Raw genomic sequence first — 72,089 nt, forward strand, 5'->3', positions numbered from 1 at the left:
CATTATCATTATTATATGACACTTGGGGCCGAGTAGAAATGGGATCACCAATTGATGAATTAAAGAAAGATTAGTAAGAAGAGTTCAGTAAAGGCTCCCCTCGCTGAACCCTATTTTGGATTTTCAATTCTAACTGAAGCTAGAAACCCAAAATTCCACAAGCAACAACAAACAACTCTTTGTCTACAAGGGAATAAAGGAATGCACAGAATAACATTTGGAATTGATGCAAAAGACATTATAAATGAATAAAAGACACTTAAAACATCTCCCATTAATATAGACTAATACCATTCTTCATAAAACAAATGAATGAGCTTGGTAATATAATATCCTTATATTTCTTAATCAACACTTCATAATCAAAATTTGCATATGAAAACCCAATATCCAAAAGAGTATCAAACAGACGAGCTAAACACACATTAGTAGAGATTAATAAAAGAATTTCTTTTTGTCAGACCTTCAACGTTTCAGAAAAAACAGTCAACAACATACCCCCATCAAACAGAGCTCACTTCCTTTTCTCATTATTTTTTGCAGGCATGTTATGCTAGGATGATAGTCAATTAGGATTCATCGAAATGATGTTTTAAAGAAAAAAAAAATCAAATTTACCTGCTGAGCGAAACTCCACATCGGGTGAAACCCGAACCTGAGAAGAAACGCCCAAATCAGTGAATGGCGAAACCCCATATCAAAATATAAGAACCTTTAACTAGAAAAATAACCAGATTGAACGACCTTGATTTCAATTATCAAAGAGATTAAGGGTTTTGAAATTTAGTGGTTTTGAGAGAGAGAGAGCGAGAACATACCAAATCTCCTTTTGTGGATGTGAGTGTGAATCCTTGCAAATGGAGATGCAGTGGTGCGCCGGTGTTGATGGAAGATGAAGAAGAAGTGTGATAAAGAAAGATGGTCATCTGGTGTTGATAGAAGATGAGATGAGACCCGATAAAACTTGGAGTTTGTTTCTTTTTTTCTAAACGACCTGATGCCAATTAGCTGTCACTATGTTTTAAAATAAAGGCCAGAATTAAAATCGTGTAAATTTTATATTTTTATGATAGTTTTTATCAATTTCTGACGGCAAAATCTCGTCACAAAATTTCTGATGCCAATTTGCCGTCACAATTCTTAAAACGCCAGTGTCACAAATTTGATGTTTTGGTGTAGTGAAGTGATCTAACTTTGAGGTCCAAAGCAGATACAAAGTGATCTGACTTTGCTAAAGTGGTAGGTGTGTGTGTCTTGAATGCTTAATGTATTTGTAGTAGCTTACTTAATGGGCTTTTTAATGCTTCAATTTGGTCATCCTCGATCGATTAATTTGGCCTATCCCTCAAAGGTTAATTGGTTGAATAATTATTGAACTCGTGCGACCTTAACTGACAAGGCATGCACTAAATCTTTTGTCATGGAGTTGTATTTTAATATTTTTAATCTGTTAATGTAATGGATTACATGCAGTATTTGTTTAAGCAATGGTAGGCTGCATTTAATGAATGTTGGAAAACCCATTATATAGGCGAGCAAATTTAAAGATTCAAAATGTATTTGGTTGAACTTGAAAAACCTATGGGGTCCCGCCCTCCAACTTTTCAAGGTTAGTGGTGCTCCTCTTGATTACTTACGTTCTATTTATTTGTCATATTTGTATATGTACTTTTTTGTTAACAAGCTCAACTCAGATTGCATGTGCTAGTATTTAAATTAACTTGAGTAGTTTTTGGTTCCTCCGCTTAGCAAATCCTTTGTCTTTGCTTGTTTCCAAAACCCTTTTGACAACGACCAATCTAGAATGGCAAAAAACTTAAGCCCATATTCATTAGGACTAGATTTTTATCATTTTAATGTGGTTCTTAAGTTCTTAATTACCAATGGGATTCTTTAACCGACATGAGTGGCCATACTTAAAATGATGTTGGATCGGACTTGGTGGACAACAAAAAAGGGCAGTCTACTGATACTGATTAGAATTTTTAGAGTATTCATCTCCCTTAAGACCTACAAAAAACTGCTTCAACCTCTATTATATTTAAACCTTAGCGAAGGTTGGGCAATACGCACATTAGTGTCAACTATCCAAAACTGCTTCATAGTACTACTTGTTAATATAGCTCTTTATGAAGTTTTCAATGGTGTGGGAAAAGTTATTTGTTTGTGCTGTATAGATTAGTGGGAACAATGATAAATTAAAATGAACTGAAATGGCCGGGTATTAAAAGTTTAGTAGTCATTTGGTAGTAAGCAGTAACTAAGTTATTTAGTTTATTAGCTAAGAAAATCTATCAATCAGTGAGACTCGGCCCATAGGAGAAATAGTAAGGAGCTACTAGCTATGCTTAATTAAATACTTAGGTGTTTATCAACCAGGAAGACCACATGAAAACTTGGTAACTACAAGCGTGCATGCTCTTTAATTATGTTTATATTCTTTTGACTTTGACTCAATTGTTGGTTGGTGGCACGTAATTCGGTTTTTTGTACTGCCTTGTATTCTTTTCACTCAACAAGTGAATCCAGGTTTTTGCTATATGAAGTATGTTTTTTTAAAGAGTATGTTTGTTTATTTATCTCTTAGGTATATGTAATTCAAGGAACAATATGCGTAGTCGGACTTGCTCATTTGAATTGTGTAGCATTACCCCATTCACATCCCTTCTGTGTTAAGAGTTCCAAAATGGTAAGAATATCTCATTTTTTCCATGAATTTTAATTCCTTGGATGTTGATTCAACTAGTCTAATTCTTCAAGCTTAGTTACCTTTTTAATTAAACAAGTTCGTATCAGGGCATGCACAAAGCCTCCAGGAGTAACTAGACGGAAATTATACATGTTAATGAAGTGTGTGCTTAAAGGCCAATAAGCTATTTAATTTGATAAATAATGCTGACCTAACTGAATGAAACTTTGTATTTGTGTTTTGTTTTGCATTTGTAGAGAAGCAGAAAGTTGGCTTGCACATTGACCTACATGGTCACGGTAAATGTATCCAAGTAAGTGTTGTTACGATTTTCGAAGTGGATACCAATAAGCTTTATAGTTAATTATGTTACCAATCGAAACAATTTGTCTGTTCTACTTACCTTAGTTAAAGTACAATGCAAACAAGCAGTGGCGGAGCCAGGGGGTCCTGGGGTACACCCTGGCGTACCCTCAACATTATATTAAAAAAATATAAATAGTTATACTTGAGACTTAATCACTAGCTCTACTCAACCAAAAAATAAGGCCTAAACAAACAGTAAGCCCACGTATTTCTCTCCTCATCTCTTTTAGTTTTCTACCCCCTTAGAAAAAGGCACATAGATAGTTTTGTTTAATAGTTTATGTAAAAAAGCGCTATAAAAAAAAATAAGATCACGTTTGTAAGTGTTTGGCTATGATCTCTATCTCCCGAAAGTTTGACATTGAATTGAGGTGTGTTTACTAAATTGGAAATATACAAGACTTCTGCTACAGTCTGCTCAAAGCGGACTTGCTGGTCTGACTTTGTGCTATAATTTGTCTTAGTTAGAGTGGGTTTTGGGATATAGTGACCTAGGATGAAAAGTTAGTTCTCTGAATCTATTTTCTAAGGGTTCCAATTTTCATAGTATTTGGATATCCGAGTAAGGAGTTACGTATGTCCAAAGATGGCATTCTATCCTCTACCAGGAAAGCTGCGCCGGCCTGATTCACGCTCGATTTTGTAGTAGTTAAGAGTTAGATTTGTGTTTTAGTGATCTTGGCAGTAAAGTTAGTGCTTTGTATGTACTTTCTAACGGCTCTAATTTCATGGTATTTGAATTTTTCAGCTGGGAGTTACAGGTATCGAAAGGTGGACTGTTCCAACTAAATTTTCAGTGTACTGGACTGATTTTGAGTTAAATTTAGACATAGTGAGAGTCAAATTTAGGTATCCTCTACATATGCAGAAAAGATAGTTCAATGAGTCTGTTTTCTAATGCACCAAGTTTCATTGTATTTAGACATGTGTGAGAAGTTATGTTTTCTGGAATATGGTCTGTAACAAGCGAACAAGTGATACACGCACAATCTTCACTTGTGTCAAGCAACTTGCTTGGAACGGGTGTACAAAGGGAAGGTAAGTAGTTACTCTAATATATTCATATACATGGTTTATTAATTGTAGGCTTGTTAGGATGTTGAATACACTAGGGATAAAAGCCTTGAATAATTTGGTATGATATATGTCAAATTTTGAATGAACCGAGATGTAGTCTTAGAATTTTATATATCTTGTTGAACCCACGTAAAATGTATCAATCAGGAACCTACGTAATAATGAAAATTTGCTTCTTCAATTGGTATAGGTGGGCAATGTGTATGTTCAATTTAGAGAAGAACATGCTGCAGCTGTTGGTCAGTTGGAAGGTTTTATGCAGAGGTTAGTAATCATATTTCATTTTAATAGTTTATGATAGATTTTCAGGAGTTTCTTGATAATGTTTTAAAATCGAATAAGGATGTATACAGAAAAAGAAGAAAGAACAACAGAAGAAAAGTTATGGTAAATTTCTTTTCTCCTTATAGTCCATATTGGCGTACTTCACTTACACTGGTTCAGGTGTATAATTTTTCTTTAAGGTCTTTGCCCTTAGTTGTATGTACTTGCAAACCCGGTCGTATGGATATGAAAGAGCTCAAAATGGGGTATGAGTGTTGTTAGTAATACATTTGAATTATCTTGGTTTTTTCATTTTTCTTGGTTCAAGCTCTAATGCTTTAACATTATGTGTTAGATTAGTCTATATTGAGAATAAATCATAGAAACATAGTGTTTCGATCTTAAAATGGCAAATTAGCAGGTTGAAATACAATGGATCCATAAGCTCGAAATGGAAGAGCGCTCAAATAATTGAGAGGTTGATGGTTCGAATCCATCTGGATCCAATTCCTTTTTCATTCACTAATTTAATAATTTTAATATGCATTTGAATTTTCTGATTTTATATTAACAAAAACAATAGCATTTTCCAAACGCTATAGAAGTTTAATAGCATGGAAGAAATGTTATCATTTTGAGATAGAAATGCTATGGAATCTATTACATTCTTAACAAACGCTATAAAAAACGCTATCATTTTGATAGTGTTTTTAGAAAAAACGCTATTAATTTGATAGCACTTTGGACACAAACGCTATCTTAAAAAGCATAGCATGGCTATAGATAGCGTTTTGTAAATGCTATGAAGTAAAATTCATAGCGTTTTTCCTATTCCATCTATGCACTTTTTTGTAGTAGTGAAGGAAGAAGAACATTCTGAAATGGCAAAAGACAAAACAGAATGGGGTTTGATCAAACACAATCATTTCAAGGACAGGAATTTCATCATATAAGCTGTAATGAGTTTCGCTTACTGCAATAGGTTACAAATCACATTAACAGAAACACAGTGTCTTTGTCATACTTCAGGGATTTGTTTGGTATACATGGAGATCATCATAATATTTGTATCAATTAAAAAATGCCCAATCTAACAGATGTGAAATAAGCTTGTGCAGTTAAATCAGGTGTAACTTTATGGTCTTATTTTTATCCATCACTCCCAAGTAAAAGTGCATAACCATTTATGTAGGCAATGATTTTTTTCTTCTTTATGTTACTAATATATATTAGAGAATGCACAAGCGCTTTCTGAAATTTAATTAGTCTAACGCAACAAATGAAGGATAATTAACATACCTGCAAAAGGTTATATAGAGATAATTAGTAACACCCACTTCATGTGACGAAGGTCGTGGCAGTCCGAACTATAAGGGAAACTAGTTCTAGTGGGTCACCACATACAGAAGATTTGATGCCTGCAAAAAATGATAAGTCTCATAGAAATCCTTCCACTTAGAATTTGTGATGATCAACAAGAAGTTTTGGTTGATTCTAAGTTCATAGACATGATGACCACTTCTAGACACAGGATAAGACAGACTTGTCAAGAAAAAGGTGTTGAATAACTCTTCATGTTGTTTGTGCAACAACTCGAGGGAGAATTCAAAGCATCTATTCTTTGAATGTGTATACAGTAAAACCATTTGGGAGGAAGTAAAATTGCTACTAGGATGTCAACCTGCTGCTTTGAGCTCAAATGAAGAATGGTGGTACCTTATAGGTAACACGAATTCTTTAAAAGCAGAGATCACCAAAATCTACATCTGTGCTACGATCTACTATGTATGGATTGAGAGAAACCAGAGAAGATTCCAAAACAAAAGGCAACCAGCTCAGGTGGTAAAACAGAGGCTCTTTCAAGATATGAAAGTGTATGTACAAAGTCAATTGGATGAAGTCAAGAATATCTATAGTGATAGAATGTTTTTGGACAGACTTGGTATAATGGTGAGATACCGAAACTATGCTCAGAAGTTCTGCAAATGGTTAAAGCCAGAACAAGATATGTTCAAATTGAATACTGATGGTGCAGTGTCTGATGATCGGTGTGGAACAGGAGGAACAATAACAGATTGTGAGGGAAATATTTCAATGTGCTTCTCGGGTTCAGGAGGGATGAAGTCTGTCTTATTTCAAGAACTAAAGGCAATATTGCAAGGTCTCTATGGTTGTCAGAGTATTAACATTCTGAAGGTGGAGGTAGCATCAGACTCTCTTAGGTCTATCAAGATTCTCTTGGGTAAGGAGAAAAAATACCATGGTAATGCTGTGTCAATCTAGTCAAAGAGATTAAAGGCGGTTTTACGCTAACTTTTCATCATTAGGTTCATACATGTCTATAGAGAATGTAATAGGGCAGCAGCACTTTCAAATGTAAATGATGTCCTCTATTTTGTTCCTCCTCTAGACAACAGACTGACATGTATTGTGGAGGAGGATAAAAGAGGTCAAGTTTATATAAGAGTTTAATACAGGTAGGGTCTGCTAACCCCAAAAACCAAAAAAAAATTCAAAAAAAAAAAAAAAAAAAAAAATCCTAACACTTTGGCATGCTCTACTGTCACGAATTTACATCCCCGTATACACACAACAATGAGAAGGTTTGATGACCAAAGCTAGACTTTCAGACCATAATTTAACTACCAAAAGTACTTACAAGAGCACACTCCGCTCTTAAAATGGTGGAACCTGATTAAATCCCTCACTACTGAGTCTCTTCTATAAATTTTAGAACAAAGCTTAAACACCGAGTGACAATCTCCACAAAGGTTTTTCACTATAGGTATAGTTGCCTCGGGATCCAAATTGATCAATGCAAACGCCAAAGCCAATTTTTCGCTGTGATAGGTGACAACAGTTCCTTTTTCTTCCTCTTCTATGTCAAAGGAGACGTGTGTTGTGTCTCGTACATATCCCGCTGATTTCAATCTCGCAGCTATATCCTCGAGCATTATGTCAATCTCTTTGGTCTGTGGGTGTGATTTATCACTTGCCTGAAACCTATGTAAAGTACCATTCGCTTCTATACAGCTCCATCCGCGTGGTTTTACCCCCACTCCTCCAGCATCTTTCCATCTATTTGCATCAGTAAGCATATTTGATAACACAACATAACGAGCTCCATGATCAGGGTCCACTTTAAGAAGTATTTCAGCCGCGATCACACCAACTTCAATGTTACCGTGTATTTTACAAGAACCCAACAGAGATCTCCAAATCACAGAGTTGGGATTGAATGGGATTTCCATGATAAAATCATAAGCTTCCTTCACATGCCCGCTTCGCCCCAAAAGATCAACCATACAGCAGTAGTGTCCAACTTGTGGTCTTATTCTGTGAACATCAAGCATGGAATCAAATATCCTCTTGCCTTCTTCAACTAGACCTCCATGACTACAAGCACATAAGACTCCAATGAAAGTGATTTCATCTAGTGTCAAATCTGCTGATTCCCTATCTTTAAAAGCTCTCAGGACATCTTCTCCAAGCCCATGCTGAGCAAGACCATAGATCAAGGCATTATAAACAGAAACCGTCTTAGATTTTTCCTGAACTCCATGGAAAATATCAATTGCAATGTCAACACTTCCACATTTTGCATACATATGTTGGATTACTTTAATCCTACATCTTTAACATGCTAATCTAGTATTGATAAAAAAAAAATAATTAAAAGAAAAATACCTTCAAAGCCGCCGAAATTGGAGATTGACAGTAAATAGAAACTTTCCAAAGCTGAATCCAAATCACATAGTCTTCAGCCTTCTAGTAGTATTCACCACACAACACACCACAAAACACTTTTGCTTTTCTCCTACTTTTAGTTGTACTTTTTCTGGAAAGACTAATGGTCCCTTTCTCCAAAATGTTATTCTCTTATATAGAGAAACTTTGAGAATACGTAAGTGTGTGTAGTGGGATCCACTTAGGATTCCAAGTCTTATCTTAAGAAGACAAGTCCTTGTCATACAAGTACTTGTACTTGATATATTAAAACCCTTTTAATATATATCTCTTTAATATGGAAAGTGCCCATTAACAAATCCATATTTACAATAAGGCCCTTGGAACTTTCAAGAAAGTCTTTTCATACCATTAATTATATCTAAGTCCCTCCACCTTACTTGTATTCACAATTAGACCATTAGGAATTTGTTCTTCACTGTCACACCCATGTCTAATTGACCCAATTTGACATTTAACATCAATTGAGCATTAAGAAACTATTTCTTATACCGGTCGGGTTTGAGCTCAATTAGTTATGTCACAATTTCCTAATACATAACTCCGTAGAGTGGTGGATCCTTTATTAGAATTCGTGATTCAAGACGTCCTACATTCATTATCCAAAATGTTAAGTCTAGTCTATGAATAGACATTACTTTTTAACATCTCAAAGTAATAAATTTGAGACACAATGAATTTTTCACAATTCCTCAAGTCTAGGGATTAATTGGTAGAGTGAGATTTGCACACTAACCTTAACAGCGAATTTATAGTGTGTTCTCACTTTGATCCCCTCAGTGTCAGTCATGTGACTACACCAATATACAAACTTAGAGTCATACTCAAATGATTGAGATATCATCATCCTATCATATAGCAATTATGTATATTACAGTCTTATAAATGAAGTGTCCGACTTCACCCCTAACTGTGAGCATTCTAGGTAAATAGATACAATCAAATCTCCTGCACATGACTCTTCATATGCTTGATTGTTCTAATTCTATTACCTATGGAACTTATGGTTTCATCATATGATATTAGTTCACCCATATGCATAATAATAAGATTTGTGTATTTAATTAAACATCATCATGTATAAACAATAAATGTTCATTGGCTTTGTAAAGGCCAAATATCCCAACAATCTCCCACTGGCCTTCAAAGCCATATAGCAACCATTCTAAAACCCATAATATTAATATAAGGGTCTGCACATACATGTATACCAATATATAGTATTTTGTCCTCATAGACTATATCATTCATAATGACTAGTGTATCATATACATATGAGACCCTTAACATAGCCATTGTACCTTCAACCTTCTTGTAAAACACAAGGTCCTTCCTTACATTGATCAAAACCAAACGATTTGATTGTTTGATCAAAGTTTACATTCCAACTCCTTAAAGCTTGTAGGAACTGTAAAGCCTCTAGGTTCTAAAACGCGGTCTTTACATCCATTTGCCAAATCATATAGTCATAATAAGTAGCAATCACTAGAAGGATTCTAATGGACTTTTCATGGCTACTGGCGAAAAAGTTTTCTCATATTTGATAACCTCTTTTTTAGTAAACATTTTCTCCACCAGTCTCGCTTTAAAAGTCTCTACCTTTCTATTAGCTCCCCTTTAACTTTTGAATAACTACTTATTCTTAATAGGCTTAATATTTGGCAATGGATCAACAAGTTCCCAGACTTTGTTGGAATACATGGACTCCATTTCCGATCTCATTGCTTCAAGCCATTTTCTCGAATCAATATCAGAAATTGCTTCTTCGTAGTGCCTAGGATCTTTATCCTTGTCATATGATATAACATAGAAAGTGTCCCTTAATAATAGGGTTAACTTTTCTGGAGGTCTAATTACCCTCCCACTACGACGAAGTACTGGAGTAGGTTTAGATAAACTCTGAACTTTACATGGAAGTTTTATCTAAATTATAAATTAATCTAGATTGAACATAAATAGGAATATCTGCTGACATTTCTAAAGCTTATCTCAAAAAAGATATAGAGAGAGTTTGAATAACTCACCATAGTCCAAACCATACCCCATAAGGTTATGTTCCTTCTTTCTGCAATCTCTTTTTGTTGTGGAGTTCTTGGTGCACTTAATTGAAACAAAATCATATTTTGCATTAAGTTACCTTTTTGTTTTCACATTTATAGGCCCATGTACATCTGTATGTACTAACTCCATTAACTATGTGGCTCTTGACCATTTACTTTAAAAGATCTTTTAGTCATCTCTCCTTCTAAGTAAAATTACAGGTTGAGGAAGATTATAAAGGGAGTGCACTTAAAATCCCATCTTTCACCCAAGCTATCAATCTTATTCAGATTGATATGACCAAGTTTAAGTGCCACAAGTTTGTTAGATTAACTGAAGAAAATACCCTATTTGAGGTAATAACATATGACGAATTACTAATATCAAAATCATTTATTTCTAGCATAGAAGAAAGTAAATAGAGACCATTTTCCAAAAAACCAGAGGCAATAATCTTTTTATTTAATCTGATTATAACTTTTGAATCAAATGAAATAAAATATTATATTCTGACTTATAAGAAAGTGCAGAAACAGAAACCAAATTTCTCCTTATCCCTGGAACATAAAAATAATCTTCTAAAACTAACATATTCTTTTCTAATTAAAACTCCTATAACTTTTTACAAAAGTAGTTAGTGGCCTCTTATTCCACATAACAGGTGTTAGAAGGAAATACCAACTTTTTGGTTTCAAGAATAAAGGATTGCATACCTTCTTTTTGTTTTTGTTTCATAGCCAGATACTCTCTACAGTTCCGCTTCCAATGACCAGGCTTTTCACAATGGTAACAATTACCTTTTGCTTTAGCCCCTGAATTCTTCTCCACTCCCCCTTTTGCCCCAAGGGCAAACTTTTTACCCTTTTTCCACTTGCCTTTGCCTTTCGGCTTAGGCTTGGAAACACCAACATTTTCTGAGACCAGTATACTTGGCTTAACCTTAACTAAGTCTTCAGCCTGCTGCAAAGAGTTCATTAACTCTGGCAGTGTCAGATCCATATTGTTCATGTTGTAGTTCAACTTGAACTGATTAAATGAAACTGGCAAAGACTGAATAATAGCATCAACCTGAGTATTGGTGTCTATTTCAGCGCCTAGGATCTCCAACTCATTGACATAGCCAATCATCTTAAGGATATGCTCCCTAACTGGAGTCCCATCATCCATTTTTGTATTCATCAGGTTTGCCATTGCAATCGGCGTTTAGTGTGATTTTGTTAAGCCAAACATCTCTTACCAAATTGGTCATGATCTCGATGCGTACCAAAATTTTGGTGTTGGTCTTTGAGATCGCGTTTGACATGGATGCGGGGAGATAACACTTGGACATCTCATTGGCCTTTTGCCATTTTTACTCATCTTTCAGCCTTGCACTAGCATTGTCTGGCGGTTCGTTCGGGCAAGGGGTAGTGAGAACGAATTTGTAACTTTCAGCAGTCAAGATAATGTTAATATTACGCTTCCAGTCCACATAATTAGGACCAATTAGCTTGTTCTCTTTCAATAATAGATGCTAAGGGACTGAAATTTGATTGAGACATATCTGGAACATTTACATTTACACAAAAATTATTATAATGCATTTAATATTGGTTTTGGGAATTTAATAAACCAATTTCCCGCTTATATAATAAAAATACAACACCCTCCATATTGTATATCAATAAGACAAATATAAGCAATGGAAACCTAATACTTATGAATAATCTCTTATCCGTAGGGCATCAAAATTATTCAACTTAATCAGGTGAGTTCTACTATACCCATCAATTTTACATACATGTAATATGATTTCCATTATTATTCCTTTTGCTACTAAAACATAATTGCACAAACCGTAGGGCTATCAACTATGTTTCAGCCAAGTGTACCATCATCATAATTCATTAATATAACTGCGAAATAATGAATCCGTAAGGGAAAACACTCCCACTAGCCATACATGAATTTTTCTTCTCAAGAATAGACAATAGGCAAAAATATTTTAGCATGCAATTAATTTATCCGTAGGGATCGATAACTAATTGAGCTCAAACCCGGCCGGTATAAGAAATAGTTTCTTAATGCTCAATTGATGTTAAATGTCAAATTGGGTCAATTAGACATGGGTGTGACAGTGAAGAAGAAATTCCCAATGGTCTAATTGTGAATACAAGTAAGGTGGAGGGACTTAGATATAATTAATGGTAGGAAAGGACTTTCTTGAAAGTTCCAAAGGCCTTATTGTAAATATGGATTTGTTAATGGGCACTTTCCATATTAAAGAGATATATATTAAAAGGATTTTAATATATCAAGTACAAGTACTTGTATGACAAGGACTTGTCTTCTTAAGATAAGACTTGGAATCCTAAGTGGATCCCACTACAAACACACTTACGTATTCTCAAAGTTTCTCTATATAAGAGAATAACTTTTTGGAGAAAGGGACCATTAGTCTTTTCAGAAAAAGTATAACTAAAAGTAGGAAAAAGCAAAAGTGTTTTGTGGTGTGTTATGTGGTGAATACTACTAGAAGGCTGAAGACTACGTGATTTGGATTCAGCTTTGGAAAATTTCTATTTATTGTCAATCTCCAATTTCGGCGGCTTTGAAGGTATTTTTCTTTTAATTATTTTTTTTTTATCAATACTAGATTAGCATGTTAAAGATGTAGGATTAATGTAATCCAACAATTGGTACCAGAGCGGGTCATGCTATTATCTATTTTTTATTTGCTTTTAAAAAGAATAATCAGATCTGAAAATTTTATATGAGATATATGGTAATTTCAGATCTGCATGTTCTTAGTAATAAAGGTGCAACTTTTTTTAGTATTGGGACGTACTATTTAAAATTGTATAAAAGAAAAAAATATATTAACGTTGTTAACATGAGATGTTAGTTTATTAATATGGTTTTTTGCTGCATGAGTATATTAATAGTCTGTACAATTTTTATTTTACTGCTTGCATATTAATTTGTTTAATTAGTGGCTATCATGTATCCTGTTTAATTAAACATAATCTTTTTACATAAGATAAATAGACATTGGACTAATTTTTTAGCCATGTTAGTAGCTGCTAACAAAATAAAGTAGGATGTAATTTTAAGGCTTTGTACTTCAGTTAAGTTTTCTTTGCCTGACATGTGCTCTTCTTTGCATGATATGGATGGACCACATGCTAAGTAAAGGACGTTTTTTTTTTAGAAGTATATAGCTGCTGGAACTTTGTCTACTGCGACACATGAGATGCTTACAAAGCTTTTGAAGCTTGTACAATAGACATGGTTATAAGTGGTACACTTGTGCAGTTCTATTTTTTGGAAGTTTGCTATTACAGCTTACTTTATTGGACAAATACAGTATTTATTCAATGCATGGGATGCACAAAAACATAGAACATGGAGTCATGCACTATATAATAATTAAAGATGCATATATAATGATGCAAACACATAAGACGTACGTGCATGAGTCAGATATGCTTGTCCAGATGCTAAATTATTATATGATATATTAGATACACACATTACATGCTAGATTAGATATTTTTTTCTTATTTGCATGCATGATATTTATGAGATAACTATTTGCATATGATGCCAGCTATTTTTTTTCCGCAGTACACTAATATATTAATGATAGATCTTTAATTTTGGCAAGAGATGCATAGTCTCTTAATTAGAAAATTAGAAAGATGTCATTGTCTTAACGTTGTTTTTTTTATTGATTAATACCCTCGGTCTATATAAAGCAAGTGGTAAAGGCATTTAATTTACGAATTAAATCCCTTGCTACACCGTTATCAATTCAATACGAATTATTATATTTTTAGATGTGATTAATATGAAGCTAACTGTGAGCATTCTAGGTAAATAGATACAATCAAATCTCCCGCACATGACTCTTCATATGCTTGATTGTTCTAATTCTATTACCTATGGAACTTATGGTTTTATCATATGATATTAGTTCACCCATATGCATAATAATAAGATTTGTGTATTTAATTAAACACCATCATGTATAAATAATAAATGTTCATTGGCTTTGTAAAGGCCAAATATCCCAACAACATATCCACAATAGATGTCGTAAGAATCAGATTCTCATCAAACAATCCATCTTCTATGTACTGCTGATGAAGCCTTTTTCCAAAACCTAAAGCACCCAACCTCGCACAAGCAGAAAGAGCAGCAACCAAGATCGTTTCATCTGGCTTTAAGCCCATATCCTCCATTTGTACAAAAAGCTCCAATGCCTCAGTATGCCTTCCCATTTGAGCATAACCATTGATCATAATCGTCCACGAAACTAAATCTTTTTCTAATATCTGATCAAAGTAACGGCACGCAATCTCAATTTCTCCACGTCTAGCATAGCCCAACACCATGGAACTCCAAGCTGTAGTACTTTTCTTACTTCCCAGTGAACCAAACACTCGTCTCACCATTTCCATTAAGCCACATTTCGCATACATATCTAGAAGAGCACTCTTCAAAAAAACATTACAATCCCCACTTTTAAAATTCTTACAAATCAATAGATGAATCTGTTTCCCAGCCTTGTAATCACTCAACAATGAGCAAGCAGACAACATAGCAACAATAGTAAACTCATCAAACTCAACACCTGAATTCTTCATTTCTCCGAAAAGACAAAAAACATCACTTGGTCGACCATGCTTTAGATAACAATTCATCATTGTATTAAAATAAACATCTCTTTCAGAACTTTCAGCACAGTTCAAATATCCAAAATTTGCATAAAAATGGATAAGAGAATTCCTAATAAACAAATCTGACTCATACCCATTCTTTACAACACAACAATGCCACCTCTCTCCCCAACTCAACACTCGAAAGCTTCGCAAAAGACTTGATTAAAAAAGGAAACGTAAAATTATTCGCGAAAACAACACCATTACTAACCATATAGATTTAAAAATAACTATAGACTCAAGTGGTGACTCACTACGAGAGTAACCTCTAATCATAGTATTATACATAAATATATTGGGTCTATCAATACACGAAAAAACAATGCGAGAATGATCTAGCCCATGACGTGAACCGGACAGTACGTGCGAAAAACTCAATAAGTCTACTTAGATAAAAAAAAATGTCATTGGCTAAACCATTGACAATCACTTGGGCATGTACTTGAAGCCCTTGTTTTAAGGATTTGCATGACTTTAATACAAAAAATGGTGTTACTTTTGCCCCAAGAAACTGCCATGTCATATTTCTTTTCATTCGTAAAGAAAATTTTCCGCTTTGTTTTTTTAAGTGTGTTTTTAAAGTCAAGTTTGTATTAATTTTTTGGTCAAACCATGTTGACCATTTAGTTTATATAATTTTGACTTTATGTGATAGTATAGAAACTAAGATTCTAGGGTAGTCATTTTAACTCTTGTGTAAAGTAATGGAGGGGAGTTAAACTCACTTAGGGGCTATTTGTTTTTTTGGGTTAAGTTATAAGAGGGTCTTATAAGACCATGTGTTATAAAAGGGTCTTATAAGATGGTCTTATAAAGTGGTTTGTTTTTTATTTTAAGTTCCTCTTATAAGCACTTGTAAAAATAGAAAAAACAAATACATGACATCTTATAGATGGTTATTTGACAAATATAACTCTACTTTACATCACATTTAACTTGAATAGATTAATTTGAAACAAACGTATAATTTGAAACAAATGTATAGTTTGATTTTCGGTTTCAAATCAATTTTGATAATTAGAATATCGATTTTAGGAAACTACTTTAATTGGCGGTGGTGGTGGTAGTGGTCTTAATAGCGTGGTAGTGGTGGTGATATTGGTAGTGGTCTCAATTAAAGTAGAAAACTACGTTAATTGGTAGTGGTGGTAGTGGAGGTGATGATATTGGTTTTAATAGCACGGTGATGGTAGTGGTAGTAGAAATGGTGGATGTCTTAATAGCACGGTGGTGTTGGTGGTGATAGTTTTAATAGTACGGTGGTGGTGGTAGTGGAAGTGATGATATTGGTCTTAATACCACGGTGGTAGTGATGGTGGTGATAGTTTTAATAATACGGTGGTAGTGGTGGTGGAGTCGATGATGGTGGTGGTGATAGTCTTAATAGTACGGTGGTAGTAGTGGTGGTGTTGGTAGTGGCGGCAATGGTGGTGGTGGTTTTAATAGTTTGGTGGTGGTAGCCGGTGGTGGCTAGGACAATGGAGTTATTTGGAGAATAAGATAATAAAAAGGGAAGAATAGAGAAATGAGACTAGGGGTATATGGATGGGGGTGTTTGGGTCATTTTTCAAATTATAAAACTTATAGAATTGAAATAGATCCAATTTTGGTACTTATAGAATTGGAGACTCTTATAAGACATTTCTAGTAGAATGCCTCTTATAAGAGGCAAAAAACAAATCAAAAAATAAAAGTGGAATTCGAGCTAAACAAGCCGAGCTTTACAATGTTCAAGCTCGGCTCGCTAATTACACGAGCTTTAAATTGAGCTCGAGCTCGGCTCATATAGTTAAACGAGTGAGCTCGAGCCGAGCTTAAACGAGCCAAGCCCAAGCCGAGCTCCGAGCCCTCGGTTATTTTACACTATAAATATGCTATTTGAACTAAACGAGCCGAGCTTCATCAAGCTCATTTGTTACACGAGCTTTTATTTGAGCTCGAGCTCGGCTCATATAGTAAACAAGCGAGCTCGAGCCAAGCTTAAATAAGCGAAGCCCAAGCCGAGCTCCGAGCCCTAGGCTCAAATTCCACCCTTACTAAAAAAAATGTCCAAAATCACTAAAATCACTAGCCACATCTTATAAGAGGTTATAAGACATCAATGTATTATAAGAGGCAAAAACAAATGCCCCTTAGTATCTCTCATCTCTTTCCTTCTCAAACTCAAAAAACGCCAGAACTTTTCAAACCCAAACCCCACACCCTCTCTCTCTAACTCAATCTGAACAAGATTTTTATCTCATTCTTATGTTGCTTTTACTGATTCTGAACGTTTGATTGGTGTGCTGTTAAGAATCAAGCCCAGTCAAAACATTGTTTTCGGTACTTTCTTTTTAGCTCCGATTTGTTTTCTTTATTTTCTGTTGTTTGTTATAAATTATATGTTTCTATTATGAGTTGTGTTGTGATAAATCTATTTTTTATTTGTTGAATTAAATTGTGGTTTTTATATTAACTAGTATTGTATATGGGTTAAGTAAGAGTTAAGACTGTAGAGGCTTAGAGCAATAGTGCTGTGGTTTTGAATGATTGAATCCATTGATGCATATAACTTGTTTATCTAGTCATTTAAACTTTTTTTAGATGGTTCTTGATAGAAAACAAATCTGTTGAACTAAGCATTCTGTATTTGTGCATATGTTATTTGATTAGGTGCAGAGATGCATTAGAAATTTTCATTGTGCCATTCAAATATAGATGGATACTTATTAATTACTCAGTCTCTAACTCTCACTACTATCAGATAAATGTGAAACTTGATCGGACCACTACTTTTTGTCGAAATTCCGAGATTCATACTGTAATTTGGGTCATTGGAAAATTATTTCCAGTTTGCTTACTGAATCAAGACTATGGCATATTTATTTATTGGGGTTCCTACACTATGGCATACTTATTAATTATTTCCAGTTTGCCTACTGAATCAAGACTATGGGCTATGGCATATTGTCTTTTTCTTTTTTTTTTTGGTAAATGATCGATCCTTGGGTTTGTGTATATATATATATATATATATTTTGGTATATCTGAGTGGATTTTCAGCTTAAACGGTAAAGCGCCTGAGAGGTTGAGTGCATCTCGATGACATCTCAAGAGATGGTGGTTCGAATCCACCAAAATCCAATTGATATTCTTGTGAATACCAACCTATTTAGTAGCCAAATTTATTATGTTTGCGTGTCTTTGTACTCGTGTGAGAAGCAAATAAATGATCTTAAGCTTGAAGAAAATATTGCCGCTGGCTTGGGTGCAGAGAAAAAAAATATTGGAGTGCCTATTATTGTAAAAGAGCATGCTGGAAAATAATACTGACACGTTAAGTTTATGGAGTCTGCATGAATGCAAATAGTTTTATGGTAATTGATCCTTGAGTATGTTTAGACAGTAGACGTTCTTTCTGTATATCAAAGTGGATTTTTAGCTTAAACGGTAAAGCACTTGAGAGTTTGAGTGCATCTCTACGACATCTTAAGAGACGGTGGTTGGAATCCACCAAAATCCACTCAAGTTGGTGTAAGCTGATAAGTGGATACTACTAAAGTTTTAGTAGCCATTAAGTTTACGCGACTTTGTACTCATGGCACTATTTTGAGTTGGGTGTTTCATTTTTAAGGTTAGTTGATCTCTTGAAGAACTTGGAATATGGAGTGAACAATATGCTGACATGAAAGTTATAGGATTGTTGTATTGCTAATCTTGGTTTTTATGCGTATATTCCACTGCAGGTCATTTGGAGTACTTGGTACACTTTATTTCCAGTGTTTACCCAACATACAAGAGAATATTAAAGAGCCACTCTAGCCAATGCAGTATTCTTGACATGGTGAAATTACAAAAACAAATGGTGATCATAATACACGACTTTGTGACACACACATACCCCTAAAAGGCTTGCTATAAACCCAACAAAAGCACCATGTCATACATCTTCAACCTGCAAAATTCCTTTCAAAAATATCAATCGAATTATCACCCAAGAAAGCAAAATATCAATCAAAATCTGCAAGAAAAAGAAACCATAAGAAACCAAATCGATGAGTATGAACATAGAGATATGGTCTTGTTTTGCTGCTTTCAAGTAATATATAAGAATGTCTATTGGATTTTGGTGGATTTGAACCACCGTCTCTTGAGATGTCGTAGAGATGCATTCAGACTCTCAAGCGCTTTACCGTTTAAACTAAAAATCCACTTAGGCATACAAAAAGAACATCTACACATACCCAAGAATCAATTACCGAAAAAATATTTGCATTCAAGCAGGCTCCATAAACGTGCAGTGTAAAAAACTTGAAAAAAAAACACAAACAATCCATAAATATGCCATTGTTCTTGATTCAGTAGACAAACTAGAAAAAGTTTCCAAATGACCCAAATCAATGTATCTCCAAGTTGGGGTTTCTATTCAAGCAGCATCATTAGAAAGAACCTTCAGTCATAAAAAGTCCAATAGTAGAAAACCAGTTGACTAAACAACAATATGACGAAAAAAGAAATTGTAAAACATAAAGTTAAACTTCAACCATCTCAAGCAAAAGGAGCATATTTCTGTTGGTGCAGAGCACCTGAGCTCACAATCAAGTTTCACATTTATTTGACAATAGTTTGAAATGTCCAAACTTTTTCAGACATATTTTCAAACATTTTATGTGCCCTTATGCCTAGTCATTTATCTCCCTCTTTACAACTATTTATCAATATGTAAAAAGAGCATATTAACACCATGTTTGGGGAAACTTATCAACACCACTAACTAACATCAATTTTCACTAAAATCTAGCAATTACTTCAAATTAAAAATTCAAAACAACAAAGAAAGTGGTCGTTCATATATCTTGAGCAAGATAGAATCACAATATATATGCCGATGAACAGAAAATTAGTGTTTAGGTTTAGTTTAGTGGGTATTTGTAAAAAGGAAGAATAAGGGGATCGAACTCTTGCGAGAGAGATACACTATCAAAAGAATTGTGAGAGAGGTAGATAATGGAAAATCTTGTTCAGATTAATTACAAGAGAGAGAGAGAGAAGGGTTTCAACAGTATTTGGTGGGTTTTTTGAGTTTGAGAAATAAGAGAGAGATACGTGGGTTAATTAAAAAAAAATAAAAATAAAACTGAAAAATGGTATGTTGACTTTTATTTTATATGGATATGACCCATCACCAGCCACCTCAGTGTGTCGATATCCTGTGTCAATATAGAATTGTTCTGAAGGCCTGGAGGAGACCCACCGTCAACTTTGACGTGTGGGGTTGTAGCAATGGACACGAGTAGTGTTTGTTATAGAGTTTGTCTATTTGTGAAAGAACCCTTTTTGAAAATAGTCCTTTTAGGTAGGGATGTCCAAACGGTACCCGACCCGACCTGAATCCGATTTTTCAGGTTTTGAATAGGGATCGGATTACTCAAATTTGGACCGGTTTTCAGCGGGTCAGATTTGGAGTTGGGTATTTTGTTGAGAAGTGTGACCAAATGCTAGCCTAACCCTATATTTCGGGTACCTATTGGGCTCGGGTTCAGATTTTGGATAGGATAAAACTCAGTATAAATGAAGAAAAAAGACAATAATAAATTTTATTTGAAATATATATATATATACATTTTATTCTTTCTTTGGCATCTACTAATTCTTCAAACAAAATAAAACTTCTAATAAACTTGTAAGTAATTATCACCTATACTCGGACAGTCGGACATAATTATTTTGATATGATTTAAAAATAGATGGACTCGGAATAAACTATAGACACATGATTACGTGTAATTACTGAAAGAATTGGAAATCTCGACATAAATATTTACATAATCCAATATATTAAATAACTCATCATTGTAAACATGAATGAGATCATAATCCAAATATTTATCTAACTCATTCTTTTATATGAGATTAGTAATATGCAATTGAAATCGGATTTGGGGTTCAATTTCGATCTGGGTTCGGATTCGGATTTTTTAGCTCTTTTAATGGATTTAGGGCTAAATTATCGGGTTGGGCTTGGGTCAGTCCGGGTTTAGAGAGTGTGACCAAACTCTACACTATGTATTTCGGTTTGGATTCGGGTTTGGGTTTTGTCGTGTTCGGGCAGGGTTTGGTGGGGTATTTTGTTCGGGTTTTGAGCGGATTTCGGGTTTCGGGCAAGATGGAGAAACCCGAAACCCACCTCCCAACTTGTGGGTTTTGCAATTTCAAGGGGTCTAACCCTGGGTCTAAACGTCTATATAAGATTCTGGTAAGTGCTTGATTTTAATTAGTTTTAGAACTATATGAAGAAATGAACGTTTCATTTGTTTTATTGGGTGCAGTTGTCTATTGCTTCGGATACCAAGGTTTTTGTTGTGGTTTGCTTTGATAGAGCTGCTAGAGTTTTATTTGGGTGTTCGGCTGATGAGTTTTTCGATTTCGCAAAACTTAGTCCATTTTCAGGTAATCCATATTTATGTTGCAGATATATCATAATGTGTTGTGCATCAAAGGAATTTGATTTTGTTGATTGTGTGATTGTGTTTGTGGGTGTAGTGATGACTGCTGGGAAAGTGTTGGAGGGTGAGATGTTCCAAATGACACTTTCAAAACCAAAGAATGGAAATGCAGAGCATCTTCGTGTTGTTTCTGTTGTTCCGTTGCGCACTGAATATTCTCCAGTGATACAGATGTTGAAGAAACTATATGGAGTTGGTCCTTCTACTTCCATTTAGAATACTTTATTATGGAGTCTAATTGTGTCTGTTTCAAACTTTCAAGTGCATATTCAGTAACCAGCAAGTTTTGCGTCAACGCTGGAAGAGTTGAACATTGTTGGTATACGTTCTGAATCTTGAAGGATTAAGGCTACGGTTTTACTTCAGATTTTGCAGTTGCAAGAAACTTGGCACGTAATGTATTCTGTACAATTTGAAAAAAGAATGGTGGATATTCCGCAATGGCTAGAATCATAGAAGTGGATTGTGAGTTTGTTACTCGCAAGTCTATGTACAGGGTACACCCCTGCTTCCTTTTTAAGGGAAGCCTTTGGGGTCTCATGCCTTCGTAACCATGTATGGTCTTAACATTCTAAATAATAACACAAACATTGCTACGCGACTGAATTGCGGATTTATTTTAATAGGATAATCTATAAAACACACCAGCTGATCAGCATATAACATGCATAAAGTTCTTTACTAAACTCTCGCTATATTGAGTTGATTTCCTGTGGAATTCCCTTCCACTTCTAAAACAAGCCTAAAAATGCTTGCTAGCGATCATTTCAAGCCGCTCCTACCTGATAATTTTTTTTATGGAAGTATACAACAGCAACCAATTGAAAAAAAGACAGCAAGATCACATCAGACTTTACATGTCAGCAACCATTCCATCACGGTCGACATCCTCAGCAAGGTCACCCGTAGTCCATTTCTTCAACATTTCCAATGCAGCCTTGGGTTGATCCATTGGCACCATGTGACCAGCATTATGGACCTGTTTGTTGTGCGCAATGGTGCTTAGTGTTAGAATATTTGTATGAACACAGCAACTAAAGTAGAACAGAAGGAACAATAGATAGCAGTAGCAATGAAGAGACAAGGACAACAGTAACTGAGAATAACCAAGGCGCGGATTAGGCTGTCCTTAAGGAAAGATTTCGCCCCTTCCAATGATGCAGAAAGGCAACTGTGGCGTCTTCCTCACAGGATTCAATGGTTAACAGCAGCCTGACTTTGCACTAGAACGGACTACCCCTCTAGAACATCAATATAACTCTCTCTCTACGACAAGAAGAAGAGAAGAAGAAAAGAACCGGTTTGAGTTTCGTTTCTTTGAGTTGAGTTTCGATCAAGTCTATTCTCTATGAACTCACAAATCCCTATTTATAGAGGTTAGGAGGAAGAGAGACCAACTCCTAATAGAACACCAAACTTGTTTGCTTTCGAAAAAGGCAAAACAAGTTTAGGCTATTGGTCAAACCACTACCCACAACAGTAAGCCCAAGCCCAAGCCCAAACCCTACCCGATGTGGTGGATAACCAATGTGGGACTATCTACTATGCATTAAAGTGGAGAGAACACCATTTGTTCATCTCCTCCACTTTGCACACACACACTAGTATTTATAAATACACAAAAGATTCCAACAATCCCCCACTACTTCAAAATACTAATAGTCCCCCACTATTTTGGAATAGGATATTACAAAAGAAATGGATTAACGAAATGCCAGAGAGAATCGAAAAAACAATGCATAAGATACTGGTGCTTTACGGGCTTGAACCAATCATAGGGTAACATGTCTTATAATACGTGAAAGTGGTTGATTAAAAAATCTTTGAACCAACATTCCCTTGTAGTAAAATAGAGGACATGCACCCACATTGCTCTTTCATTATATGCCTGTTCTGCGGTGTTGCGCTTTTTGGCCATTGCGCTGCCTGTGTTCCATGAATGCTCTAGAGTACTTGCCTGAATACTCATAAGAACCGACCCAGTTTTACATTCACATAGGTGGATATCCATCAAGTGTACATTGCAGTTAAAATACACTCTCTCATAAAAAAATGGACTATGGATTCCAATAAAAGTAAAATAACTCATCCTTTCTCATTGCAATTCAAGTTATACAAAGTATACAAAAAATGCTATCTAGTCATAGGGGGGGCCTCAAAGAAAGACAATAGCATACCGAGGCGGCGAGGTGACTTGTTTTTCCCTTTGAACCTAATTCATGGAATCTCCAATCACATAGGTGGGGTTGCCGTCAGTGTCGCCCTCATCTAAGGCAAAAGTCCCATCCCCCTTGACGTATAACCACTTGCTTCCAAAGAAGTGGTGCGGTTAGACATGTGGCCAAACTAAGTCCAACCTAATATAATCTCTAGCAGCTGCTTGATTAAGTTATATCTCAACTTACATGTATTCTTTTCCCATTGCACATAAGATAACATGTCTTACCTATTGCAATGAGACAGGTTGCAAAGCATATACACATCGAGGTCAAGCTAAAGCCAATGGGAAGATTTGCCAAGAGATTGCTAACCCACTCAAAGATCATCACATGCCTTTTCTAAAGGCGATTAGCTTGGATGATATCCAAGACACTCAATTTTCACCAAAGGTAAACATATAAACATTACTGGATCCAGTTTATAACATATTACCCTTCTAACAATGATGGAAATCTACTAAATATCAGTCCATAATCAATGGCTCTGCTATAGTACTTGGATAATCTAACAATATACATCAAAGTTCCTTATAAGGACACAAATGGGTTATCACCAAGACGCGCCATTGTAATGTAGGCAATGTCATGTCTCACATACATTATCCATCATGTACAATTGACTACCAATGATATTGACATATTTAGTATGAGAAAACACAAGGAGATTATTTTTCATAAGATTGATATTTGCTACAAAAGGTGTTAACACATGCTTACTATCATAATACCCATACTTTTCAATGAAAAATATTTCTACTGAGTGCTATAACAATATAATGAGACCAACCTGAGTTTTAATTCCTATATTCACCAGTCATTCAATTCTGTAGGGCCCGAAATTCCCTTATACCATCCGCCCGGTCTGGTTTAAGGTACGCTGTGGGCTTCAACCATATTCAAACGTCAACATCTTGACAACTAAATATAGCAGTTATAAAAATGAGTTTAACAACATAATGAACTATCGTTTTCAATGACGGTCTATTATGTGTTTCAAATAGGAATTTCTCTGTCTCATACACATTCTCAATGCTAGCACTCATGATATGAAATCATCTAAACAAAGAGAGATTAACACATATGTCTTGCTTTACTCTAAAGAAAGGACACATCTTTATCAACAACGATACTTTGACATCCATACGACACCAATATGTTGTTGAATTGCTCATGCCAGTTATAGGCGCTTGAATCAACTCATATAAAGATTTAACTAAATTGTATACCTTAAGCTCATCACCTGGTACTACTCGGTATTGTAGTTCCTCACAACTACTCAACTAGAGTCTTTAGAATTCTGAAGAAGAAATTCTAGTTACATGAGCAAGGTTCCAAAATAGTATAAATCTTTTCTCTGAGTGAAACACCTTGACTATTATTATTAGTCTTGTATTTTGCAATACAATTATCACATTTTAGTTTTCTCTTGAAGATCCAATTCAACCTATAAATCCCCCAATAAATCAAGAGTCCAGTTTAGAGGAGTTGTATCCTTCAAAAAGGACACTTCTCATAGACAAACAACTTCATTATAGGTTAATGAATCTTCCTCAAGAAACATATAAACATCATCACCGTGAATGGTGGATATACTCACTGATAGTCTTCCAAATTTCTTGTTCAGAAATTATGGGATCCTCTTACGTAGTTCATTATGAACATCCAACTACTCTATGCTAATTTTACATAAAGCATATCTTTAAAATAAAATTAGCATATAAGACATTCAATAATAGTGTGGTATCTACAAGATTGTTATCACGCATAACAACTAAAACAAACATCAATATTATGAGTTTCACTAATGAACATCTACCAGATAGTTTTAGGTCTCATTTTTTTTTTATTATTATTATTTTTTTTTAGATTCATTCACAATAGCCTTGGCAAGGCACCCCCCACATTTTGAAGCATTTTTGGATAGGCCCAAGACCTTTCCATACTTTGTAGTTCAGTGTCTTTCCAATTATCTTGTGAGATGAACTATGGTAAAACAGTGTCATGCATATGGGTCACCACACCCCCCCCAGTTCAATGGTTACTCAACCTAATCAAACTTACATGCAAAACACATTATACCGCTACAAACACTAAAAGAAACAACAATAATAATATGCACTCTTATGACAAGAATATACTTTACTCAAGTCCATGATTATGGATCATATTAAACATAGTCATATTATGTTCATGATATCTATATGAAAGGAAATCCACAAGTGATTCAAATGAATTTTAAAGAATAGAAGAATTAGATGAAAAAGGTTTTACCCAAAATAATATCATTATCATTCTTCTTTTCATCATTCAACATTCCAACTTACATAGAGAGACAATCCACGCACTTGTACATCACCTTGACTATTTATTCATAGTCATAGGAGGATAATGCCTAATAAGACAATCCACAAGCGTTACATCTTCTTGTCTAAAATAGTCACTAGAGGATATTGTCTAAGAAGACAATCCATAACCTTACATCTCCTTGACTAAATTAGGTTTAGGAGGATATTGATTGTTTCCCATATTGTTTCCTCTCGTAGACAACGATGCTCATTACTTAATAATATATGACATGGTTAAGCTTCATGTCAATGTTAAATAATACATTCATGCCAAACATGGTTAATATCATATAATAGGTTCAAGAAAAGTAAACTTTAACTGTACCCCTCACAACAAAAAATATACAATATTAAGCAAATCTAGCCACTGAATATGCAAAACAACTAAGGACTCCACCTCCTCTCCTTACATGAGCTCAAACAAGATAGAATACCCTATTAACAAGACCTCAAGTACTACCATAACATCTAATGGCTCAACCCATTAATGTCTTCCAACTAGAAAAATTTACCAATAAACTATCATCAAGTTCAAATCAATTCCACGATGATTAATATCCAAAACTAGCATGCTTTACAACTTTAACATATGCTATATTGGATATAAGCTACAAGTTACTTCATCTAACATGTATTTTCACTATAGTACAATTATAACCATCGTCTAACAACACGTACACTCAATAGAGGTAAGCAATTATGCATTGAATATATTATAATTACTATCTAAGATTTGAGTGTGGTTGATATTAACTATCTTAAGGTCTCTCTTAGACCATCTACATACATCTACATATGTACAAAGAAGATTAATATCAAACTACTTCTAGTCAAACCAATTAATATCTTAGAGATAAACACGTATAATATGTTGACTAGGTTATTAAATAAGTTTAAGCTTAGAGATTTCCCTCCTAAGAAAAACTAGCATGCAACTCAAGGCAAAAATATTACCATATAATCAAACCAAAAGAATTGCAAAGAGTGAAAGAATACGATACCTAACCGATTGAAAAACCGGATTACCATATTTTTCTCCTTCTAGAAACATAGTTCAAAAAGAATTGTAATTTTGAACTAGCTCAGGACGAATTGGGTATCAAGCCTTATACCACTGGAAAGCTCTTTGAATCAGCTATCCAACACAAGAATCGGATTGCAAAACCGAGCTCTAAGCTGAAAGTTACAGCAGTTTCCGTAACGAGTGATGCAGCTGTCAAAAAGATGAACTTTGACGTTTTTCTTGATAGAAATATCATATTTGACTCCCACAAACATAGGAGAAAGGTCTACAACCATATAGGGTTTGATAAACCACAAAAGATCAATAAATATTCAATCTTTAATTGGTTTTCCTAACAAAAACGAAATTATTAAAAAATTTCTAAAGTCATAACCCAATAATACAAACAATAACTCAAAGTAAAAGACTTATCTTTTGATTGCCGTATTAAAACACTCTCCTTTGTTCTACTATGAAAAAATTCTTTCCTTAAGATTGTTAGAATATTTGTATGAACACAGCAACTAAAGTAGAACAGAAGGAACAGTAGACAGTAGTAGAAATGAAGAGACAAGGACAGCAGTAACTGAGAATAACCAAGGCGCAGATTAGGCTGTCATCCTTAAGGAAAGATTTCGCCCCTTCCAATAGTGCAGAAAGGCAATTGTGGCGTCTTCCTCACAGGATTAAATGGTTAATAGCAGCCTGACTTTGCACTAGAATAGACTACCCTCTAGAACAGCAATATAACTCTCTCTGGCGGCTGACAGTAAGAAGAGAAGAAGAAAAGAACTGGTTTGAGTTTCTGTTTCTCTGAGTTGAGTTTCTGATCAAGTCTATTCTCTCTATGGACTCACAGTCCTATTTATAAAGGTTAGGAGGAAGAGCGACCAACTCCTAATAGAACACTGAAACTTGCTGCTCAAGAAAAAGGCAAAACAAGTTTAGGCTATTGGTCAAACCACTACCCACAACAGTAAGCCCAAGCCCGAACCCTACCCGATGTGGTTGATAACCAATGTGGGACTATCTACTATGCACTAAAGTGGAGAGAACACCATTTGTTCATCTCCTCCACTTTGCACACACACACACTAGTATTTAGAAATACACAAGAGATTCCAACACTTAGTAAGTACAAAACTACAGATTGATCACTTAACTGCGTAGCTAGATAAGGATACACAATCCATTCATAAATGAGATCATTAGCAACAATAAAATTAAAGATAAAAATGTATGGAACCTTTAGGAAACTTAGTGGACCATAGCTTTTCAGCTCTCCTGCGTCTGCACCATCTACCTCAAATGAAACATTGGGGATCCCAGATACTGTTCCTGACCAGACCATTCCATAGACTCAACCTACCTTGAGTTCTGATAAACGTAAAATGAGTAGTTTACCTACGAAATGAACGATGAATTCACAACGTAAGTAAACTAAAACTATCCTTTTACACTCAATTATCAAAGCTTCTACTCTCGATGCGAATTGCACTAAGTGGAGTAGGAAGTTCGTTCCACTCCTAGTTCCCTAGCACGGAATTGTTTTCTAATCTAATTAGCCGGTCTTAAGTCTATGAGAGTTTTACGAGGGGATTATACTACTATGCAATATGAAATTGATAACTTTAATTTAAGCTACGAATGCTATGGAAATACGATTGTTTGACTCTAGATAAGAAATAGAGGGGAATTAAATCCACCTCGAATCCAACTTAATAACCTAGTATAGATTGTCGTATCTCGATTCTTACGTTTTCCCGGCAAGAATTTCGAGTCTAATCCCTAGTGTTCATGGCATTCCTACCGGATACTAACTAGCATGTGAGGTCGTCCACCCATTCTCATGGCGAAACACGACCTTCTAGAGTGGAATAGATTCTACTACCAATTCTATACTAACCACTAAGTTTTCATCAAGGCTTCATCAACCCCTCTAATGGAGGTTTAGCCTTGAGTCATCAAACTAACATTTCCCATTGAATCTAAACTAAACATAATGTAAGAAATTGAGATTTACTTAATTAAACAATAATGAATCTAATTTAATGACTGGAATGGAATAAGAACAAGAATTTAAATGAGATCTAGAATGGAAATGACAAAATTCGAAATTGACAACTAACTATTTTATTTATCTAATCAATCAAGAACAATCATTCAAAGATTTAATCTAAAACAGGAATTGAAATGGAACTAAAACTTAATTAATTAATAAAACTAGATCTAGAATTCTATATATTACTTTAGGTCTAACTAGCTACCTTTAACAAAGAGCTAAGCTTTTGTTTTTATACATTCAGATCCAAAAATCGTGCATGGGCTTGGAGCCATGTTTTGGGCCAGAGAATCAGGCCCAAAACCCAATTCTTTCAGTCCAAAAAGGCCTCTTCAGCTGCAGTTGGCTTCCACAGACTTTTCGTCCACTTCTACTCCTCTGATTGGGTCAAGGCTTGGACCATTGGAAAGTTCTTTCCGAGCCGGTCGTTTTGACATAAGGTAGGCCCAATTCCAAGGTCTGAGTCCAAAGATATGGAATTCAGAAGTTCTGCTGACTTTTGCTCCTTTATCTCGCTAAAGTGGCACATTTCTGCACATAATGGACTTTGAAGCCTGAAATGCATAAAAACACGTAATCATAACCAATTATTCACATAATTGGTCTAACAAGATGATTATTAAGGGTTAAAACTACAGTTTTGGGCTCTTATTAAACCACCCCCCCAAACAAAGATTTTGCTTGTCCTCAAGCAAATATGAGAAATTAGCATAAGTGACCAAAAATGGAGTTCTATCTACTCTCGTCTCGCTGAGTGCGATTGCATTGACCATATGCAACAAGGCCTTAAACCACTAGGAATTCCCTAGTGGACGAGTTATAGCCTCGTGAGAGTTTTCCAGTGAAGGTACTCACAAACTTCATCTATACTACAACGACTAAGAAATAAAACTATTGTTTTCTCCTTCATGTCTCAACTATCTATACATCTCACTAGCAAATACATAAGAATAACCCAGTCAGAACCCTAAGCTAATATATGCATAATAATCAATCATCTAAAATAAACATATAACAATGAGTAATACTATGAAATGTAATAGCAGTCCGCTTTAAAAACTTCGAATAAGCGCCCTTAAGTAGGTCCTCACATAAATGTCAAGACAAAACCACTCGATTTTTCCACTCAAGTTTTCATTGCTCCAAGTTGTGCAATGGGCACACTTTACCTTACAATCTCAATGACAACAAGGAAGCCGAGTCGATCAAACACATCTGCCACTTACTATCACACTAACCTATTCCTAATTGAGCTAGAGGTCTTTATTAGGTATCATGGGATTAGGAGATGGTTTAAGAAGGAAGGAAATGGATATTCAAAAGGACAAGTCCGAGATAATAGAGTCTTCATATTATGTAACTTAGAGAAAACCTTGTTATTTCCTTTGCTTCTATACTTTGTTTCCATCCTTAGCCATATTTTTCTTTTTTCTTTCTTTGGCTTTTGACTCCCTTTTATTCTATTTTTTGAGTTTTTATTTATTTCTATATATTTTTTTTTTTCCTTGGATGGAAACTTCTTTTCTTTTCCTCAAGCAACTAACTAATTTATGTTTACACAGGTTTTTTTTCTTCTTTCTTCACTCATTCTATTCTCTCGGACTTATTCTAAATTGGGTAGGTTGATTTATTCTTTTTTTTTTTATTTATTTATTTTTTTTATTTTGTTTTTGTTTTTGTAACAGGTAAAGGAATTGTGGTTTATGGAAGGCTAAAGAAAGGCTCGTGGGGGCTTACTAGCGGAAAATAATTCATAGGTTTGAATTTCTCGGCTATATCGATCCAAAGAGGGCCTAAATTCTCGCTTAGGATATGGCATAGTGATCAAGCAAGTGGACGTGTGATTTCTCTATCCGGATTTTACTTCTCCCTTGTGTCATTTCTCAAATGTTTCGCTCATATAAGGCTTTAGGCTATATTCTCACAGGATTTGTCGAATAAGTACTCTAGCCTAGATTTCAGAAACTTCCTGCTAACAATCATAGATACTCATGTAATATATTTATAGATAGATGCAAAGATTATTACCTACATATTAACCTAAGTTTCTAACAATTATTCTGATGCAAAAGCTATGTGAGACTTCTAGATTGTTAAGAGCATAGAGAAAGAAAACAATACCAATATTCCTAAGTGTATAGCATGGACTTATTTATTTATATTTTTAAATTTTTAACTTGAAAACAATATGCATATTATACATATCTATATCCTAACAGATGCCTTAATTACACGTGTTTCTATGCCCCCCCCAAACAAGAAGCATGCTTTGTCCTCAAAGCATTTAAATAAAGAGGGTAGGAAAAATACCATTGAAGCGCCGTGGAAATTCGTGAACATCCGCAAAACAAGGTTAAAACATACAAATATAGTAATATAAAACCGACGAACTCTATAAGAGTTCCACCCATTATGGGGTTAACGTAATGAAATTGCTTGGGACATAAGCATTACACTAACTTAACTAAAAAACTTACCCGCACCCCAAAGATTTTTACTTGTCATCCTCCTCTTCTATATGAGGTTCTTTCGCGATCCCCGCCATGCCATAACAACTTGCCACGCCTTCCGTCATATCATCAACTAGTGCTAACCTCTCTAGTGTTATTTGGTCCGATGGGGTGTAAGGGGCAACCAAATGTGGTTGCACCTCGCCATCCCGCCAAGTCATGGCTCGAATGATCTTACCATTATTTATTGGTGGGTCTCATGGTTTCACCCTTTCCCAACTGGTAATCGGTACGCATATGGGTAGGCAAGCCGCCAAGATAATGCGGCAAACCAAGACAGCATATAAGAAGGTACTTATGCCTCAAGGTATGGCCTCGCTCGAGAGTAGCAACTAAAACTCGGGGAATGTCATACCGACGACGCCCCTCAAAAGCAAGGAAAAATATCACCAAATGATATTATTGGCGTAGTAAACCGCCGTTTCCCTAGAATGTTCATCATGATGAACAACATGGTTGGCCTACATTCAAATAGGCTACTTTCGTATGCGATGTTATATTGGTCTTGGTCCATGATATTTAAACACCCTCCCCCATAATACTCATGGAAATAGGCATATTCATATAGGTATGAAGTTATCCGTCATATATCCCCACGCAGCATGTGGTCGTAATGGCAACCCCGAAAACCAAAGCTATCAATTGCTTACTGAATTTCATAGTCGCCCATCAATAGCAAGGGAAAATTTTTGTTCTCCTTCTTGGGTACAAAAAAAAGTAATATTATTATAGAAGAATTCAGTTAGCTTAGGTGAAAAGAATCGCCATCACTCACCGTAAGATGCCGCCATCCTAATCGCACGATCCGGCCATGAACGATGCTCCATAGGTATCGGTTCCCATCAAGTCTTCAAATGACTGTTCGAATCACTATAGAGGTGTCATCTCAAAACTACTCAGAGAACAGCTGCGAAAACCTGAAGAAACCTCGAAAAAATCGGAATTTCCTGTATTTACGGGAGGAGGCGCGCTGGCGCTGGCCAGATAGGCGCGAGTCGCTACCAGAGGTTTTGAATTATAGTGTTTGAGCACGGGTCGCCGCTTTGCTGGGCGCTTCGTGATTTTTTTCGATTTACATGTTGTTAGGGCGAAGTCGCTCTGCTTGTAAGCGCGCGGCGCCGACAAAAAAAAATTTATGGCAAAGTGTATAGGGCGCAGCGCTTTTACCGAAGCGCCGTAAGTTCGTAAAACGAGTTTACAAGAAAAACAAGCTGAAAAAAGCTTGGAGTGAAAGGTGAGAGATGATTGTGGGGTGTAGTGTGGGTTGTGAGTGTAGAATGATGGAAGTTTAAATAGGTTCTGGGTTTCCAAAACGAATCGGCAAGTTGCCAAATTGTTTTAAGGCAATTTCCGGAAATAGAAATCATTAAAACCCGAAAACGAAAACTAACCATAGTTTTGATTTCCTAACAACCCTGGTATCTTTTAAACTTGGTTTAGAATAGTAACTTCTAAACTCTCCTACATATCATGCTACCACTACAAAAAATCATAGATATGCCGATATCGGCCTAATTTTCAACTTTGACTCCAAGACAACCTTACGAAAGATGATCAAAATAAATTATATTAAAATAATATGAAATCCAAGCAATCTAAAACAAACAACTTAATATTTAAATCTAACTACTGAAATAAAATTCCACTAACAAAACAATAAAAAAAAAAAACAATGAAATAACAGGACACAACTGATGGTGAACACCTAGGCGCAGTGAAGAAGATGGTCCCCGAGATGGAGATCGGTTCTGGTGAAGGATGGCTTCGAGCCATCCGCCTCGCGGGCGACGACGCCATGCCTCTCGTGACTCACCGAGACAGACTCATCCACGAAAGTGGCATACGTCAGAGCATCTCTATCCCGAACAAGCGCCGTGGCTTCCATCTCGCCTTTGAGTATCGCGATAATCGGGCTTGGTGATTCCGTGGATAATCTCCAAGTTAGACAAGATATCTTCCCCGACCCCTTTCGAAAGCATTTCAACTCTCGCCCGAAAGTTCGCTTTGCTTATTTCAATTACAATTTGTCTATGTCGGATATCTTCACAGATACGATAATCGCGATCGCAAAACCAAGTTTGCAAAGATTATCATTCGCTCTAAATTAGAAGTTTGACTATCGAAATTATCCTCAACCAACCATGTCATGTCTTCCCTTTATTATCCGAATCAACTTCATCCTCTACGCACAACGCCAAGTCTTTTTTGATGCATTCCTTATAAATACTTGCATTAGAATGCAATTTGATCTTAATAGGAGCAGATTTAGCGACAAAATCTAAATGAGAGCATAATCTTAGTGATCAATACGGGAAGAGGCCATGCTCTTTCCCACTCCTCTAATCACATTCAAAATTACATCGAGGATGCAGAAATTACACTCATTCGCTTGCAAAATCCAGAGAACGCGTCGCATTAATCAAGTCCGATGTCGCCGACTTTGTCTTTCCCGAGGATCGCCTCCTACCAATCCACCGAAGCTACCGCCGCTTGATTGGTTCTCGTGGTCGCCCGGGCTAACGCAATGAGATATCGTGATTGTATTCACCCTCTATGATCGTGATCTTTCATCAAAGCAGAACCGCAGATAATCGATTCCCGAATGGTCGTGATCTAGGTTGGTTACAGTTCAGGCGATTCCTAATAGCTCACCAACAACCGCCTCGCATTTTCCTCCTCGCTCCTCGCTATCCTAATGAAAATCCTATTTCCTCCAATTCTCGCTTCTTATAAACTGTTCTACCAAATCATAGTGATAGAACTCCTCCGTCGAATACCACAGTCTGTTCCCAACCCTCTTAATCATATTGGCCGTAAAATGGTGCGAAATGGTCGGCCTCAAACGCTGCTCGCAACATTCTTCGTCAGAAATACCATTGAAGTTTCAACTGATTTGGGGTTTGTAGATGGTGGTGGATGCAAGTTTGATGAAAACCAACTAAACACAACGGTGGTGGTTATGGTAGGTACGGTGGCAGGTTTTAAAACTTGAATTGGTGGGTGTTTTCTTGGTGGAAACGGTTGGAGATTGTGTTGGTGTTTCACAAAGGGCGTGGGTGGTGTTTCTATTTTGATGTATTCTATTTTTATTTTTATTTATTTATTTTTTTTATTTTGGTTGCTAGGGTTTAATTAGTGAAAGTCGGTTTGAGAAGATGAAGTGCGATTAAGTTTTGGAGGATGGGCGCGGGCGCGCTGTAGGTGCGCGCGAGTTGGGCCCAAGCCCAATTCGATTTTTCGACTTTCGTCGATTTTTAGCGCTACTTCAAACTATATTTCCCGCTTCGTTATCGGTCCGATTTTTGCGAATGAGATATGGAAATGATCAGGAGAGAATTTCCAATCCAATGATCCATAAACTACTCTATTCCGACCGTGGGTGACATATAAGATAGTGGAAAACGCCTCGAAGTGCGTGCATGACGTAAGTTATGCGAACGAATGAACACTAAATTAGATGACGTCAACCCCAATGAACTATACTAATGGACCTAAGCAACACAAATAGAAAGTTCGAGCAATCCGGATGGAAAGACTGATTTCCCACCCCCAAACAAATTTTTAAACACAAAATTTGTTTTAACATGGGTCGTTTAAAGTCAGATTCCCCAGACTTGTTGGATTGCTAGTTCTCTGGGTTTAGATATATATCTATATCTAAAAATGAAAACAATTATTATTTTTTTTTTTATTTTTTTTTTGTTTTGGTAAAAACAATAAGCAAATAAAGACATAATTCACACCATAGGGAAACATGACTCAAAAATCCGAGAAAACATGCAAGAATGGAAATCGTGAACTATGTGAACCGTGGACTTAGGATCCGGTACTTACAGCCACACACTCCATAGGGAGGGCCCGGTTACCTTAATGGTGCACTTACCATTAAATGGAAGTGAAAGGAAGTACACCAATGACAAGGGTCATTCCTCATATATAGGGTCCTGTAAAAGGACTTCCTCTATATCAGGGGACAAAAGTTCGTGAAAATGTTTTAATCGTTGACCGCTAACTTGAAAGGTACCGTTGTCCTTGGATTTACCAAGGTAATTGCCCCGTAAGGGGTGACTTCAAGAACTTAAAAGGACCGCACTAACGGGTTTTTAGTTTCCCCGGAAAATATGTAGACGGAGTTGTAAAGCAAAACCTTTTGTCCGACCACAAACTCTTTTGCTAAGATATGCTTATCATGAACACGCTTTCATGTTAGCTTTATAATCCTTCATGAGATCGTAAGAATCGCCACGGATTTCTTCAAGCTCATTTAATTGTAACTTCATGCTTTAACACCCGCCATCAATATTGTAGTTAAGGCTTTTATAGCCCACGAGCACGGTGCTCTAATTCAACGGGCAAATGACATGGTTTCCCAAATACAAGTCTAAAGGGAGACATACCTATAGGAGTTTTGAAAGCAGCTCTATATGCCCATAAGGCATCCGATAGACGCTTCGACCGGGTCTTTCCTATCGGGTTTACCGTTGTTTCTAAAATCTTTTGATTTCCTATTAGAAACTTCTACTTGTCCGCTAGTTTGTGGATGATAAGGAGTTGCAACTTTGTGTGTAACTCCATACTTTTTCACTAGGGATGCAACAACTCGTAAAAAAATGTGTTCCACCATCACTAATGATGGCTTTAGGAATGCCAAACCCACAGAAAATATATTCTTTAATAAAAAATACCACGGTCTTATGGTCATTGCTACGCAAGCTAGGGCCTCTATCCATTTAGACACGTAGTCCACGGCAACTAGAATATAAATATAACCGTGGGAAACAGGAAAGGGCCCATGAAATCAATACCCCAAACATCAAAAATTTCTACTATCAAGATTGGATTTAATGGCATCATATTACGCTTTCGCGGATTCGGCCCAAGTTGTTGGCAATGAATACACGCCTTGCAATGCACTTGGGCATCCTTAAAAAGGGTAGGCCAATAAAATCCACATTGAAGAACTTTAGCGGCTGTTTTCATTCCACTAAAGTGGCCACCACACTTTTGTCATGGCGTAACGATAGAACTTCATTATATTCCCACCGGGAATGCAACGATTTAATAATCTGATCCGCACAATACTTAAAAAGGTAGGGCTCATCCCAAGAGTATAATAACTTGACTCGCCAAGAACTTCTTACGCTCATTTCTTGTCCAATTATAAGGCATAACATCAGCCGCTAAATAATTTACGATGTCCGCGATACCATGGTGATGAAAAAAATAGCATACGATGCTCATCGTGAAAAGAGTCCGGTATGGACTCGTAATCACTACTATCGCCATTTGTAAGTCTAGATAAGTGGTCGGCAACTACGCTTTCGACCCCTCTTTTGTCCTTTATTTCTAATGTGAACTCTTGCAGAGAAGAATCCATCGGATTAATCTCTCGCTAGCATCCTTCTTTGCAAGAAGGTACCTAAGGGTCGCATGGTCCGTGTAAACCAAAGTTTTAGAACCAACCAAATAAGGACTAAACTTATCTAAAGCATAAATGACAGCTAAGAATTCTTTTTCAGTAGTTGAATAATTCCGTTGAGCATCGCTTTAATGTTTTACTAGCATAATAAATAACAAATGGACTTATTATCTAGTTTCGTCCCCAAGACAAAGACCAACCGCATAGTCACTAGCATCACACATGAGTTCGAAGGTTTAGACCAATCAGAGGTCAGATAATAGGTGCAAGTGGTTAGGGCGGCTTTTAAGGTTTCAAAAGCCCCGTTTACAGCTAAAATTAAAATCAAAGATTGCATCCTTCAAAAGCAGGTTAGTTAAAGGCCTAGCTATTTTCAAAAATCTTTAATGAAACGCCTATAAAACCCCGCATGGCCTAGAAAGGCTCTAAACTCACCTGACAAATCGCGGGTTTAGGTAGGGTCGCTATCTTATCTAGTTTGGCTTTATCTACTTCAATGCCATCACTAGATACAATATGACCTAGTACTATGCCCTTTTGACCATGAAATGACACTTTTCCCAATTTAAAACGAGGCTCTTTTCTTCACACCGTCAAGACCTTAGACAAAGTTAGACAAGCATTCTCAGAAAGGAGTCTCCATAGATAGAAAAATCATCCATGAACACTTCCATAAAGCCTACCATGTCACTAAATATATGAAGCATACATCACCGAAGGTACTGTGGGCATTACAAAGGCCAAAAGGCATTCGCTTATAGGCATATGTTCCGGGGGACATGTGAAGGTTGTCTTTTCTTGGTCATCAATATCAATAATAATCTGAAAAATAGCCGAGTAGCCATCCGTAAAACAATAAAAGGCATGACCAGCCAGACGCTCTAGCATCCGATCTATAAATGGTAAGGAAAGTGATCCTTTCGTGTCATAGCATTTAAACGCCCCAGAATCAATACAGATTCTCCATTTCATAGACCTCGAGTGACAACATAGTCACCCTTCCCGCTACGCACCATGGTAACTCCCGATTTCTTAGGAACTACATGAATGGGACTTACCCATTCGCTATCGGAGATTGGGTATATAATACCCGCGATCGAGTAATCGCGCAAGACTTCTTCCCTAACCACCTCTTTCATGGCAGTGGTTCAAGCGACGCCGAGGTTCGCGAGAAGTCTTCGCTATCCTCCAAATGGATAATGATGAGTGCAAACATTAGGTCAATTCCCTTAATGTCGCTAGGGACCAACCAATCGCAGACCGATGTTCCCTAATCACCCTTATTAAACATGTCTCTTCATCCTTAGTTAACAGAGAAGATATAATTATCGGGTGACTACCATCCGGATCAAGTTGAATATATTTTAACCCCGGGAAGAGGTTTAAGACCGTGTGGACGGAATGTCCATTGATGTTTCATAAGTGTCCTTATTTAGAATGAATGAAGACTTGCTTAGGTAGCAAGTCTTCGTGAATCGCGATATGGAGCAACCGACGGTCTACAATTGGTGTGGACTCCGGATGGTGTTGACTTCCTCTAAGTAGGAGTCATTTACAAAATCTGAAGTTCCAAAAGAAAGGAATTTGTACATATTGTTTTCGTGAAACGTGTTGTTAAAATAATCTCGAGCTAAACTCTCGATCATGCTAACCTCCCCATCTACGCATCTAATCCGGTAACCGCTTCATCATTTTAAAAAACATTTACCTCGACGTAAAGATGGCCAAAAGATAAGGACATCTTTCCATCGCGACAATTTATAAGCGCATTGGCAGCTTGCCAAGAAGGGGCGCCCTAAATGATCGGTACAGAGTCATTAGCTTAATTTCAGTATCGAGGATAACAAAATCAGCAGGATAGTAGAAATCATGAACCTTAACAAGCACGCTTTCCACTACACCTTTAGGATACTTAATTGACCTCGTCCGCTTAATTGCAACGCTATTTTGTAGGTTGCATTTCCTGTAGACCCATTTGTTTATACAAGTAATACGGGAGTAAGTTAACACTCGCCCCCGTGTCTAATAAGGCGGTCGTCCGTGGGGGAATCTCCTAAGGTGCATTTTACAAGAGGGATCTACCGTGGTCCTTGTACTTAACAATTCCATTATTTTCGATAAAGTCGGGAACCGCTCAGCTTAAAAGGCGCCTTTTAGGTATATGTTGGTCTTACGCCTAGTAGTGCACAACTCTTTAAGAAACTTAGCTGGTTAGGTAGCTTTTAATAGCTTCGGAAAAGGAAGGTTTATCGTTAGATTCTTGAAAACGCTCCTAATTTCCTCAAAGTTTGTATCCCCGGTTAGCATGGCTAATTTTTGAGGGAACGGTGGTTTCGCTTCTATATTTTGCATATGGCTCTAATTGTCGTGTAACCTTGGCTTTCGGTTTCTTTGGTTGTGATTTAACCGGGTACCTCTACCGCGGTAGGCTCCTCGCTTCTATTGGTATCTAGTTCGATATCCGGTGTAGGAGTAATCGATGGGGTAACTATAGGCTTAGTTACTTTGTTATCAACCACTCTTCCGCAACCGGAGAGTGGTGATGGCATTTAGGTCACCTACGATTGTAGTTTCCGCATACTAGAATTACCGCTTACCCCAAAGGTCGTGTTTTGCTGTTTTTTGGTTTGGTATCGCTTGTCCCGAAACACGCTTTTTGTTGGGCTTTTGGCTAACCGTTGTATGCCCCGATTTATGGATTGTAAAATCTGTTGGTTTGATTGAGTCATTGTCCGAAAAGTTGTTGGGTAACTTGTATAAAGGCCCGATACGATCCGGGTTGTGTAGGTGTAGTAGTCACCGTGGTGGTGCGACCGAACTATCTCGCGATTATTTATGGGTGGGTTGTGATAGTTATTATTATTAACCTAACGATAATTTATTGGTATTATAATTATTATAATTATTCTCGACCTTGTGCTTGACCTTGTCGTGGTCATATTTGGTTGTTATAATTATTATAATTCCTTTGACCTTGTCCTTTGTCCCTTGCCTAGGGTGGAGCTTGGTTATAATTGTTTGCTTGCCTAACGCTTTGATTATTGTACTCGGAGGTGTTACTTGTTGATTATTTCTCCAACCGGTCGATGTTGTCTCCAAGGGCGCTTAGAATAGGATAGTTATTAATAGAGTAAACATTATCTTGTTCTCGTGGTTGTTGTTCATAAGCTAGAGGACAATAATCGCCGTGGTGCTCGGACTCAAACAGAAATTACATGGGTTGAGTTTACATTCATGACGGGGATAGGCTTTTGTTGAGCGTAAATAGCCTCTACTTTTTAGTTAGAGATTCGATTAGATTTTTAAGTTCGATCGGTTTTCTCAAACATACCGCGGCCCTTTGACCGCTGAAGAAGAACTAGCCGAAAGGGGGATATCATCACTACCCCCACCATTATTTCGCTTAGTTTGGTCTTCTAAAAATTTGTAAGCCTCCGAGGCTCCTTTACTTAGGAAACTACCCCCATTCATTATGTCAAGGACTTCTTTATGGTGGTGTAGAAGACCTTTGAAAAGGCACGAACTAACGGTCTTTTCGCTAAGTTATGATGTGGACACTCTATAAGGAGATCGGTGAAACGATTCCATGCCCTCGTAAAATGATTCATGAGGATTCTCGGCCGAAAAAATGAATCTTGGAAAGCATTTCATCCGTCCGTCTTTAGGGGTAAAATGTTCCATAAACAAATTGAACAAGTTTAGCCCACGAGTCCATTGCAATTAGGCGCTTTGGGCAGCTAACCAAGACGCCACCTTATCGGCTAATGTGAAAGGGAATACCCTCGCTTAATTTGTTCCGCACCTACCGTAGGATGATGGAATGTTATAAGGACTTGTTCAATCCTACGATGATGCCGATAAGGTTTTTCATGGTCTAACCCATGAAAACGGGTAACAAATTAAATATGTTTGGGGATTCAAAATCCCCCACCGGTCCGCTAGAACGATGCACGATTTAGGGCTATCGCCAAGGCTTTGTAAAAGTCGGAGAGAGGAGTCTCTTCTTCCCCATTATGTCGGTGGTGTATGTGAAATAGTAGCTAGAGGTGTAGTGTGTGGTATACTAGATAGACTTGTTTGTTGTCGTGTAATTACGCTTGTTGTTTTTTTGTTCGACCAGACCTTAATCTCATGCAAGACTAAGTTGAGCTTAACTAAACATGCAACACTCCAAACAATTCGATATACTAGTAGAAAACCTCTAACCGAAAATGCGAGGTATGGAAGAAAGGAATACCGATAAGCGCCCTTGCTTCGCTTTATGAATAGCGTCTTGTGTAATGCTTGTTCAAGTATATATAAGAGATTAGAACACTGAAAAATATGAAAGATCAAAGTTTGAATCAAACCCGTGGAAATCGAAATTTTAATGATCAAGGCCATTCCGATAGTCGGCCAAGGCCCGGTAATTTTCAGATTACAGTGTTTTTAGGGCGGGTCGCGCTCCACATGGGGCGGGTCGCGCTCAGTGTGAAGTCGAATTCCAGTGTTTGAACGCGGGTCGCGCTTGGTATGGCGCCGCGCCGCCAATGGTAGATAAAATTCCAAGAACTTAGCTGGTCGTCGCTTCCTCGTCGCTGGGCGCCAGGTATATTTTTCTCGTGGAATTTGTCAAAGCTGAAATGGGCAACCACAGTATGAAACAAACAAGGGTGGGTGGGTTTAATGGGACTTAAAAATGACTACTTCTACTATGAAAACAATGCTAAAGTGTAACTAAGATGGCAGCGGCGCCATTTGATAAACGTAAAATGAGTAGTTTACCTACGAAATGAACGATGAATTCACAACGTAAGTAAACTAAAACTATCATTTTACACTCAATTATCAAAGCTTCTACTCGATGCTTAATTGCACTAAGTGGAGTAGGAAGTTCGCTCCACTCCTAGTTCCCTAGCATGGAATTGTTTTCTAATCTAATTAGTCGGTCTTAAGTCTATGAGAGTTTTAAATAAGGGGATTATACTACGATGCAATATGAAATTGATAACTTTAATTTAAGCTACTTAATGCTATGGAAATACGATTGTTTGACTCTAGATAAAGAAATAGAGGGAATTAAATCCACCTCGAATCCAACTTAATAACCTAGTATAGATTGTCGTGATCTCGATTCTTACGCTTTTCCTCGCAAGAATTTCGAGTCTAATCCCTAGTGTTCATGGCATTCCTACCGGATACTAACTAGCATGTGAGGTCGCCCACCCATTCTCATGGCTTAAACACCCAACCTTCTAGAGTGGAATAGATTCTACTACCAATTCTATACTAACCACTAAGTTTTCATCAAGGCTTCATCAACCCCTCTAATGGAGGTTTAGCCTTGAGTCATCAAACTAACATTTCCCATTGAATCTAAACTAAACATAATGTAAGAAATTGAGATTTACTTAATTAAACAATAATGAATCTAATTTAATGACCGAAATGGAATAAGAACAAGAATTTAAATGAGATCTAGAATGGAAATGACAAAATTCGAAATTGACAACTAACTATTTTATTTATCTAATCAATCAAGAATAATCATTCAAAGATTTAATCTAAAACAGGAATTGAAATGGAACTAAAACTTAATTAATTAATAAAACTAGATCTAGAATTCTATATATTACTTTAGGTCTAACTAGCTACCTTTAACAAAGAGCTAAGCTTTTGTTTTATACATTCAGATCCAAAAATCGTGCATGGGCTTGAGCTATGTTTTGGGCCGAGAATCGCCCAAAACCCAATTCTTTTCAAATTCAAAAAGGCCTCTTCAGCTGCAGTTGGCTTCCACAGACTTTTCGTCCACTTCTACTCCTCTGATTGGGTCAAGGCTTGGACAATTTGGAAAGCGCTTTTTCCGAGGGTCGTTTTTTGACATAAGGTAGGCCCAATTCAGGTCCGAGTCCAAAGATATGGAATTGAAGTTCTCACGACTTTTGCTCCTTTATCTCGCTAAAGTGGCACATTTCTCGCATTATAATGGACTTTGAAGCCCGAAAAATGCATAAAACACGTAATCGAGATTAACTCTTACCAATTATTCACATAATTGGTCTAACAATATGATTATTAAGGGGTTAAAACTACAGTTTTGGGCTCTTATCAAGTTCCTCGGGTCAAAACACACAATTACGTGCATTGTTCCCATGAAGTTCTGGACATCATTTTAAATAATTCTTACAAGAAGTTAGGTTGTTGATAACATGAATAATAGAATTTTTATTTGAACCAAGAAACTTACCAAGCCAGGTTGCATGTGAGATCATATTCTCCAAAGATATACAAGCAACTTGATTCCATCCTCAAGAAGAGTAGGGATGCCAACCTCAAGATTCCTCATCCAAATCCATTAACATGGCTTGATGGACTGTAGAACTGCGTGAGACAAAAATCAATGTCCCCTACTCCAAGAGCATCCCCGACAGACCTCTGATTCAAGAACTTCTCCAAGTTTGAGAAATCATAGCAAAGAGAACCAACATACTCCTTTCTGATATCATAGTACTGCAGACTGTGCAGAGTAAGAACATCATAAAGTATTAGTTTAACATTAATCTATTTAGCTATGTTTAAGTTTCTTCAACGTCCTATACATTTTACTCTAGGATGGATGGAAATCCAAGTTTCCTTACATTTATATTTCCAGCAATACTCAAGATTCTCTGGAATATGGTGGTGCATACAAGATATGAGGCCAAGAAAGTGATTTTACCATCCATGCCTGCAAAAACCCTTCCAGTTTAAAACACTGAAAAATAGCTCTAGCTAATAATAGCAGACAGCACAACACGTCCTAGCTACATGATAGTTGCACATAGCCATTCCCTCAAACTTTGTTACATATTGAACTGAAACCTCAATACATTTTATACAACACTGCAGACCATCAGGATAATTTGTTGGAATCTCTTGTGTATTTCTAAATACTAGTGTGTGTGTGCAAAGTGGAGGAGATGAACAAAGAGTGTTCTCTCCACTTTAGTGTAAAGAAGATAGTCCCACATTGGTTATCCACCACTAGCCACATGCGCGCCAGCCCTCCTACACCGCACCGAGCCGAGTCGTGTCGTTTCGGGTTTGGGCTTGGGCTTAGGCTTGGGCTTACTGTCTAGTGGGTAGTGGCTTACCAATTGCCTAAGCTTGTTTTTTGCTTGAGCAGCAAGTTGGTCTCTCTTCCTTATTATCTATTTAGAAGACTGACTGTTGTGTCCTTGTACGGGTTGGTCTCTCTTCCTTATCTGTTTAGGAGAACGACTGCTGTAATCGACCTACCTCTATAAATACAGGGGCTATGCGTCCATAGAAGTAACAGACTCGAACAGAACCCACCAGAGAAACAAAACTCGCTATCTATCATCTTCTTTTTCTCTTCTTACTATACCCGCCAGAGAGAGTTATACTGCCGTTCTAGAGAGTAGTTTGTTCTAGTGCAAAGTCAAACTACTATTAACCATTGAATTCTGTGAGGAAGACGCCACTGCTGCCTTTCTACACTATTGGAAGGGGCGAAATCTTTCCTTAAGGACAGCCTAATCCGCGCCTTTGTTATTCCCAGTTATTGTTGTCCTTGTGTCTTTATTGTTTTCTTTATTCGCATACAACATAATTTATAAAGATGGAAAATATAAATATATATAAAAAGAAATAAAGAAGTAACCACAGTGATAAGAAAAGTACCACAAAGCTTTATTGCTAGTTCACATGTTGGAAGGATCTTGTTGATATGCTTGTATTGAGACTCTTTAATTAAACCTGTGTCCAATGCATAATCTGTGTATGCTTTATACTGGATAGCAGGATCAGTAAGTCCGTTGCCAATGGCACTACTCAACCAAGTTCTGTATGTGTGAGCTCAATTGAGAAAATAAATGACCAAATAATAACTAGACAAAGAAGGAACCTGATAAGAGCCCAAAACTGTAGTTTTAACCCCTTAATAATCATATTTTAGACCAATTATGTGAATAATAAGTAAGAGTTAATATTGATTACGTGTTTTTATGCATTTCAGGCTTCAAAGTCCATTATGTGCAGAAATGTGCCACTTTAGCGAGATAAAGGAGCAATGGTTGGTTGCTAAGGAGTTCTGTGATTAAAGGCCAAGATTCAAGAAGACAAAGCCTTTCTAAAGCCCGGTCAAAGTTGAAAAGTCAAAGTCAACGCGGGCAGAAACAGCACACAAAGTCATCAGAACTTCCGAAGACCATATCTTTGGACTCAGACCTCGGAATTGGGCCTACCTTATTGCAAAACGACCGGCTCGGAAAGAGCTTTCCAATGGTCTAAGCCTTGACCCAATCAGAGGAGCAGAAGTGGACGAAACATCTGTTGAAGCCAACTGCAGCTGAAGAGCCTATTTTGGACTAAAGAAATTGGGTTTTGGGTCTGATTCTCTGGCCCAAAACATGGCTCCAAGCCCATGCACGATTTTTGGATCTTAAAGTATAAAAACAAAAGCTTAGCTCTTTGTTAATGGTAGATAGTTAGACCTAGATTAGAATTAGATTAGTTAGCCTCCATTAATGAGTTTTAGAACTTAGTTTTAGAATTTCATTTTCTTGTTTTAGATTAATTTCTTGAATCATTGAATATCATTCATTAGATAAATAAAATAGTGATTATTTTTGTCATTTCGATTTTTGTTATTTCAATCTATTAGATCTAGTTTTAATTCTTGTTGATTATCATTTCTTAGTTGTTAATTAGATTTTAATTATTGTTAGTTAAATTAGTTAAGTTAGATTATTGATAAGAGCCAAAGTAGTTTTAACCCTTAATAATCATCTTTTTAGACCAATTATGTGAATAATAAGTAAGAGTTAACAGCGATTCGCGTTTTATGCATTTAGGGCTTCAAAGTCCATTATGTGTGAAATGTGCGTACTGGCGGTAGGAGCAATGGTTGGTTGCTAAGGAGTTACGTTGAAGGCAGAATTCAAGAAGACAAAGAAGCCTTTCTAAAGCCGATTCGAAGTTGAAAAGTCAAAAGTCGACGGTGAGAAGCTTGGCAAGTCATGGAACTTTCCGAACCATATCTTTGGACTCGAGACCTCCGGAATTGGGCCCTGCCTTGATATGAAAACGACCGGCTCGGAAGAGCTTTCCAATGGTCCAAGCCTTGACCCAGAGGAGCAGAAGTGGACGAAACATCTGTTGAAGCCAAGCTAAAATTTGAAACTATTTTGGACTAAAAGAAATTGGGTTTAGGGTGGGATTCTGCATTGGCTGTAATCAATCTTATGCGATTTTTGGATCTTAAAGTATAGAAAGCAATACTGTTAATGGTGAATAGTTAGACTGGAATTAAATTAGATTAGTTAGCCTCCGTTAATGAGTTTAGAACTTAGTTTTAAATTTCATTTCTTGTTTTAGATTAATTTCTTGAATCATTGAATATCATTCATTAGATAAATAAAATAGTTATTATTCTTGTCATTTAGATTTTTTGTTATTTCAATCTATTAGATCTAGTTTTAATTCTTGTTGATTATCATTTCTTATAATTTAATTAGATTTTAATTATTGTTAGTTAAATTAGTTAAGTTAAATTTTAATATGATGTGTAGTTATAATTGATGGGAATGGATGGGATTGATGACTCAAGGCTAAAACCTCCATTAGAGGGGTTGATGAAGCTTTGATGAAAACTTAGTGAGGTATAGTGTAGAAGCGCATTTGCAAGATCTATTCCACTCTAGAAGGTCGTGATTCGCCCGTGAGAATGGGTGGGCGACCTCGCGTACTAGTTAGTATTTGGTAGAAATGCCATGAAAGCGGGGATTAGAACTTCGAATTTTCTTAGTAGAATGTAGAATTGAAATAAAAGGAATCTATGCTAGGTTATTAAGTTGGATTAGGGTGGATTCAATTCCCCCTCTAATCCTTTATCTAGATTAAAAACAATCATATTTAGTAGCATTAAGTAGTTAAATTCAACATAATGTTCATATTGTATAGTAGTAGTATAACACCGCCAGTAAAGCTCTGGAGTAGACTTAAAGGCGGTCAATTAGATTAGAAAACAATCCATGCTAGAGAACTAAGAGTGGAGCAATTTGTTACTCGGCTCTATAATGCAATTAAATTTGAGTAAAACTTTGATAAATATGAACCGGGAAAAATTTAGTTTACTTACGTTTTGAGTTCATCGTTCATTTATTGAGTAAACTATTATTTTTCGTTTATCAAATGGCGCTGCCCCATATCTTAGTTTCACTTTAGCATTGTTTCATAGTATAATTAGTCATTTTTAAGTCCCATTAAACCCTCCCACCCTTGTTTGATTCATACCGTGGTTATCCGTTGAAAAGCGTTGAAAAATTCCGGAAAAATTACACCTGGCCTTGTCAGCGCTATATAAGGAGAGCGACCCGCTATGGACGGAACCTTGAATGACCAGCCCCATACCGGCGCGACCACGCTTAAGTTAGAACTCTGGCGGCTTTAAGTTCAAATTTTCCGCTCCAAAATTTCTGAAATTTGCGGTTCGGGTTTGTTTGAACCCGATTTTTCAAGTTTTAGGTGTTTTTAACTTGTTATATACAGCGAACGCGTAAACAAGACACTATTCATAAGCTGAAAGCGGGGCCTTAATCCAGGGTTTCCTTTCTTCCACCTGCATGTCTCGGTTAGGTTTTACTAGTATATAATTGTTTGGAGTGTTACATGTTTAGTTATTCAAACTTAGTCTTGCATGAGATTAAGGTCAGTCCAGAAGAAAAACAACTAGAGGAATTTTAATTCTAGTCAACAAACTTGTCTATCTAGTTTCCCACCATACTACACCTCATCTACTATTTCACACACACACCCGATATTATGGTCAAGAAGAAGAGACTCTCTCTCGACTTTATAAAGCCTTGGCGATAGCCCTAAATCTTGCATCGTTTCTAGCGGGGGCCAGGTGGGGATTTCCGCATCCCCAAATATATTTAATTTGTTACGTTTTTCATGGTTTTAGACCATGAAAAACCTTATCAAGACTCGTCGTAGGATTGAACAAGTCCTTCCAACATTCCACCATCCTCCGGTTGGTACGGAACAAATTAAATTGGTGGTATTCCCTTTCACCGATAAGCGTCTTGGTTAACTACCCAAGCCGCTTCTAATTGGACTCGTGGGCCAAACTTGTTCATACCTGTTTATGGAACATTTTTACCCACCCTTTAAAGGCCGGATGAAATGCTTTCCAAGATTCACTTTTTCGACAAAATCCTCATGAATCATTTTCGGAGGCTTGGAATCATTTCACCGATCTCCTTATAGAGTGTCCACACCATAACTTAGCTAAAGACACGTTAGTTAAATTGCCTTTTCAAAGGACTTCTACACCACCATAAAGAAGTCCTAGACATAATGAATGGGGTAGTTTCCTAAGTAAAGGAGCCAATGAGGGCATATAAATTTTGGAAGATCGGACTAAGCATAATAATAATTGGGGGGTAGTGACGCGATTACTTCCCTCCGCTAGTTCTTCTTCCACGATTAAATGCTACCCGGATGTTTGAGGTTAAATCCGATCCCGAGCTTAAAAATTCTAATTGAAATCTAACTACAAAAAGGTAGAGGCCATTTCTGACACAACAAAAGCCTATCCCCGTCATGAATGTAAATTCAAATCCATGTAGTTTCATTTGAGTCCCGAGCATCCCGACTCCATTTGTCCTATAGCCTATGAACATTCTTGTTCCATTAATAGTGAACCTAACGCCCCTTGGAGACAAAATCCCAACCGGTTGGAGAAATAACCAACAAGTCACACTGATTGTGGTACAATAATCAATATGTTAGGCCAAACACACGCTTATAACCAAGCTCCACCACAACAAGGACGGGATGGGGGTAATTATAATAATTATAACAACCAAAGCTTGAACCCTCGACAAGGTCAAGCACAAGGTCAATGTAGTTATAATAATTATAATGCTAATAGAGGTATCGTTCCGTTAAATAATAACTATCACAATCCGCCCATAAATAATCAACGAGAGATAGTTCCAAATACACCCACCGTGACTACTACACCCACACAACCGGATCGTCTTGACACCTTCATACAAGTGAGCCAACAACTTTTCCAAACCATGGCTCAATCTAACCAACACATTCTAAAATCCGTTAATAATTTAAACCAACAGTTAGCCCAAGGAAAGCCGAACCAAAAGGCGTGTTTCCAGGTGGCGATACCCAACCCTAGAACAGCAAACCGCGGCCTTTGAGGTAAAGCGGTAATACTAGTACGAAACTACGTCCGTGGGTCGACTAAATGCCATCACCACTCTCCGCTCGGAAGAGTGGTTGATAACAAAGTAACTATGCCTATAGTTACCCCATCGATACTCCCTACACGGATATCGAACTAGATACCGAAATAGAAACTGAAGAACCTACCACCGTAGATGTACCAATTAAACCACAACCTAAGAAACAGAAAGCCAAGGTTACACATCAAGTCGAGCCATACGCTAAATATAGAGAGAAAACACCGCTTCCCCAAAAATTAGCCATGCTAACCGGTATACTAACTTTGAGGAGATTAGGAACGTTTTCAAAAATCTAACGATAAACCTTCCTTTTCTCGAAGCTATAAAAAGCTACCTAACCACGCTAAGTTTCTAAGGAGTTGTGCACTACTAGGCGTAAGACCAACATACCTAAAGGCGCCCTTTCTAACTGAGCGGTTCCCAACTTTATCCGAAAATAATGGAATTGTTAAGTACAAGGACCTCGGTCAGATCTCTATCTTGATAATGCACCTTAGGAGATTCTCACACGACGACCGCTTACTAGACACGGGGGCTAGTGTTAACTTACTCCCATTTTATTTGTATAAACAAATAGGTCTAGAGGAGATGCAACCTACTAAAATAACATTGCAATTAGGCGATCGGTCTATTAAATATCCTAAGGGTGTGGTTGAAAAGCGTCTTTGGTTAAAGTCCAAAATTTTACTACCCGGCCGACTTCGTTATCCCTCGACCCGCGAAGTCACTAACGACTCTGTACCTATCATTTTAGGGCGTCCCTTCTTGGCTGCCAACGGCGGCTCATAAACCGCCGCGATGGTTCGATGTCCTTGTCCTTTGGCCATCTTTACGGTTGAGGTAAATGTTTTCAAAATGAGGACACGCAGATATCGATTCATCTACAAATGGCGAGGTTAGCATGATCGAGAGCTTAGCTCAAGATTACTTCAAAAACATATTTCAGGAGAAACAGATTAACAAATTCCTTTCCTTCGAAATTCGACTTTAACAATGACTCCACGGTAGTAGCCGAAATCGAAGAAGAATTTCGCAACTCTTTGCATCGCTTCTTTACCACTTCGAGTCCCCCTTGCCAACAACCATTCATCCCTTGATGCTATATGGCGGGAAGATGAATTTTTCAATCTCTATCCCGGTGATCCTTTTGACCCACCTATTGAGGAATGTCTTGCATATATCAAGATTTTCGATGATATAGACTTAAGAGCTCTAGTGAGAATCATTCACCTTCCATCACCAATATTCCCCACCCTCCACCTTTTCAAAGGAACCTCGAGTTTGTTGTTTTCGATCCTTTATTTTCTCCTGTGCTTCATGATTTTTTAAATCCACCTAGTAAACAAATACTTCCCGAGGATAAACCACTTGACACCTTCATTTTCAAACTTGAGGCGGTCCTAACTACACCATGAATGAGTTTTTGTGCTAAACCCACATCCTCATTTTTTCCATGCTTTCCCTCTAAAACTTATCCCAATCCACCATATCTTCCACAACCATTCACTTTTCCACACTTATTCACTAGGACACCTCTCGTTCAAAGATGAAACATAAGGTGCATGCTCGGTTATGTTATAGGTCTATCCGACTTGGCTTTCATTCCACTCGCGCTCGTCATAGGAAATCTTGGTGCTTGATTGTGTTTGGATATGTTTTCTGTGATATTTATTTATGGAACGATCCACAACTATTTCGGTTGTTGATATATGATAAACTGCATATTCATACATATGTTTAGATAAGTCTCGAGTATCTGACTATAAACGACTCAATTTTTGTGTTTGGTGCATTTCCTTTCATTTCCATATATTGGTGAATGCACCATTCAGGTAGCCGGGCCCTCCCTATGGAGTGTGTGGCTGTAAGTACCGGATCCTAAGTCCACGTTTCACATAATTCACGTTTTCCACTCTTGCATGTTTTCTTAGTTTTTGAGTCATGTTTCTCTATGGTGTGAATTATGTCTTTACTGCTTATTATTTTCCTTTATATTAAACCTAATTCATAAAAAGTAAAAAAGTTTAAAGCTATAAAAATAGTAATCTAGCAAGTCCGGGAATCGACTTTTAAAATACCGACGTTTTAAAACAAATTTTTACAAACCGGTTTTCAAAAATTTGTTTGGGGGGGTGGGTGTTAGTTTTCCATTCTTGATCACTCAAATTCTTATTCTTACCCCACCTGGCTCCCTTGAAGAGTAGCTAGATTTCTTCTTGTTTGTTGTTTTGATGTTGTTTTTATTATATTTAGATAGGATGTTACGTTGTTAAATTTAAGTAGTTAATTTTGACTTTTTGATAAAAGATTGTTTAAAATGATAGTTTTAATTTACTGGTTATTTTGTGAATTAATAGTTCATTTAATGTTGATAAACTATTCAAATTATTAGTTATCAATTATGTAGTCCAAAGCATGATTTTTATATGACCTCCTTTTTTTTTAGAAGTTATTTCGGAGTCAGGGTGAGAATATTGCCGAATAGGCATATCTATGAATAAATATCATGGTAGGATGAAATCTCGATAAAATAGGTAGGTTCTATCCTAAATTCAACCTAAAAGATATTAGGATTGTTTTAAAATCAAGAATATGAGTTGTTTCCGTTTTCGGGTTTGAAAATTTTAGTATTTCCGGAAATTGCCGGAAAAGCTTTTTGGCAACTTCCCGATTCGTTTTAGCAACTTAAAACCTATATAAACTTCATTCATTCTACACTCATAACCCACACTACACCTAACTTCTATCACTCACCTTTCACTCCCACGTTTCCTGTTGTTCGTCTCAATTTTCAACCATCAAGCCTCCGGGACCGGAAGCTTCAAGTAGAAGCGCACCTGCGCCCTACACATTTTTCTGAAATTTAGCACTGAGAGCACCTACGCCCAAGTTGAGCGTGCCTCGCGCCAAAACACTGTAAGTCAAAAAAAAAAAACAAACCACGAGGGCGCAAAATTCAAGTGGAGCTCTGCATACGACTTCCGTAGACCAGAAAATTTCCAGTTTTCTGTGGGTTGTTCCCGGGTCATTTGCAGGTGTTTGTTCGGGCGTAGTTTCGAGATGACATCTCCTACAATAATATCAGAACAGTCTTTCGAAGATTTGTTCCAAAGCACTACTTATGGTGCTTGGTCTCGCGAGGTGATCACACACGTAGGCTGGGAACCGCTTATGGTTCTTGCTAGCATTTGTTCTTGGACTTGCCATGCCATTTGAAATACAAGACCCATGGTGCTATTGGGTAGATAATATGCATGTCCGGGAGATAAGGTAAGTTTTAATTCCATTTAGTGTCCGCTTATGTCCCAAGCAATTTAATTCATTAACCCCATAATGGGTGGAACTCTTATAGAGTTCGCGTTAGTTTTATATTAGTATGTTTTAACCTTGTTTTTTGCGATGTTCCAGAATTTCACGCGTTTCCATGGTATTTTTTTACCCTCTTTATTTAAATGCTTTGAGGACAAAGCATGCATCTTGTTTGGGGGTGGGCATAGAAACACGTGTAATTAAGGCATCTGTTAGGATATAGATATGTATAATATGCACTTGTTTTCTAGTTAAAATTTTAAAAATTTCAAAATATAAATAAATAAGTTATGCTATACACTTAGGAATATTGGTATTGTTTTCTTTCACTATGCTCTTAACAATCTAGAAGTCTCACGTAGCTTTTGCATTAGAATAATTTTTAGAAACTTAGGTTAATATGTAGGTTATAATCTTTGCATCTATCTATAAATATATTATATGAGTATCTATGATTGGTAGCAGTAAGTTTCTGAAATCTAGGCTAGAGTACTTATTCTACAAATCCCGTGAAAATATAGCCTAAAGCCTTATAAGAGTGAAACATTTGAGAAATGACACAAGGGAGAAGTAAAATCCGGATAGAGAAATTACACGTCCACTTGCTTGATCACTAAACCATATCCTAAGCGAGAATTTAGGCCCTCTTTGGATCGATATAGCCAGAAATTCAAACCTATGAATTATTTTCCGCTAGTCGCCCCTCGAGCCTTTCTTTAGCCTTTCATAGACCACAAATCCTTTACCCTGTTACAAAAACAAAACAAAATAAAAAAAAAAAAAAATCAACCTGCCCAATTTAGAATAAGTCTGAGAATAGAATGAGGAAGAAAGAAGAAGAGAAAAACCTGTGTAAACAAAAATTAGTTAGTTGCTTCAGAAAATAAAGAAAAGAAATTTCCATCCAAAGAAAAGAAAAATAGAAATAGAAATAAAATAAAAACTCCAAAAAATAGAATAAAATGAGTCAAAAGCCAAAGAAAAAAAAAAAAAAAAATATGGCTAAGGATGGAAACAAAGTGTAGAAGCAAAAGTAAATAACAAGGTTTTCTCTAGTTACATAATATGAAGACTCTATTATCTCAGACTTGTCCTTTTTGAATATCTATTTCCTTCCTTTTTAAACCATCTCCTAATCCCCGAAACACCTAATAAAGACCTCTAGCTCAATTAGGAATAGGTTAGTGTGATAGTAAGTGGCAAATGTGTTTGATCGACTCCGGCTTCCTTGTGTGTCATTGAGATTGTAAGGTAAAGTGTGCCCCATGCTTGACTAGTAGTAAATAAAACTTGAGTGGAAAAATCAGAGTGTTGTATCTTGACTATTATTGTGAGAACCTACTTAAGGACGCTATTCCGAGTTTCAGAAACGGACCTGCGATTGCATTTCATAGTATTACTCATTGTAGATGATTGATTATTATGCATATATTAGCTTCGGTTTTTGACTTGGTTATTCTTGTTCATAGCTAGTGAGATGTATAGATAATTTGGAGCATGAATAAGGAAACAATAGTTTTCTTTTTTAGTCGTTGTAGTATAGATGAAGTTTGTGAGTACCTTCACTGGAAAACTCTCACGAGGCTATAACTCGTCCACTAGGGAATTCCTAGTGGTTTAAGGCCTTGTTGCATATGGTCAATGCAATCGCACTCAGCGAAATGAGAGTATATAGAACTCCATTTTTGGTCACTTATGCTAATTTCTCATATTTGCTTGAGGACAAGCAAAATGCTGTTTGGAAGTGGTTGATAAGAGCCCAAAACTGTAGTTTTAACCCCTTAATAATCATACTTTTAGACCAATTATGTGAATAATAAGTAAGAGTTAATACTGATTACGTGTTTTTATGCATTTCAGGCTTCAAAGTCCATTATGTGCAGAAATGTGCCACTTTAGCGAGATAAAAGAGCAATGGTTGGTTGCTAAGGAGTTCTGTGATTAAAGGCCAAGATTCAAGAAGACAAAGCCTTTCTAAATCCCGGTCAAAGCTGAAAAGTCAAAGTCAACGCGGGCAGAAACATCACACAAAGTCAGCAGAACTTCCGAAGACCATATCTTTGGACTCAGACCTCGGAATTGGGCCTACCTTATGTCAAAACGACAGGCTCGGAAAGAGCTTTCCAATGGTCTAAGTCTTGACCCAATCAGAAGAGAAGAAGTGGACGAAACATCTGTCAAAGCCAACTGCAGCTGAAGAGCCTATTTTGGACTAAAGAAATTGGGTTTTGGTCCGATTCTCTGGCCCAAAACATGGCTCCAAGCCCATGCACGATTTTTGGATCTTAAAGTATAAAAACAAAAGCTTAGCTCTTTGTTAATGGTAGATAGTTAGACCTAGATTAGAATTAGATTAGTTAGCCTCCATTAATGAGTTTTAGAACTTAGTTTTAGAATTTCATTTTCTTGTTTTAGATTAATTTCTTGAATCATTGAATATCATTCATTAGATAAATAAAATAGTGATTATTCTTGTCATTTCGATTTTTGTTATTTCAATCTATTAGATCTAGTTTTAATTCTTGTTGATTATCATTTCTTAGTTGTTAATTAGATTTTAATTATTGTTAGTTAAATTAGTTAAGTTAGAATTTTAATATGATGTGTAGTTATAATTCAATGGGAAATGATGGGTTGATGACTCAAGGCTAAAACCTCCATTAGAGGGGTTAATGAAGCTTTGACGAAAACTTAGTGGTATAGTGTAGAAGCATTGTAGAATCTATTCCACTCTAGAAGGTCGTGATTCGCCATGAGAATGGGTGGACGACCTCACATGCTAGTTAGTATTTGGTAGAAATGCCATGAACACTAGGGATTAGAACTCGAAATTCTTGCCGTAAGAACGTAAGAATTGAAATACAAGAATCTATGCTAGGTTATTAAGTTGGATTCGAGGTGGATTCAATCCCCCTCTAATCCTTTATCTAGATTAAAAACAATCATATTTCCATAGCATTAAGTAGTTTAAATTCAACATAATCAATTTCATATTGTATAAGTAGTATAACACCCTTCGTAAAGCTCTCATTAGACTTAAGACTGATCAATTAGATTAGAAAACACTCCATGCTAGAGAACTAGGAGTGGAACGAATTTGTTACTCCACTCTATAATGATAGAATTGAGAGTAGAAACTTTGATAAATATAAACACGTTAAAGTTTTAGTTTACTTACGTTTTGAGTTTCATCGTTCATTTCGTAGGTAAACTACTCATTTTTATGTTTATCAGAACCCAAGACAATACCTTTAGGTTTATATGAATCCCCTCTTTAGCTTTGTTTCCTTGGTGCACACGAGCAACAAAGGCAGGAATGTAGTGCCCAGCATTTGACTCTCCAGTAATGTAAAAATCATTCTTTGCAAACTCGGGATGCTCAGTGAAAAATGCCTAACATCATGGACAAACAACTCAGTCTTGAGTCTTATTAATTTTTAAAATCTCATTATCCCAACAACCTAAAATAAACGACTAAAAGGAGAAGAATTAGCCGTCATAAATATATGTTTCGTTATTCAATTTTTATATTCAATTTTTATTGATATGTAATTGAATTATGGATGGTTTTTGAGAATTAATATATATGTTTTTTTATATATGTTTTTTTTTATAAATAAAATTGTGAAATACTAAATATTTTGCATACTAGTTGTATGTGAATCCGATCCGAAACTGATATGAAATTGACTCGCTGGTTTAGCGGGTCACCCGTTGGGTAACCCATTATATAGGTGGATTGGGTTTGGGTTTGAGAAACTCGACACGATTAGTAATTGGGTCGGATTTGGGTTTTCTCTCCTAACACGTGACCGCATATGACAAGACACGAACCCGTCCTGACACCACCCATTGCTACCCCTAGCTACACTCCACGAAACTAAAATTACGGAACAATACATTTGCCTATACCCAAGGTGTACATCAGCTCCTTAATGTTAAAGAATAATGTGAGGATTGGAAAGTGAGTTTTCAACAATTCAAAAAATCACTTCTCATTGGCACGAGGATACTCTAAACGTCCGACAGGAAACAGAATGGGGCTTGAACACAATGATTTTGAGAGCAGGTGTTTCATGGTTTTCATCATATAAGCTGCATTGAGTTTGATTACTGTAATAGTTTATAGATCATAATACAACTTTAAAAGAAGGTATCTACATTGGGTTGTGTGCCTTCACATCCTTCAGGGATTCATCTCTATCACTCATTCACTTGTTTTACTACAAAGAATGACTCTTATTTTGGTACTTGCATGGTTATTTAATTATTCCATTTTTAATTAATAGTATATATATATATATATATATATATATATAGTCAAAACTTTCCGGATAAAAAAACTTCTGAACCCAAACAAATTCACGTGACTTTTTTGTTCTTTCCTTTCTCTTCACTTTTTTCTCCTACCCCACCTTTCTCTCTCTTTATTTGACCTTGAGCAATTACTCATGCTCTCTCTCTCCATTATGACCCCACACACTCTCTTTCCTCTCTTTCTCCATTTCTCTTTCAATCTTAGCAACCCACTCTCTCTCCATTTTATTTTTCACGTGACCTCAAACCATTCTTTATTCTCTCTCCTCTCTCTCCACTTTATTTGACCACTTTATTGATTTTGTTTAACCCCACTCTCTCTCTCTCTCTCTAGTTTTGCTTCTCATGCCTCTCTCATCTCTCATTTAATTCCTTTCTTCACACTTCCCAACTTCCGACCCCACCTTACACTCTCTCACCCCAATATCACCACCACACCTTTTTCACTTTTTAAGAGTGTTCCAACTTTTACTTTTATCGAGGTCCACAACCATTTTATGAGGGATCTTAACAACTTTTACTTTTTCACTTTATGAGGAGTCGAAAGTGAATTATTGTGGACCTCGATAAATCATTGTCTCAACTTTTATCATATGCTAATAATCTAATATACCTATAAACCAGCAAATTAGTATTCTTTTAATGGAAGCGGGTAAAATAAAAAATATTGGCTATACAGAAAAAAAAAAAAAAACCTTGGAAATTTTGTTAGAGATTCAAAGAGCTTGGTAGATGGGCATGATGTAGAGATATTGATGGAAAAAAAATTCTTCATTTTCTTTTAGAACTAAAACAGACAACAAAAATAGGTTGACTCATTGTTTCTGGGCTGATGCGAAGGGAATAAGGGCGTACAAGCGTTATGGTGATGTGGTAGTGTTTGATACAACCTACAATACCAATAAATATGGTATGATATTTGCACCATTTGCAGGGGTAAATAAACATCGTCAAACTGTAATATTTGGTTGTGCATTCCTGTGTGATGAGACGACAGATTCATTCGTTTGGCTATTCGAAAAATTGATGGAAGTAATGCCAGTTGGCCCTCCCAAACCCTCCCAAAATGATTATCACTGATCAAGACCCGGCTATGTCAAAAGCAATTACTCAAGCTCTTCCAAAAACATTTCATAGATACTACATTTGGCATATTCTGAACAAGTTTTCTGAAAAATTGGATGCAATTGCTTATATAGATCAATATACTGTGTTTCAAAAATGCATTTGGAATACATAGTCTGGAGAAGAGTTTGAGGCAATATGGGAAGGTACAATAGGGAAACACATACTAAACGATAACATTTGGTTAGCTGCAATGTATAGTATACGTTATAAATAGGTTCCATCATTTGTGAAACGCATTTTCTTTGTTGGCATGTCAAGTAGTCAAAGGGCGGAAAATGCACACGCATTTTTCAAGAGGTATGTCTCTAGAGAAAATCCTTTAAATGAATTTGTTACACGATTTAATAGGGCACTCGAATACCAACGTCATAAAGAATTGCAAGCTGATCATGTTGATAGTAATGAACGTCCAATGATGAAAACCCCAATTTCTATGGAGAAGCAGATGGCATATATTTATACATTGTCTATTTTTCATAGATTTCAGAACGAGTTGTGGGAGAGTTTGGAGTACTTGATTGAAAGTTCAGTAGATAATGAAAAACAGGTTGTCTACATGGTGAAAAGGCCAAGTGTAAGAGATTCTAGACCGTGGAAACTTGTGTATGATATGGCTCTAAATTTTGCTACCTGTAGCTGCGAGAAATTTGAATTTGAAGGAATTCCTTGTAGACACATTTTGGCTTACTTTAAAGTTTGTCAAATTGTTTACTTGCTGGATGCTTATATACTGAGTAGATGGAGGAAAGACACAAGATTGGAAGAAATAATAACATATGGTGGGAAAGAGGTGAAAGAAAGTAGTAACGACTTTATGTTTGGTTGCATTGGAGGAGTCTTTAGAAACATCAAGTACTCTCAGGGCAAAACGAATAGCATTGTCAGCAGACCTTCTCTTCACTTCTTGCACCACCTTGGAATATAACTCAAAGGTCTCTGCCAAGATATCATTAGCCCTCTTTTCAGAACGTAGACGTTTCTCTTTGAGAGCCCTCTCAAAACCTGCCATAGTATCATTAGCATGAGAAATAGCCTGGCCAAGCTTCCTCATCTCGGCATTCCTACAGTCAAGCTCGCCCTGGACTTGGTCATTCTTTGCTTGAAGTGTGGTGAATTGGGAGTGCAGCTCCAAGAACTTCACTTTCCGAGAGGCAGCATCAGCTGCTCCTTTTTGGGCCTTATCTAGAGAGCTTCGGAAGTTGGTAATCATCTTTCTCATGTTCCTAAAACCAGCATCTGACTTCTTCTCTTTCGCCAAGAGTTGGTGATAAGAGCCCTAAAACTGTAGTTTTAACCCCTTAATAATATTACTTTTAGACCAATTATGTGATTAATAAGTAAGAGTTAGTATTGTTATCGTGTTCTTATGTATTTTAGGTATTGGAGTCGAATATGTGCAGAAATGCATCTTTTTTGCGAGATAAAGAAGCAAGGGTTGGTTGCTAAGAAGTTCTATGATTAAAGGACAAGATTCAAGGAGAAAAAGCCTTTTTCAAACTCGGTCAAAGCTGAAAAGTCAAAGTTAACGCGGGCAAAAATAGCGCACAAAAGTCAGCTGAAAGTTTGAAGGTCGTATCTTTGGACTCAAACCTCGGAATTGGGCCTACCTTACGTCAAAATGACTGGTTCGGAAAGAGCTTTCTAATGGTTCAAGCCATGACCCAATAAGAGGAGCAGAAGTAGACAAAAAGGCTGTTGAAGTCATTTCCAGCTGAAAACCTCTTTGTGGACTGAAATAATGAGGTTTTAGGCTCGATTTTCCGGCCCAAAACATGGCTCCTCAGCCCATGCACGAATTTGTGGATCTTGTCTCTTCTATATCAAGAGACAAAAGCTTAGCTCTTAAGTTACTTAGTTTTACTTCATAAAAATTAGTTTTAGAACAATAGGTACTTAGTTTTTTAGTTAGTATTTACTTAGTCAATTAGTTTTAGTTAGTTTTTAATTAGTGAATGATCAAAATACTTAGTTTTAATTCATTAAATTAGTTTTTATAGTTTAATCTAGTTAGTTGTCAATTTTATTAGTTGTTAGAACAAGTTTTGGAATTTTAGAGTAAAATACTTAGTTTATATTTCAATCTTCAAATTCGAATTCAAGTTATTTTAATTAAGTTTAATTTAATTTAATTTAATTATGTCTTATTATTATTGTTTATTGTTAATGAACCCAATGAAACTAGGCTAAAAACTCCATTAGAGGAGTTTTATGAAGTCTATGTGAGGGTTATGCTTGTTATTCTTTAGTTTTCTTATTGTCTTATGTGCTTTAAGTTCAAGTTTTATAGTTGTCTAGAGATAGAGATTATAGAAGTTGAACTAGAGAAAGAAAACTCCACAAAGAGATTTAGGGAGGAGAATTTCTCTTATGCTAATCATATCTTAGTGCAGAAGTGGACTAGGATTGGTTAGGGATCAATAATAAATTGTGGCTTTTGTTGTTTTACCTTGTGTAGATTAATAAAGGTTAAAATTAAAACATGAGAAACTAGTTAGAATAATCATAGCTTCACATAGAGGGATTAATCCTTCCTCTATGTTTTTCCAATTCATTAAATTCACATTTTAATTGCTTAGTTAAATGAGTTTAATTTATAATTAGTTTTAGTTTAAATAAAACACAACACTACTCTCATTGTTCTCACTCTTGTTTCCTTGTGTTTGATTAATTGAATTCGTTTAGTCTTGATAGATTAAAAGTGGAACGAATCCTGACTCTCTATATTGTATAATGAATTGAGAGTAGGAATATTGATTAAGCACTTATTTATGTGATTGATTATTTGTGTTTACGCATAGATAGTTAGTCCACGTAAATTTGTCTTTATCAAATGGCGCTACTGCCATCTTAAACTCTTTCAGGACAAGAATTCTATTGCTTGAATCCAAGGGGCAATCCCCCATTCTCAACCCACCCACCCTTGTTTGGTTCTAACTGTGATCGTTTGGTTTAGAAAATTTCGCAAAAATAGCGTGAGCGCGACCCGCGCCCATACAAGGCTACTTCCGAGCGCGCCTAGTGCGGAAGTGCCTGGAACTCGAGTTCAACCTGAGTGTGACTCGCGCCCTAACAAGGAAAATTTCGAGCGCCCCCCGCGCTGAAGCGCTTGGAACTCGAGTTGGACTTGAGCGCGACCCACGCCCTACCAAGGCCATTTCGAGCGACCAGCGCCTCTCTTGGCGACCCGATTTTCACAGGTTAGTCCAAATTTCCATTTCTTCAAGTTATTCAGTGTTTCTAACTTGTTAAATACACTGAACTCGCGTATACAAGATGCTATTCATAAGCGTAGCAAGGAGGCATTCAAGTACTCCTTCTTTCACTCCTCGTTTCTTTTGTCAAAGGAGTTTAATTCTAGTATAATCAGACTTGTTTTTTGTAGACATAAATACCACACGCCTATCTAGAATTTCACACACTACACCTGCATCAATGGCTAAAGAACAAGAGACTCCTCTCTCTGATTTTTATAAAGTCCTAAACGATGGCCCTAAGTCGTGCATCATTCTTGTAGACCTAGTGGGGGATTTCCGAATCCCCCCAAATATATTTAATTTGTTACCAGTTTTTCATGGGTTAGACCATGAAAAACCTTATCAGCATATGCGTAGGATTGAACAAGTTCTTACTACATTCCATCATCCTACGGTAGGTGCGGAATAAATTAAACTGAGGGTGTTTCCTTTCACCCTAGCCGATATGGCTGCGTCTTGGTTAACTGCCCAAGCGCATAATTCTATGGACTCATGGGCTAATCTTGTTCAATTGTTCATGGAACAGTTTTACCCACCACTGAAGACAGATGAAATGCTTCAAAAGATTCATTTCTTCCGCCAGAATCCTCATGAATCCTTTGCAGAGGCCTGGAATCGTTTCACTAATCTTCTCATTGAATGCCCGCATCATAATCTTGTGAAAGACACGCTTGTCCGTGCCTTCTTCAAGGGGCTTTTATATCATCATAAGGAGGTTCTAGATATCATGACTGGGGGTATTTTTCTTAGTAAAGGCACCTTGGAGGCTTATAAATTCTTAGAGGATCAATCTAAGAGGAACAACAATTGGGAGGTAACGAATCTTCCCGCTCCACTCCTTCTTCTTTTGAAGTTAAACATGATCCAGAGCTTAAAACTTTTATCGATGTCCTCACTAAAAAGGTAGATGCCATCTATGTGAAACAACAACCCACTCCAATCATGAACATTAACTCTACTCGTTGTAATGTCTGTTTTAGTCTTGAGCATTCCGACTTCTATTGTCCTCTTGTATATACACAACCACTACCACAACCATCACACTTCAACCAGTTAACTCAACATCAAGGACAAGGGAACTTAGGTAACTAGAATAGAGGTTTAGTGCCCATGACCCAGAACTATCAACATCAAGACATGAATGCTCAACAAGCCTTAATTCCAGTTCAACCATATACAGAAGTAGTAGTAGTGACCTTGTTGGAAAAACAAAATCAAATTATGCAACAAAACTCCAACTTGATGAAAGATCAACATGATTAAAACTCTAATATGATGAAACAAACGATGCAAATCATGCAGTCTTTGTGCCAAAAGGTTATTGACATGTCTCTTAGCCAAAATAATAACCAAACAGGCGTGTTTCCAGGTCAAGCAGTGCCTAATCCTAAGTTAACAAACACCGCCAATACAAATGTTCACTTTCAGTGTAAATTCCTTTCCCCCCTTAGGTCAAGTCAGCCTGGAGAATTCAACTTAAACGCGGTAAATAAGACACGAACAATAAGTCACTATCACTTCTACTGTAATGAAACTGAGCCAATAAGAACAAAAATATGGCTTCACTCCAAAATGTGGGGCAGAAGAAATCTCTTCCTCAATTCAATAACATCCACAGCAGTAGCTTTTATCTCCAAATGATATGAGTAGTGTGCTAAACTTTTTCAGCCCATTCTACTTTTTGTCTTCCTCTCATTCTCTTAGAACCCTCAGGTACACATCCCTTAAGACTTGGATTTCTAGCGGTTTATGCTGCATACTAGAGATCTTCCCAATAGCTAATTCATCCATAACCAACTTAGCTATTTTTTTATAAAAGTTTTCACCCAGTATATTTGGATTTTGATTTTTGGACATTACCGAATTCTTCAGAGTTCAAAGCAAACTACAGCTAAGAAACATCCGGCCTTAACCTCATGGATTGCCAAAAGAGTCAAGTGCCAGTGAAGGTTTTATTGACCAAAACTCAAAAAGGGTAGATCAAGAGAACTACAGAATAAAAAATAAGTGAAACAAGGATCCACCAATAACCAGGCCCTAAACAAATAATATTCTTGCCTTTCAGGCATGGAGTTCCTCTATCAAAGGATATGTGTCCCAAGACACCAAAATAGATAGAGGACATGAAAATGGTTCCTTATGCTTTGGCTGTAGGAAGCTTAATGTACGCCATGCTATGCACGAGGACAGACATCTGCTTTGCCGTAAGCATGGTTAGCAGATATCAAAAGAACCCAGGACAAGGGCACTGGACTACGGTAAAATATATTCTGAAGTACCTCAAAAGGACTAAGGATTATATGTTAGTATACGATGCAGATAGTTTGTTTCCCTTAGGGTATACAGATTCTGATTTTTAGTCAGATAGGGACAAGAGTAAGTCTACCTCAGGTTGTGTGTTTACCTTGTGAGGTGGAGCCATAATATGGAGGAGTGTCAAGCAGAAATGTGTGTCTGACTCCACCATGGAAGCTGAATATGTGGCAGCCACTGAGGCAGCCAAAGAAACGGTTCCTACAGACACTTCTTACCAGTGGGAACATACAACGCTAGACAAGTGCAACTACATCAACCAAATTACATTCAAGGCATCAAGAAAAGGAGCTAGGAACATAAACATGCATTCCATAATGCAAGATGCGAACTGCCTGAACATACTCAGGAAACCAGTTCATTCTAAAATTAAAATAAAGCAGATAATAAAGGCAAACTTCCCAGGTAAGCCTGGGTTATCAGCTTTTAATGTATCGGGCCATAGGCCATGCAACAGTAAATAAAGGCGAACTGCCCAGGCAAGCCCGGTAAACCAGCTCTATTGTATCAGGACAACCAATTACAAACAGGACTAAGACATATTTTCCAAATTTTCAACGGCCAAAGGATCAAGTACGCTTTCCACAGTGGCTCCAGCAACAAGGTCAGAAGAAGTACTAGCAACGGTTTGATCAAGCAAGCTCTCCACAATCACTAAAGACGAAGGGCCCAAAAGAGGAGCATCATATGCATCTCTAGGTACGTCTACCACTGGTGTACCTGGAGCCCCGCGATTCATGCTCCTCCTTCAAAGCTGCGTACGCTTTCTCTAGCTCCACAAAGTCAGTGTCCAGAGAGTTGTAAGCGTCATTCACTTCTTGGGTGACCTCCTTACAGTGTTTTGCATAGTTCGCGACTGTCACGAGCTCCGCTTTCACTTGAGCAAGTTCAATACCAACTTGAGCGAGTTCATTACCCACCACAACTTTATCCAAGCAAGCGTCCTGGTACTTTGCCTTTAGTACGTCAAGCTCCTTCTTCTCAACTTCCTGAACAAGTTGGACGTTTTTCAGCTCCTCCCTAAGCTTCTCAATCACAGCGTTATCTGATTCAGCAATCTAGGAAATCTCCTTAAGCTTACGATACCCACTGATCATCTACACAAAGAAAGAGTGGTAACCATAACAATTCAAATGGTTAAGTTAAACAAACATTACACCAAAACAGGATATTAGTAACGCTCGAGTTTTTTGCTTAGTAACGGTTTTAAAGTGTAACTAGGTTAGTAACATTTTATAAACATTAAAATTGTATATAAAGTGTTACGTTAATTTTGCTGGATTTGAGAATTAATTTGTTACATTTATAAAGTGTTTACTTTCGACCAGAAAGCGTAAAGAAATTGTGAAGGTTAAATATAATATTAAAATAATGGTTAAATTAGAGTTTAAGATTACTAAATAAGAATTTTTGGTGAGAGGGAAATACCAAAATGATCGCGCTCTTCTCTCCAAAACTTAATATAAGATGGATGCTTTAGTCTTAAATGGGGTTAGATACCGCCGCTATGAAAAGGACCCCTCTTCAGCCATCACACACTTCTCTCCAAAATTATTCTTATTTGGATTGAAGCCCTCAGTATGAAAAACCAAACTATTCAGCCATCGCAGTTCAACGCAACTGCGACCGGCCCTCAGTACAACAACGAAGGTATGGGTTTCTCATTTTTCCCTTTACAACTCTTGTTTAGTTTTTCAGTAATCATTTTGATATGTTGGACTTGTGGGTTAGGGTCTGAGAGACGTGTTGAGAAAATAAATTTTTTGTTGGGTTTAGTTATGTTTTTTAAGTGATTTGGATTGAAGCCCTTGAATCATTGTGTTTTAATTGTTTAATGTTTTGATTTAATTGAGAGTTTCTGGTAATTTGATGGTTCAAAGGTATTAACTTTACTATTTTTATGGATTGGGGTTGATGAATATTGGGTTAATTGTATGTAATTTGGATTCAATTGAGGATTTGTATTGTTTTTATGTTGTGGGCTTGTTCACATGTAAATTGTCAATAACTTTGAGTCAACTGAAAGTTTCTGTGATTTTTCTTATCTAGAGTTATTAGTTTTATTATTTTTGTATTGATTGTGTGGTTTATAATGGCTTTGGTATCAACGTTGTTGGAATTTGATGAAAACCAAATAATTTGGGAAGCATTGGAACTATTGGTATCGTATGCAGGTCCTTTATGGATTGCATTGTTAATTGGGATTGTTATTGGATGGGTCTGGAGGCCTAAATGGGTGTGTTTAGGGAGAGATAAATTGGGTTTTTTCAATTTCAAAAGATTCTTCGTTGTCGTTTGGTTCGATTTTGCCATTTTCATTGAGTTCTAGCTCTAAACCAAGCTTGAATTCATCGAAGGTAGTTGACTTACTCTCGTATCTCAGTTTCACTTTGGTTGTAATTGAATTCGGTAGAAATGTTTAATAGTTTATACTACTAAGTGGTGTCTAGAGGAAATTTACATGAAATCATATTGATTTGATTATAGTTATGTGAGGATTTCCTTGCCAGCAGCAAGAAAATCAAGTTGTTGTGATAGGAGAAGATAATTTATAGCATTTAAACCAACTTGTGGAGGTGAAAGATGGAGGTCCGGCATGGTGGATACATATGATAGATCGTTCTACACCGACTATGGCCTACCAAGCTTGGAGGAGAGATCCTAAGGTAAAATCTTTGACCATTGATTCACTTATAGGAGGTTAAAGCTTTTTGCTCGATTGGTCAAAGCCCCACTTATAGGGTCTTTGATTCTGTCCCACATGAAAAAGTAGAATAGACTTATTGAGGTTTGGCTTTCGACATTCTGAACATTTGTTTGTTGGAACTAGTTGTATATATATTCTAGTTGAAGGAACAGGTGGGAGTATTATTCTTCATCATTCAATCTAATTACAATAAATGGAATTAATATGTCAAATTGTTTATGGAAGATTAGATGCTTGCCTTTGTTGCTTACTGCTAACGAAAGAGCAATGGAAGTTCCAGTGAACTTGGCAGCTAGGAGATGTATTTCATTTTTTGTGACATGTCTTTTTATGGATTCCATTTGCTCCAAAAGTTTGGAATATACTGTCTTTCAGGTTTGATTCCTCAAGTTTACCTACATTTTTGTCCTCCCTTAAATTTCGTTATGTTCACTATTTCTAGTCTCTTTTTAGTTTTTATACTTTAGTTTTTAGTATATCCTCATGCGTAAAATTTCATATCAGATGATGATTATTAATAGTATAGTGCTGGGGTTATAAATTTTTTCTATGAGTTCATATTCTCTTTGAATTCAGTGTTGTGACTCCGCATTATCAGGAAGAACTTGACTTTTCTCCATGAGTATACTACTACAAATTCAAGGCTTCTTGATGTGAGGAAGTCATTTAAGCACGCGTTAGTGAATTATTGGAAGGTTTGTTCTTCATAATATTGACCACTCACCAATGATTCCCACAAAAACAAACCCCATTACTAAAGTGATGGAAACGGTTTGAATCCCTTGCAGCAATCTCTCTCAATTATTTACTACCACCAAAAAAACCCAAAATACAATATATTCAACAAAATTGGCAGATCTACAACGTCCAAACCACGCACAAAGGAATAGAGAAGACACCAAATAATTATGTGGTTTTGAGTTTCTTTTTGTTATTGATGTCTGCCACAAATGTTTATTTATGGTTTTATTTTTGATTGACATGTTTATTTATGTTACATATAATTGAGTTCGGTTAGCAAATATATATGCAGTTAGAAACGCTTTTATTTGACCATCTCTTTTAATAACTTTCTACCCAAAATGCATATGGTTTAATTACAATTAATATAAGCTATAGTTGTTAATGCATGCCTTCGATTTAGATCCCATCAATGCAGCTTTACTCTCTAATAAGAGTCTTTGTTGGGTCCGGTTAGGACAAGCTGACCATGCTTTAGCTGACGCCAAGGCCTACAGAGCTCTGAAGCTAGAATGGGCAAAAGGTTGCTATAGACAAGGTGCAACTTTACGCTTATTGCAGGTAAGAATTTTCTTTCTTCTTTGGCCGATCATTGAACTGTATATTAAATTGGCTTTTCTATGCAGGTCTGGGACTTCAGCTCACATTTAAATGCTTTAGCAGAGACAAAAGCAGAAGCAAGCATAGGAGACTCTAGCTCATTTTCTATGGATTCGTTAATGAAGTTTGGCGGGCACAAAGATGAAGGTTTTTCTCTATTTTCTGTGTATTATTCATAAACTGTAACACTTGCATTTGACCTTCACGAGGGTATTTTTTTTCCAACATGGGCATGTTGCTAAGCCATATATGTCATGGCTTTGCCTAATAGGTGTTCTTGTATTGCATTTCACATTTCAGGGATTTATCTTCTAATTATCTCATTGGACCTGTGCCTAAGCTTAAGGTATTTCATATAATATTTCTTTGTTGCATTTAAAAGTTTTCTAATAGTCTATAGTCAGCAAACTGGGATGAACGGTATATGGGGTAGTTGGCAGAATGTGGTTAGTGATAGTAATTGCTTCTAATGTATTATAGTTGCACAAAATTACATGTGTACACACAGCATTTGTCTTATTAGAGGACTATATTGATCACAAGGTTTCAAAAAATTTAGAATTTATGTGGTGTAGACTCATTTAACTTAGGTGACCAGAAAAACGTTAGTTTTTTTATCTTGTTTGAACTTTTCACTCTTTGAATGTTTCCCTCCATATAGCTAGCTATGTATGGTGCAACACAAAAGGCTTTAGCTACACTTTTCGTTATTTCTACCTTCAAAAAGGAAAATTGTGATAAACGGGTGTCATGAAAATGTAATCTAGCTTATTGAGGATGTCATGCTTATATCAATGTTATTGAGATGAAGAAGATCCTTCAAACTAGGGCCTTTTTCTTTGTTGCTGATAATCAGTATCATTGGTTTGAAATGCTAGTCCTATGCCCAGATAAAAGAGGAGGAAGGATAGCGATGCCTTGGATAGTTTTCACTCAACATTGGGAATTTGCTACTAAAGGTGTGTAAAAGTCTTGTTGTTTGTTTTATTGATTATGGTGAGATAATGATGGTTATTGATGTTAATTTAGGTCTTGAAAGTTAAGAGAAAAATTTGGGTACCACTAATTAATGTAGTGAAGAGAATTGTTGATGGGGTAACATTAGGGACGTCCAAACGGGTACCCAACCCGGCCCAAACCCGGCAAGTATAAGTGGAAATGATGTATATGTTGTTTTCATTTTAATTTTGGTATATAATTTATAGTGTTCTTTTTATTCGAGGATTGGTTATTTGACTTAACTGGCATTTGGTCGAGATGGTTAAGTAGTTGGTTCTACGAATAAATATATATTTGAGTAGTTGGGTTTACGACCGAGGTTTGAGGTTTTAATATATATTATGAAAGTATATTATTTGATTTTCAGGTTATGATAGGATTTATGTATATGAAATGTTGACAATACAGAGGAGATTCTGCCGAAATTTTTATGTCTTTCGTCAAGGTGTTTGACAAGGTTATAGGGTTTTGGGGCGGTACATAAACTTTCGTGTCTATACTATGCTTCTATTGCTACTAGTCTGCTACCATACTCTCTTTTTTGAATTCTATAGTTTGAGTATAAGGAGCTACTACTTGAGAATAAGATATAAGTATATATCTATACATATTTATTTTCTACTGCCTGACTCATTTTTATTTATTTCTATTGGTGTATACGATGAAATGGACTTTTCTGATGATACCATCCCAAAGTCATCCCCTGATGCTTGCAACTATTGAAGGTGGGAGTTTTGTACAAATGACGTGAGAGATTGAGTTTAAGGACAAGTCCCATTGATTTGGAAAACAATGTGCATTTCATTCGTGGCAAGTCCTATTTATAAAAAGACGTTTTGGTGATGTTATTTTAATAAAAGATTATGTGATTGGATGTATTTGTGAGATTTCTTGTTTATGTTATGGATAATTGTAGAATACCCAATGAGTGGGAGCATCTTTATGTAGGTTTAGTAGTCTCCCAAAAAGGGTGGTTTTGGGGGAAATTATTTTTTTTACATATGAAATAGTTTTGTAATGGTGGAAAACCGTAACTAAACTTTGTAATAAGTAACACTTACGAAGAAACAAAACCATTACCAAAACGTTACAAATTCTATAAATCAGTAACACAAAAAAATGTTACTAACTTTATAAAACTGTTATTGTTGTTAGAAAAGAGTAACACAAAAAAGCGTTACTAATTCTATTAAACCGTTACTGTGTTAGAAAAGAGTAGCGGTCAAAAAGCGTTACTAACTGTATAAAACCGTTACTATTGTTAGAAAAGAGTAACACAATTAAGCAAAGAAAACCATTAGCAAATATTTTCAGTTTCGGAAAAAACCGTTACAATAAATAATTATGTAACGGTTACGAATATTAATAACGAATTAGAAACGCCAAAACTGTGACACAAAAAAACCGTTACAAATATTTTTAGTAACGGTTTCTGACCGTTAGGAATGTCCTGTTTTGGTATAGTGAAAATAAGAAAGACGACCTCTATAATACTTACCAAGCGTTGGGACAGATCCATCAGCCTCATATTTTCCTTCAAACTCTTACTATCAAGGTCAATCCGATCACAATCCAAGGAGATACTCTCAAGCAAGCAACCCGCTACAGGAGCTGATTTAAAGCTATAGTTAGAACGATGTACAATACGCTTCTTGCCACGATCATCAACATAAACAAGATTTCGGTTAAGATCATCGTGCCCCAGGATCGCCTTTCCATTCCCCGTACTTGGTACCTTCACCTTTGCAGCAAAGGTACATTCCCCAGAAGCAGCAGCTTGAGATTGACTGGCCTTAAAAGCCTCTAGGTCTAGGCCGCTCACATCGGACGCAACCCTAGACCTATGAGAGGACTTGAGATGCCCTCCAATTCGCTTTATTACCTGAGCAGGTCGGCCACCCTCAGCTCGGGCATGCCTCACGGGCCTAGCTTCCGAAGGGCCAACCTTCCTCTTCAGCTGGGTTTCACGCACTGCGACAGAAATGTCATCCATCACGAGCGGAAAACTCTCTCTTTGCTGCTCAGATCGCCTAGCAGTACCGGCTCCACCTCCCGAACTACCAGCAAGTCCCCAAACCTTCACTGGTCCAGTACGAGCCTTACGACGTTCTTCTCAAGTAACCAAGTCGCTATTTTCTCTTTCCATCTCAACCTCGATCTCTGAACCAACTACAACGGCTAATCGAGCCCTCTCCTTATGTCACCTCCTCTTCGACCTCACACTTTCACCACCTCATTCCTTGAAGTAGTGAGCTACCTCGCTAAGTACCTCCTTCTTCTCAGATCGCTGCAATCTAGCAAATCTCTCGATCTCCCCTCGAAACCCCTGCTTCAAAATAACAACGTCTGCACACAGAAAAACCAACAGTCAGTACTACCAAGAATACAGATACAACAAAACATTACAAAAGCAAATAATAGTACAAACATACCATAAAAGTTACAACTCCTACACCTCAATCTACTTCCAGCAACACAGTAATCACCCCTCAACAACAACAGTCTTTGCTCCCAAGACTCATTGCTTACCCCATCCAGAACAGATGACTTACCAGTCTAGCGCATCATCAAGCCTTATATCATACTCTCCTGACTCGTTCAACAGGTCGAAAACCCTTAACAGCCTCCAACTGTTCCCAACGAACTGATAGGGAGCCTTCTCACAAAAGTTCATAACATCACAAGTCAATTTTGAGAACGGCAAACGCAGCCCCGTTCTTAGTTGCCCTATACACACAACAACCCCTCGATTTATTGGTACAAAACTACTACTAAGCACGTTATCTACACGGTTCAGGTCGTGAATCTCCAGGTCGGTGATGTTAACCTTGAATCTTGACCTAATATCTACAAAATTTGTGATAGCACTCCTATTTGCAACATTGGTAGGTAAACTACTAGAAGAATAACCATCCTCCACGAGGTCACCACTCGAAATGGCAACGACAGATCCAGAAACCTCTTCTTCTACCATATCCTTAAACCCTAGCGACCTCTCTATCAACTCGTCTGACCGAGTATCATCAGAATCAGACATTTCTAAAACCTTTTGACTCAATAAACCTCCGGTATATACCTACTGAAAGAAGAAAAGCAAAAATAGAAGAGAAAGAAAAACTAACCTGAACAGTCTACCTTCTCACAAAGCTAGAGAAAATGATAAAAAAAACTAACCCCTTCAGTTCCCCAAAACGTCTTATACAAGTCGCCCATTCAGTTCCTAATGCAAATAATCATTACACCTAAACCTAGACTGACATGTCTTCTTATTCGTAGTCTTTTCTAGTACGTGATATTTTCACCCACCTTAAGTTGAAGCGGTTCACATTCAGTTTCAAAACTGGCCACTCCCTCACATATGCTAAACATGTGCAACTGTTCTCTCTCAACATATCGCTATTTCTGCTATAATGACCTACTGAGATGGGGCTGTGTAAAGGAGTAATATCCACAACCAATGGATATCAAACGCGTGTCCAGCACATACAGAACTAATAATCAACTTCATGTCCTCGTCCTCAGAGCTCGCTTCATAGTGACT

The 72,089-nt window shown here is 36.8% G+C and overlaps 1 protein-coding gene, 2 long non-coding RNA genes and 2 pseudogenes across 4 annotated transcripts in view; 2 read left to right on the forward strand and 3 right to left on the reverse strand.

Moving 5' to 3' along the window:
- The window catches only part of LOC147481560 (uncharacterized), a 5,820-nt gene extending 4,644 nt beyond the window's left edge, over positions 1 to 1,176 (reverse strand). For both annotated transcript variants that reach the window (XR_015204738.1, XR_015204739.1), the window contains exons 1-2: positions 819 to 1,176; positions 619 to 655 (exon numbers count right to left, since the gene is read on the reverse strand). This is a non-coding gene — a long non-coding RNA (uncharacterized LOC147481560). The remainder of the gene's footprint in view (positions 1 to 618; positions 656 to 818) is intronic.
- LOC147481559 (uncharacterized) overlaps positions 1 to 3,054 on the forward strand; it is a 9,090-nt gene extending 6,036 nt beyond the window's left edge. The window contains exons 3-4 of the long non-coding RNA XR_015203474.1: positions 2,588 to 2,689; positions 2,947 to 3,054. This is a non-coding gene — a long non-coding RNA (uncharacterized LOC147481559). The remainder of the gene's footprint in view (positions 1 to 2,587; positions 2,690 to 2,946) is intronic.
- A 3,984-nt stretch (positions 3,055 to 7,038) lies between these two features.
- LOC147481561 (pentatricopeptide repeat-containing protein At2g29760, chloroplastic pseudogene) lies at positions 7,039 to 15,409 on the reverse strand (annotated as a pseudogene).
- A 1,594-nt stretch (positions 15,410 to 17,003) lies between these two features.
- LOC147481562 (uncharacterized) lies at positions 17,004 to 21,977 on the forward strand. The gene is made up of 4 exons (XM_086580546.1): positions 17,004 to 17,208; positions 18,612 to 21,121; positions 21,195 to 21,315; positions 21,409 to 21,977. Exons 2-4 carry the CDS (start codon positions 20,930 to 20,932, stop codon positions 21,585 to 21,587), a joined length of 492 nt encoding a protein of 163 aa, XP_086436672.1. The 5' UTR covers positions 17,004 to 17,208; positions 18,612 to 20,929; the 3' UTR covers positions 21,588 to 21,977.
- Positions 21,978 to 22,020: 43 nt separating this feature from the next.
- Positions 22,021 to 59,153, reverse strand: LOC147481563 (serine carboxypeptidase-like; annotated as a pseudogene).
- Positions 59,154 to 72,089: the final 12,936 nt, after the last annotated feature.

Source organism: Coptis chinensis, chromosome 8 (assembly GCF_015680905.1).
Source record: "Coptis chinensis isolate HL-2020 chromosome 8, ASM1568090v1, whole genome shotgun sequence".
NCBI lineage: Eukaryota > Viridiplantae > Streptophyta > Magnoliopsida > Ranunculales > Ranunculaceae > Coptis > Coptis chinensis.

What these genes read in the sequence shown, in the direction of transcription:
- LOC147481562 (XM_086580546.1), top strand. Translation starts at nt 20,930, where the DNA reads ATGTATTTCGGTTTGGATTCGGGTTTGGGTTTTGTCGTGTTCGGGCAG. An exon ending in AACGTCTATATAAGATTCTG is followed by an intron (nt 21,122 to 21,194) that starts GTAAGTGCTTGA and finishes TATTGGGTGCAG; the next exon opens with TTGTCTATTGCTTCGGATAC. An exon ending in AAAACTTAGTCCATTTTCAG is followed by an intron (nt 21,316 to 21,408) that starts GTAATCCATATT and finishes TTGTGGGTGTAG; the next exon opens with TGATGACTGCTGGGAAAGTG.